The sequence below is a fragment of the Oryza glaberrima genome, chromosome 7, assembly GCF_000147395.1.
Source record: "Oryza glaberrima chromosome 7, OglaRS2, whole genome shotgun sequence".
NCBI classification, from domain to species: domain Eukaryota; kingdom Viridiplantae; phylum Streptophyta; class Magnoliopsida; order Poales; family Poaceae; genus Oryza; species Oryza glaberrima.
In genome coordinates this window covers 19221402-19290426 of record NC_068332.1, presented here as the reverse complement: position 1 = coordinate 19290426, position 69025 = coordinate 19221402, and the positions used below count along the sequence as shown (strand labels likewise).

General features: G+C 46.1%; 7 protein-coding genes across 11 annotated transcripts; 1 reads left to right on the top strand and 6 right to left on the bottom strand.

The window, feature by feature from the left end:
* Nucleotides 1–8580: 8580 nt before the first annotated feature.
* On the bottom strand, nt 8581–12710 carry LOC127780794 (BTB/POZ domain-containing protein At3g22104-like). 2 transcript variants are annotated; one of them, XM_052307765.1, is made up of 3 exons: nt 12172–12710; nt 9619–10773; nt 8581–9253 (listed from the first exon to the last, which is right to left on the bottom strand). In XM_052307765.1, the coding sequence occupies exons 1-3, from the start codon at nt 12226–12228 to the stop codon at nt 8762–8764; spliced, it is 1704 nt and encodes a 567-aa protein (XP_052163725.1). In that variant the 5' UTR covers nt 12229–12710; the 3' UTR covers nt 8581–8761. The 2 variants fall into 2 exon arrangements, with proteins under 2 accessions (XP_052163725.1, XP_052163726.1); XM_052307766.1 differs by lacking the exon at nt 12172–12710 and adding an exon at nt 10864–11195.
* Nucleotides 12711–28081: 15371 nt separating this feature from the next.
* LOC127779378 (uncharacterized) lies at nt 28082–30878 on the top strand. Its single transcript, XM_052306112.1, has 2 exons — nt 28082–28474; nt 30585–30878. The coding sequence occupies exons 1-2, from the start codon at nt 28182–28184 to the stop codon at nt 30640–30642; spliced, it is 351 nt and encodes a 116-aa protein (XP_052162072.1). The 5' UTR covers nt 28082–28181; the 3' UTR covers nt 30643–30878.
* A 252-nt stretch (nt 30879–31130) lies between these two features.
* On the bottom strand, nt 31131–35346 carry LOC127779377 (uncharacterized). The gene is made up of 6 exons (XM_052306111.1): nt 35036–35346; nt 34176–34938; nt 33751–33944; nt 32789–32825; nt 32609–32673; nt 31131–32065 (listed from the first exon to the last, which is right to left on the bottom strand). The coding sequence occupies exons 1-6, from the start codon at nt 35128–35130 to the stop codon at nt 31573–31575; spliced, it is 1647 nt and encodes a 548-aa protein (XP_052162071.1). The 5' UTR covers nt 35131–35346; the 3' UTR covers nt 31131–31572.
* A 520-nt stretch (nt 35347–35866) lies between these two features.
* Nucleotides 35867–40528, bottom strand: LOC127779975 (isopentenyl-diphosphate Delta-isomerase I). The gene is made up of 6 exons (XM_052306913.1): nt 40355–40528; nt 37588–37643; nt 37399–37490; nt 36867–36969; nt 36638–36775; nt 35867–36418 (listed from the first exon to the last, which is right to left on the bottom strand). Exons 1-6 carry the CDS (start codon nt 40426–40428, stop codon nt 36165–36167), a joined length of 717 nt encoding a protein of 238 aa, XP_052162873.1. The 5' UTR covers nt 40429–40528; the 3' UTR covers nt 35867–36164.
* Nucleotides 37652–40337, bottom strand: LOC127779976 (coleoptile phototropism protein 1-like). 3 transcript variants are annotated; one of them, XM_052306916.1, is made up of 3 exons: nt 39707–40337; nt 39528–39627; nt 37652–39410 (listed from the first exon to the last, which is right to left on the bottom strand). In XM_052306916.1, exon 3 carries the CDS (start codon nt 39332–39334, stop codon nt 38666–38668), a length of 669 nt encoding a protein of 222 aa, XP_052162876.1. In that variant the 5' UTR covers nt 39335–39410; nt 39528–39627; nt 39707–40337; the 3' UTR covers nt 37652–38665. The 3 variants fall into 3 exon arrangements, with proteins under 3 accessions (XP_052162876.1, XP_052162875.1, XP_052162874.1); XM_052306915.1 differs by having other exon boundaries at nt 39528–40337; XM_052306914.1 differs by having other exon boundaries at nt 37652–39627.
* Nucleotides 40529–41746: 1218 nt separating the features above from the next.
* LOC127779974 (pentatricopeptide repeat-containing protein At4g18975, chloroplastic) lies at nt 41747–44714 on the bottom strand. Its single transcript, XM_052306912.1, has 5 exons — nt 44518–44714; nt 43184–43274; nt 42835–42978; nt 42508–42720; nt 41747–42254 (listed from the first exon to the last, which is right to left on the bottom strand). Exons 1-5 carry the CDS (start codon nt 44634–44636, stop codon nt 42063–42065), a joined length of 759 nt encoding a protein of 252 aa, XP_052162872.1. The 5' UTR covers nt 44637–44714; the 3' UTR covers nt 41747–42062.
* Nucleotides 44715–46501: 1787 nt separating this feature from the next.
* Nucleotides 46502–51237, bottom strand: LOC127779973 (chitin-inducible gibberellin-responsive protein 1). Of its 2 annotated transcripts, none has more exons than XM_052306910.1 (2): nt 51076–51237; nt 46502–48530 (listed from the first exon to the last, which is right to left on the bottom strand). In XM_052306910.1, exon 2 carries the CDS (start codon nt 48497–48499, stop codon nt 46784–46786), a length of 1716 nt encoding a protein of 571 aa, XP_052162870.1. In that variant the 5' UTR covers nt 48500–48530; nt 51076–51237; the 3' UTR covers nt 46502–46783. The 2 variants fall into 2 exon arrangements, with proteins under 2 accessions (XP_052162870.1, XP_052162871.1); XM_052306911.1 differs by having other exon boundaries at nt 46502–48432; nt 51076–51236.
* Between the last annotated feature and the right edge of the window lie 17788 nt (nt 51238–69025).

The following is a 69025-nucleotide window of genomic DNA, read 5'->3' as shown; positions in this document are numbered from 1 at the left end:
GCCTTTTCAGCCACGACCTCCACCTCCTCTTCTTCCTCTCCTTCCTCCTCACCATCACGCTCTTCGACGTTGTCCTCGTCGTTGGCGTCGAATCGGAGGAAGCAGGAACCCTTCGCTTCCTAGGGGCAAGCTTCACTTGTCCGCGCGTTCGCTTTCGCGAAGGCCCTGCATAATCATCGGCTTTGTGGGGGTTCGCCCGGGGAGGCAATTCGCCGTTGTAAACCCGGTTTGCTCGGCCAGCTGCTTGTCATGTCAGCAGCTGGCTATACTCGACGACCGACACGTCGCCGATCATCCTACGGGCTTCGGCGTCAGCCTGGTCGAGGGTCAACACTGCAAAAATAAAGCGTGTAGCCACACTAAGCGTCGAACAAAGCAAAATAACAAAGCGCAAGAGTGCATAGCGAAAGAGTAGTCTTACCGTTCGTTCCCTCAGGGAGAACCAACTTCGGCAAACCATCAACCTCTTCGCCTTGATCAACTGCGACTTGCCATGATTGGGAGAGGGGAAAGATGCGAAGCATGCAGAATTCTCGCGGCAGCTAAGGCGGGAGCAAACCTTACGCAGCAGAGCAAACCGCGCCTCCATAGCGCCATCCACGGCGATCTTGGGTTTTCGGTTCAGCGAAATCGCCCTGCGCCGGCACCGGAGGGCCTTCGCTGAGTCAGAACCAGCCTCGAAGGGGATGGTGTGGTAAACCACCTCGCCATCCAATGACGGTCCCACTTCGACATGGCGGCGTTCACCGGCCAGAGATCAGACCGCTCGGGGCGAACATTAAAGTTCACACTCCCAAACACTGTTTTCTTCGTTCCAGCCGGGGTAATCACCGTCTTCGAATTCACGGTGGCAAAAATATGGCACCGAAGAGTTCGGCGCTGGGCTCAAACCCGGAAATCTGGCACGCCCAGTCGAAGATAGCGATCCGGACCAGCGCCGACGGGCTCAACTGTGGGAGCTCCACCTAGAAAAGGCGAAGGATCTCCGGCAACAACGCATTGCATGGAAACCGGAGCCCCGCCTCAAAAAACACGGCGAACACCACCGTCCGGTTGTCGATGGGCTTCGGTACAACAGTTTTCCCCAGGGCGAAAGCCTACCCCTCGACTAACGCCCTAGAGCTGACCAACTTCGCCAACTCGCTGTCGTCTACGAGTGAAATCCCTAAATAGGCGGTGGTGTTGTCGTCAATCCGGCCGGGGTCGGGCCCTTTCGCCGAAGAGGGGTTAGGCTTGCGGGGAGCCATGACGAAAGATATATGCAGTGGCGAAGGGTGTGTGCAGTGGCAAACGAACGCAGCGAGCGAAGGGTCTAAAGGGCCAAGGGGTGCCGAGAAAGAAAGAACGGAGGAAGAGCGCGTGAGCGGTGAAAGTGACAAGTCTGGCGGTAAAAAGGGAACGGGGGGAGAATATATAGCCCACCCAGGAGACGTTTCGCCTACCCACCAGTAATAAAGCGCCACGTGTCGCGAGGGTAGGCGAAACCGTAAATTCCCATCGACCGAGTTGCACAATAAAAAGCCCACAAAGGGAGGGCCCATTACTGTTCCTTTCGCCCTGGGAAAAATAAAAATAATATACCACCGTCCGCAGGAGGCAAAGAGCGGCAAAACAATACCAGCCGCACAGACAACAAACTCTATTTGCAGAAATAATGTAGGTTTCGGCAGGAGCATCGGTCGAAAGTGGGCGCCACATACCATCCCACATGGTTTTCACGGTCTCGGCCGAAGCTCCAATCTCACCCTTGCCCGTGAGGGGCTTGTTGGCGGTATGGCATGAGGCCCTTCGACCAAACCTGCTGAAACCATGCGAAGAGTGGGGATTCAAGCCCGAGACGTCAAGGTTAGTCAGGGCGAAGTCCCCCCATTGGCGAAGACTATGGAACAAGGACGGCGAGAGGCAAGGGATTGCGCGGGTACTTTGCCAAGCCAGAGGCCTCTTTGGCGAAGGATGCAGGGCGAAGAGTATATGCCGAAGGGAGACGACTTCGCCATAGCAAGTTCACCCTCGAGAGGACCGAAGAAGCCTTTTCGGCCCATCAAGCCTAGGGGCTATTAGGCCAACGATCGCCCGACGGCCCATCAGGGGCCCATGAACCTCAATTACACTATGTACCCATGTAAATGTCCATTTCTAAGGGCAACCATGTAAATTCCCCCTGTATAACCAAAACCCTAGTAGTAAGAATCTGTAATGGGGGCTATAAATAGTCTCATAGGACCATGTAATAGGGGACCAAAAAAAAGATTCTAAAATTAATACACTTTACTTCTTTTCCAACCACTGTTGAGTAACCACGTCTTTCGACGTATGCGGTTGTCGTTTCGGCAACAGAAGGTGTTTTTTCTTCCTTTTTTAAAAAAAATTCCCAATGTGTATTGGTGTAGTAGCAGTGCATCCAGCTAAAGAAAAACAAAACATTGAATCAACCTTATTATTTACCTAGTGCATCTCTGATTGTGCAGTGAAGATTCTGCAGACATGCTGCCCATGTAGCAAGACAAACAGGAGTAGTAGTGTTTTTGCCCATAACGCACACAACAACGGCTGGTAAATAGTTGTAAAAAACCAGCGAGATTCCATTCCAAAACCTGACCAGTTTACTCCCCTCTTAAACAAATCATGGTGGTGCCGTGGTGGTGCATGCTTTGAGCTGCTGCAACCGTTTGACTTGATGAGCAGCCAGGACAAGTGTGTGTTTGCTCCAGATCAGACACATCCATCAGGCAGCAAGGACAGCAAGTACCACTATTACTTCTTAACTCGTCTGCTACTGCAAGATTAGTATTCCTATTAGATCTAACCCTCTGGATTAGTTTAGGCTTTAACCCGACCAATGTACTTAACTACACGGTGCAGCCACAACTGTAGCTTAACTACCATCCAGTGATGGAGAGATCAGGAATCCCACTGACAGTCCATGCCTCCCCGAGCACGAATTCCGAGGCGTCTCTAGACACGGATGGGCCAGCGTTTACGTCACTTGCAATTTGTGAGAATCTCAAAGCCACCACTACTCCTTCTGTGGACCAATGCTTCAGCAATTCAGCACTGTATTGGTTTACTGCTACTACTACCTGTCTGGTGTGTGTGCCCATGCCTATTGCCCTCTTGCCTTTCTGCTGCTCCTGCTTCAGAAGAGTTCAGAACCCAAGGCAAGCAATGCAAGGCAAAGGTACCAATGTTTTGTTACTAATTACTGTAGTATTACTCCTTGTTATTAACCAGGGTAGCTGCAGTAGTTAGTTAATTGTAGTTGATCACTTCCCAAGCAATATTGGTCTCTCTTTGGGTCTCTCAAAAACATGTAGTAAACCCTAGCTAGCCCCTAGGATGCTCTCCTTGACTAGTGTGGATGCTTCCTATAAGCATGGCCTTGGTTTAGGAGTAGAACAGCACTACTGTCAGTGGAGTAGTAGTCACTTGCAAGTTAGGTTATGTGACCAAACCGTTGTTTTCTTGCTGTGTTTTCCTTGGGAGTAATGCAGCTGAAAGCCTGAAAGCCTGTGAAACCTATTGGCATTTCAAAATGGGAACCTTCCATACTCTCACACTGGTTCTACTTGTAGCTTAGCACTAATCAAATACTGACATGATGCTTAATTATCTAGTGTGTAATTGCCTGTTCAATATATATACACAAGTTGGCACATCAGAAAATTCAGAAGTTGCTTCTTCGCATGTTGCCTACTGCTACCAGCAGCAGCAGGCGTATGGGTTAACTGTCAACATGATGCATGCATCTTCAATAGACTATTAATACTTGAGTTGCCTGAAAAAACAGATTAGTTAATTAAGTAACAGCGATATACAGCGAGAACAATCAGCAGGCACCAACATCTGAACTCTGAAGAAATTAATTGGAGAACATGCTTGTAACCAAAAGAAAAAATACAGCATGTAGACATGTAGTAGTGACCTCTTCATCTTGATCTGTACAGTACTGACGACTTCTGATTAACTTAATCGAAGAACCCAATACGCCACTGAAGTCGTGCAAGCTTTAGCTTTGGGCCGACTTATGAAAAACCAATTAACTAACAAACAAGAAACCTTTGCGTGGTGCTTATCCCCACACATGACAAACATGAGTGTGTTCGAAGGAATCATAATCTTAATTGCATCACTCGAGCTACTTGCTTAACATCTCTGATCCTTATCTCCATCTGGACAAATATTAATTATCCAGCTAATTAATTGATCTGCTATTTTTTTTCTAATTAAGCACAGAGATGAAGCCTCCACGATAGCTGCGTTTTGCTCTTGGATTTTGCAGCGTGGTTAAGCCGACGAGAGGAGTACAATTTAAGCGATTACTCCCTCCATCCCATAATATAAAGGATTTTAAGTTTTTACTTATATTGTTTGACTACTCGTCTTATTAAAAAAAATTTGAAATTATTTTTTTTACTTACTTTATTATCCAAAGTACTTTAAACACAACTTTTCGTTTTTTATATTTGCACAAATGTTTTGAATAAAATGAGTAGTTAAACAGTGCAAGAAAAAAAACTCAAAATCACTTATATTATGAGACGGGGGGAGTATTTCCTTAGAATCTTAGCCTCCTGCATGCCTTTTGCACGTGCTCCCGTAGTCCCGTGTGCTTGCATTGCCAAGGCTTAAACTAATGCGGTCAAAGCTCACAAATGACTCAACCGAGCTTAGTTTGCTTAGGTGACAACACAACAAATGAACAAAATGTCTTTGAAACTTAAGTGCATTGACTTAAAAAAACACGGTAATTATGTCCTTGCTCCATGGATTTAAAAAAAGAGGAAGAGCTGAGAACGAACAAAACTCAAGGACATGTTGCTTTGAACTGCGTGCTGGTGAATTAGATTTCAGGCAGGGTACGGTGCATGGCTAGCAATATGGAAATGATCATGAGTGTGTTTTCTTTTTTGCTTAGTAAGATCTGGCCCATGCAGTTAAAGGACCATTCACAAACCAAAGATATATAGGTAGGAGTACATATAGTAGAATATATGGGTCCTTAGTGGAAAAAGCATGTTGTCATCCTCATAATCCCCTTTAGCAATCATAGAGTTTTGATGGTCTCCCATGTATGGCCAGATGGAAGAGAAGCTAGCTAGCTAAACCTGGTAGCCAAAGGCAACATGCATTTCGCCCCCACCAAAACGCACCTTTTATTAAAAGAGGGTTTTGATTTGGATGTGTGTATATGAGTATATCATGTTCCTTTTTTTTCCCATTGAGCTAGCTTTATCCTCCTCTGTAAAGATCCAAAATGAGAAACTACTGTTAATATGTTACCAAATGCAATTGCATATATAGTTTTGGATGCGTCTACCAATGCAATCACGTACAAGAGCAATGAGCAATGAAGGGCATCGGCATCTTTTCACCACGATGCTAATTAATATGTGAGAATTTCTACAAATTACACTATTTAGTTGAATGCACCAACTAGTTCATGTTTAAAAAATTAAGCTGATGAAAAAAAAGAACAATTGCATTGACACTACATCAGACCTGTTTAGTTCTCAAACAAAAATTTTTCACCCTATCACATCAAATGTTTGGACACATACATAAAGTATTAAATATGAAAAAAAACTAATTACACAGATTACGTGTAAATTACGAGACGGATCTTTTAAGCCTAATTGCCATGATTTGACAATGTTGTGATACAGTAAACATTTGTTAATGGCGGATTAATTATGCTTAATAAATTCGCAGTTTTCAGGCAGAATCTGTAATTTGTTTTGTTATTAAACAACGTTTAATACTTTAAATGTGTATCCGTATATTTAATACGGCACGTCAAAAATTTTCGTTCACGAACTAAACCGGCCCTAAATGTCACCTTTTTTTTTTGTCGACGTCGCATGTTGATTTTTGAAGCATGGGTGATCTTGAGATCAGATCTTCTGCTCAGTCGCTCCAAATCAATCTATCAATCAACGTAAAACACTAACCATGAATAGGCATAATCAGTCTTGCACCCCCCTATTGCAAAATTTAAAATTATGTTGTCATTTTAATATATTTGAATAATATAATGAGAAAACAAATATGCTATTATATGAGAGAAAATATAATGATGCTAGCCGCGCAATCTGCGCGGGACACCATGCTAGTTTATAAATAAAGGAACTTTGAAATTTAAAAATAAGGAATATTAGAGAACTTTAAAATTTAAAAAAATATTGGAAGAGAAGTCTATAGTCCATATAGAAATACAATTTAGAAATAACTAAAATTCAGAATTAAAAATAATTATAACCATCACGTATATACAATACAATATGAATATTACTTATTGGTTAGTTTGGTCAAGTTCATGTAGAATTTAAATTATGTTTCTATTTTAATATATTTTTATAATAAAATGTGAAAAATATATATGTTATTATATAAGAAAAAAAAGATAGTAGCCGCGTAATCTACGCCGGCCACCATAAAGTTAAAGTAATATATATGGGGCTGAGGGGAGGGAGAAATCTTAAAAATCAGTATTAATTCCATACTGTTTCGTTATAAAAACGGACGAATCATATATACATGTCTAGGGTGGATGGAGAGGCCGATAGTCATTTGGTTCCACTGAAGAAAATGAAGCTATTGTGTTAGGAGCGGATTATACATCACGCCTTGATTAAGCATAGTAGTAGTAATAATTAAGTAGCGGAAGTACGGCCAACTGCTGTCGGCGCCGGCGCGTGATGAGGGATCGATGGATGACCCGTCCGTGTACAAGCCGTTCGACGTACACATCCGGCGTAATTACCTTAGCTAAACATCTTGACCAACCACGTAATCACTAGCTTTTCCCTACCACAGAAAAAAAAACTCATAATCCTGATTGTACGATCTACCGATTTAATTACATCTGCAATCAAACAGAACATGGATAAATGACCAAATAATGAGTACATTTATATATGATCTCTATTGGTGTTAGTAGGAGTATTTTACTACTCGTATTATTATCAATCAAAGATATCTAGGCGGTTTATTTATGAGTTATATTGATATGATCCACTAGACTAGCTAGAAAAGATGAACAATCTGAATCGATTTCTACTATCCATAAACTCCATTGAATATCTAGAAAAATAAATCATTTGGGGAGATAAAGATTCGCCATGTCTGTTGCTGAAGAGCAAGAAAAAGGTCCACGCATGAACATGAAGAAACCATTGGCCGTAGACCACACCGAGCTGGCCATGGACCCATGGTGGTAATGTGCCGGTGTACGTGGCCGTAGTCCACAGTGGACTTGGTCCATGGCACCATGCAGTTTTTTTTTTTTGGCAGGGACGGTGTGTGCTGTAAAGATCACCCAGCCTTTTTTGACCATTTGAGTATGGTGATGACCTGTGTAAGATTTGTATGGGAAAAGGTGGTTTGTCATGGCTAGGTGATGAGCATCTTTGGCCCCTCTCCTCTCCTCTGCCACCCTGCCAAATCCTACTGCATCTTTGATTCATCCATCTGTGACTGTGTGTGACTCTCTCTCTCTCTGTGTACAGCACCAGGAGATGTTTCTTCTTAGATAATGATAAAAACTGGGGACAATCCACTCATAAATTAACCAACAGGGACAGTACTGCTATACAGTTCGGGCAAGGACATGCTTTGTGTTTTATTTCCATGGAAGGACACGTAAAACCATGTGCAATTAACTCGTGTTAATTACTAACCCATATGGGTTAAGGACGCTTCTTTGGTGTGAAGATCATAAATGGCCAGGTCATGTCATGTGCCGCTGTGTTTCTTTTTTTTTTTCAGAAGTTGGATTTGGATTTTAAACCTGTGGTGAGCAAAAAGGAAATGGAAAGTTTTTGTCAGGCGCACCGAAGCACAAAGGTTGGCATAGAATCTCTCTGAGCTTTGGACTGGCTATCTCTCTGGTGTAGTAAGATCAACAGCATCATGTAGTAATTGGAAGCATGGCACGATCAGGACAAGCATGTGGGAGGAAGTAATAAATTACTAATGCTAGTAATATATTCCCTAATTTATTTGGGGTTAGACACTGTATACTCCTCCTTTAACCCTTGTTTTATTGTCTCAAAGGGCATCCAAAAAGCTCATCAAGGGGGAAAAAGTTCCTAAGCCTTGAAAGTGACTCAAATGCCCATGTTCTTTTACCACTAAGCTAGTAGCCATATCAGCGCTGTCAGAGCTGTCCTTGCTTTCTAAACACTGTAACAGCATATTTACCGAGTTGATTAATCTGCAGATTACAAGTCAACTGTTCCCCTGAACCTTGGCTGCCATGATGTCATTGTGCCTTTACTGATCATGCTTTACACTGCACGTCTGGTGGCTAAACAAGCATCTTAAGCAAGGACACAAACAGAGGACTTTGTTTATTGCTATGGCTTAATCTTTCTAGGTCTTGTGTGACCTCTGAGAATCTATCTTGCACGATAAGGTCATAGCATAATAATAATTAGTCCACCATAAACAATTTTAAGCATCTGGAATAGTACTTGCCAAATTGTGTTATGAAGAAGAAGTTGTGGTATTATAGACTTTTAGTTAATCTATATTCACAATCTATATGCATTGCCATGTTCTTCAGAGTTCAGACACTCCCAATTTTCACAGCTACTAGCTCTTCTCTCCAGTGACCAAGAACTGATGCATCATCATAATACACATATGGAAAAAAATTGAGAAAAAAAATGAAGAGAAAAAAAAGGGGGAAAAATGCAGGGATGAAAGAACCACATCTCTGCATTTGCTGCTACTCCTATGTACAATCAGTATGAAACGAGCTTCAAGAACACATCCGGGGAAGTGATCTTGAAGCAGCGCGGCGGCCGGCGCCGCCGCCGCCGCCGCCCCCGGTGGCTCTCCTCGCCGCCTTCATCTTGCTCATCTGCGTCTTCATCCGGCTGCACACCTTCTCGAGCTCCATCACCCGCCAGTGCATCCCGTCGAGGAGCGACCTGAGATTCTGGCTCTCCAGCGACAGGTCGAGCCTCCCGGCGTACAGGACGACCTGGCCGCCGCCGGCGACGAGGTCGTCGTGGTCCTCGCCGCCGGCGCGGTGCTTCGCCGCGGACACCGGCCTCAGGTGTTCGTCCGGGCCGCCGCCGCGGAGGAGGCTCTTGAGCACCGTGTGCTGCGACGCCAGCGCCTGCACCGCCGCCCTCGTCGGGAATCCGGCGTTCCGGGCGAGGTGCTTGCAGCACTCCGGCGAGAGCTTCTCGTAGTTTATCCCCTTGCAGATCCTCATCTTCTCCTCCTCCGTCAGCCGCGTGTGAACCTGCCATGATCGACCAAAACAAAACCCATTAGCTTTCAGCTAGTAGAGCAATTAATTAGGAAAAAAACTCAAGCTAATTTAGCATCTTAATCAGCAGGATTAACAGCACTGACAGTGACAAAAGTGCCAAAATCTTAAGCGTCCAGGACAATGACCAACTTTTTTTTTTTCTTGAGACAACTCGATCGTTTCAGGCTTAAGAGAACATTCAGAAGCCGATGATGCATAGGATTCAGAGGAGGTAGGAGTAGCAATAAAACGCACTAGTAGCAATTAATGCGAGGGTGAGTCTGTGAAATGCTGACAAAATCAAGAACAGTGCTCGCTGTCGAGGCTAGGCGGCACCAAAGATCTGAGTAATTTACCTGGAAGTAGACGTCGATGGCGCGGTAAAGCGCGTCGTGGCAGTCCCTCGCCGCGGCGGGCAGCGCCGTGGCGAGCTCGACGAACATGGCCGGGCGCAGCGACGGGTCCGGGGCGACCTCGGCGAGGTACAGGTCGACGAGCTTGCCCACCTTCTTCAGCCTCGGCGTCTCGCCGCGCGCGCCGGTGGCAGCGGCGTGGTGGAGGAAGGCGTCCAGGAAGCGGAGGACGAGGATGACGTCGTACAGGCTGCTCGTCGTCCCGGGCGGCGCCGGGACGAGCAGGTTGTCGAGCGTCGCGTGGTCGAGCTTGGCGCCGATCATGGCGACGAGGCTGTCGTGGCAGGAGGTGGGGAGCTTGAGCGGTGAGGAGATGCGGAGGATGCCGAAGAGGCCCCTGCAGGAGACCGAGCTCCGGTCGAGGCCGGACATGGCGGCGATCGCCGCCTCGAGCATCGCCCTCTTGTCGTCGGCGGTGGCGGCGCCGGCGACGCGGCACTTGAGGTAGTAGAAGAGGAACCGGGAGACGACGCCGTGGTCGGTGCCCCTGGCGAGGAGCGCCCCGGCGACGCGCTCCACCATGCCGGAGCCGAGGACGACGGCGAGGTCCTCGAACCACCAGGTGCGGCTGGTGCACCGCGCGCTGAGGCAGCTGCTCTTGGTGTCGCACGAGAACCGGAACGCCGAGCTCTCCGGCGAGGAGCTCGTCGGGGTGGCGTCCCCGGGGGAGACGGCCACGTGGGACACCAGCGCGCCGACGACCCGGTCGAACACCCCCGTGGCGTCCGCCGTCGGCAGCAGCCGCTGGCACTGCCTCACGGCGTCCACCACGCTCTGCCACGACCACTGCGGCATCTCGTCGAGAGCCTTCTCCGTCATCTTCACCAGGCTCGGCGGTGTCGACACCTCCGCCGCCGCCGCCGCCATGTCCATGAACTCAGCCGCGCACCGCAGCGCGCACGCGTTCGACGCGGTCACCGCGACGCCGCCGCCGCCGCCGGTGTAACAGAACCTCGCGACTAGCTCGAATGCCTCAGCACCGCCAGGGAACCCACGCAACACGACCCTCGCCGCCGCCGCAGCTCCGACCACCCCCTCGCCGCCGGCGCCGCCGCCACCCAAATTCTTGATCCTACCACAGAACGGTGCAAGAACCTCCTGCCAAAATTCACCAAAACCACGAAAATAAAACACAATTCAGGACAAAGAAACCAAACAATTTACTCGTACAAGAATCAAAGAACACACCAGCCTAATCTAACCCATCCAATTGACTCCCAAAATCAATGCGAAACGTCAGAAGGAACATGCGGTTTATGCTCTTAAATGAGGAGGTAAGCTGGTGGCCATTGCCATGCAGCCCACCAAACGCCATTAAAGGCCTCGCACTCACTGACAGAGGCGAAGCAGATGAGCTGTAGCTATTAGGCCATTAACTCCGGGGAAGAAGAGGAAGAGGAAGAAGAAGAGGAAATTGGAATGGAACATTATTTTACTCGCCTAATTGCTGCGAGCTCTCGCCATTGGAGGAAGGAGATGAACCAAAACGAACAAGAAACCGTAGCAGCAGCAGCAGCAACACTCACACTAGTACTCCTGCGCCATTAAGGAGGAAGAAGAAGAAGAGATCAAGAATGGCTAGGCTTGGCGAGCTGGCTGCTCATTGATGGCGATGGCGAAATGGAACCCACACCGCACTTAAATGGAAGATCGCGACGTCTTCCTCCTCATCTAATCTCTGAACTCGCAGTAAAAAATGTAGAAAAAAAATATTCAGAAGCAGCTGGGGGTATTAACAGCAGAATTACAGGGAGAAATTCAGATTAACCGATGCAATTAAGGCGATGATGATGAGGATTCAGTTCCAACAGCGTGTGTACAGCCTGACAGGCTTGCATTCGCACGAACCTGTCCCACTCCCACAGGAGAGACAGGCTACAGCTCAAGAACAAAATTACAGCAAGAACAAGCGATGAGGCGACAGACAATGCGAGCATTTTATAGACCAAGAAGAAGCAAATCGTAGCTACGAATTCGAGGTTGGTACATGAAACAAGCAGGATGTGACAAGCCGCACGAAATCCAAAATCCGACGACTAGGGATCAAGGAGAGAACAGCACAAGGGGATAAAAGCAAAGAATGGAAGAGACCAAAATTGGGAAGGAGATCGCGAGGTAATGCCAAAAAAATTTGGGAACTACCTGAAACAGTTTTGGACAGAGGAAACAACAAATGCTAGGAATTGAAACAGGCTCAATTCCAGCAGGATGTGACACACTTCCTCACTCATCCCCAAGAACTTGGTGGTGAAACACTAGAGACCAGAAGCTAGAGTACAGAACAATAATCCCCAGACGACAGAGGCAAGCTGTCAACCTAAGAAAGGAAAAACCAACAACAAGAACATCACCATCGTCACCAATTCATCATCTTAGGATGAGAAGCAGCAGAACAGAGCAAGAAAAGAAGAGACCTTAGGAAGAACTGCAAGAAGAAGATTTGTTGCTACCAAGAAGGAAGAAGAACTGCAAGAAGGAAAGGAAAGGAGGAAGAACCTTATCAACGAGGAAGACCTCTTCACCATCCACATCAACCTCAAGAACACAGCCCATCGTCCTCTTTTTGTTGCCACACACCACAGCAGCACACCACAAAACAACCAGCTTTAAAGCAACATGGCAAAGAAGAAGGAAAAGGCTGCAACGATGGGGATGGAAGCAGTAACACACACAAAGGGATAGATGGATGGCACCACCCCCAACCCCAAACCTCCTCACTCACAGAGAGAAAAGCCCAAGCTTCCAAATGGCTAAATGCTCAACAATGGCAGCTGCTCTGGCTCTGATGAGTGGTCAATGGCTTGCAATGTGTGAGAGAGAGAGAGATGGAGGAGAGGGGCCAGCCAAAGAAGTTGGTGGATCCTGAGCTCTACTGACAGCCTCTGCCACCCTGCAAGTGGAGAGTTTGCAGGGAGAGAGCTTTGGGGAATATGTAAGGCTGGGTTCTTGATTTCTCCCTGCCCTTTACCCACCTTGCACATTGCATATTTGTGCAATGTGCCTGGGTACTATTCACAGTCAAGAAATGGGCAACAGAAGAGGGGAATTTTCTTTTCTTATAGGGGAGGTGTAGGTTTTGTGTAGAGACAGAAAAAAAAAATGCTTCGCTTGTGCTGAGCATCTGAGTTGGTCATTTCCATGTGACACTCGGATACCTGATTCTCTGATGTGAGATAATCTTTGCATCAACTGGGGCAAATTTATATGTTTCGCGTGAAGAAACAGTGCACTCATTCTGTTGCCCTGGATGAATTTGCACCGAGTATTCATAAAATTATTATTTTTAGACTGGTCACCGGAGGAGCATTCCAACCTGAATTTCGGCTCTGTTTAGATCCTTCAAAATGGCAAAAGTTTTGCCATTTTGAAGCACTTTTTGCCATTTTGAATCTAAACACTAATAGCAAAACTTGGCAATTTGGCATTTGGCATTTGCTAGTCCATAGTAGCAAATTGTGCCAAAAAGTGTTTTGGGACCACTCCCTCTCTCTTTCTCTCTCTCACTTTAGTGCTAGAATGGCAAAAGTTTAGAAAGCATCTAAACACCAACTAGTAATTTTGCAATACTAAAACTTTTGCCACAAAAACTTTTACTACTTGCCATTTATCATTCCAAATGGATCTAAACAGGCTCTTCATTAAAAGGAGATACAGTACAATGGTTTAGTTCGTTACATTGGAATGCAGGAGGAAAGAATTTCTTTCCAGGATTCTACTACTATCATGATGTTTTTCCAGTATTTATAAAATTATAAACACAATATATGGTCTCCTGATGTTTTTTTTAGAAAAAAACACAAAAAGACTAGATCAACATATCTTAAAATTCATAAAATCATCACAGATGTCTCGTTATTGATGAGTATGATACGTACCAAAAAAATAATTATACATAAATATGAGTATCATCATAAGAATCCTATATCCGTTTAACCGTTAAGTTACGCTTATTTCACGGTCTCTTGATGTTTTGACATTTCTTTAGGAGCAAATAATTGTTTACAAACGGATAATAAATGTTTGTTTTCAGCTTTACAAGACTGACGGAATGACACGCCTTAAGACGGCATTTTGATATGTAAATGAAAAGAACTACTACTCCAGTATCATATAGTCGGCCGGTTTGGTGTGCAAACTACTACTACTACTCGTCAAGATGCCCTTTGTAGGATCAAATCATTATGTCATGTGGTTGTTAAGCTAGGCTTCATGCACCGATTTGCATGAATGGAGAAGAGAGATTTTTGTTGGATCAAATCCTCGTATAAATTAAGCTAGCTTTCTTGCTAAGATTCGTAAAGTATGAAATGAGGAAGAATGGAACTTTATGCCCGGAATTTTGGGACCATTTATTTAGCGCTTCATTTGAATATTCAATTATTTATTAGTCACTTTTTTTAACTCATCCATTCACCGCACTTTAATTTCGGTAGGGGGGAACAAATAATGTTTTAACTTCGAGTACACAATGTACACTTTGCTTAATCCGCACCACATGGAATACAATTTCTAATTTGGGAAAACACTACAGTATAATACACCATTTTTTCAACAGGATGTCTATAATATATATTGCATACACTTTATCCTCGGTTCCAATTTTTCTCCACTCTCTGACTTTCCTTGACTCTCTGAGGCTACTATTCCTCATGAAAGATAGTGCAATGTTCAAGTGCACACAGAGAGCAAAAATAAGGGCCTGTTTAGTTGGCAAATTTTGCCTTTGCATATCACATCGTATATACGGGCACACATTTGAAATATTAAACGTAGTCTAATAACAAAACAAATTACAGATTTTGTCAGGAAATTGCGAGAAGAATTTATTAAGCCTAGTTAATCTGTCATTAGCAAATGTTTACTGTAGCACCACATTGTCAAATCATGACGCAATTAGACTTAAAAGATTCATCTCGCAATTTCCTGGTGAACTCTGTAATTGTTTTTTTTCTAAATTTAATACTCGATGTATTTATCCAAACATTCGATGTGACAGCGTGAAAAATTTTGTTTGGGAACTAAACAAGTCCTAAGTAAGTACACAAGATGATATGTTGACGAAATAACTAGTGCGTGAACGTTTACGCGTCTGGGCCGTGCGCGAATACCCGTGTTTTTCTTTTTTATCACCCATGTGACTTCTTTTTTTTTTTTTGGAAATTTTAAAAATGATATGAACTGTAAATTTATTTCATGTTTATGTTAGAGTAATTTATTAGAAAGAATGGGTTTTGTTTGCAGTAAGTAACAACGATAATGACGAGAAATTGAGAACTATTGAATTGCCATCCAAGGTACGAAAAAAGTGGCTTTTTTTTTTTTTGAAAATTTCAGCCGCCTTTGATTTCTAGACATCCCAATTTCTTATCCCAGACACTTAAAAATCGATACACGATGATCCTGAAACGCCTGTAAACACTGACAAAAGCCCACGAAAGCTTCACAAAACACCGAGGACACACACGTGCTACATTATTAACAATTTGAAACAACAACCGTTATTATCCATGGTGTTAGCTCCAAAAAGATCATTGACCATACCCTGGCCTCAACAAAGGAAGCCCATACTCTGCCTTGAAATAGTGTCGAGGCAGATGGTCTGCCGGTCTGCTCTCTCTGCTTTACATTTTGACAGCGTCTCGTCTACCTCCAGAGGATCCGAACCCCCGAAGGAAAAAAAAAAAAAGGAAAAAGAAGAGTATCTAGCTACTATTTGCCCTGTCAACCATCCTGCCAGATGGCCACAGAGAAGAAAAGAACTGGCGATCCTTGCTGGATCGCTCCTGCCACTGTACCACAATCGGTAGGAATAAGTTTACTTTAGGTTCTTCAATTTGTTCTCGAGTCTAAAATTTATCGTAGAATCATAACACTGTACACTCTCTCCGTTTCAGGTTACAAGATGTTTTGACTTTGGTCAAAGTCAATCTGCTTAAAGTTTGACTAAGTTTATAGACAAATATAGTAATATTTACATTACCAAATTAGTTTTATTAAATTAATAATTAAATATATTTTTATAATAAGTTTATCTTGGGTAAAAAATATTACTATTTTTTTCTATAAACTTGGTCAAACATTAAACAATTTAACTTTGACCAAAATCAAAATATCTTATAACCTAAAACGGAGGGAGTATGATGCATTCCTTAACTATCAAAACCAATGCAAATAAAGTCCTAAGACAGTTTGGACAGTTGGTTCGGCTTACGTGATGCCTACGTGGCACTTAAGTCGAAAAAACCGTGAGACCAACATATCAACAGCCAACCCATCTTCCTCCTCCTCTCTCTCCTCCCTATCTCTCTCCAGGCCAGGAACAGGTTGCGGGCGGCAAGCGACGGCGGACGGAAGGCGGACGGTGGGCAATAGGAAGAGGTGTGGTGGCTATGGTGGGTTGGAAGGGTCGTAGCCATCACAGGGTTGGAAATTCTGGAACGAAATTTCAGAAATTTCGGACCACTTCGATACGATATTATTTCGGTCGAAATTTTTTAATTTTCCGTGTGTTTTGGTAATATTTGTTCAAATTCAACTAAAATTTGTTCAAAATTTCGGAAATTTCGTTGAGGTCCGATCAAATTGGCTAAACGGAAATGTTTAACCCTGGGCCATCATCCTCTTTCCTTCTCTTGTTCATCTCTTTATAGGCCGGGAGGCGCATGGCGGAGGCTTGGAGAGAGATAGGGAAGATAGAGGAGAGAGGGGGGAGAGAGAGAGAGAGGAGGAAGATGTGTTGACTGCTGACATATGGGTCCCATGGTTTTTTTTTGTGACTTAGGTTCCACATCAACGTTACATAGGCGCCATGTCAGTCAAAACTGATGTCTAAATCACCTTAGGACCTTATTTGCACTTATTTGGAAAGTTGATGGATGCATCATATATGGTATTGCGGTTCACCAATGAATTTCAGGCTCAGTGAGGGACTTAAAGTGAACTTATTCCAGACCAGGCCATAGCAATGCGGCGTGACCGACGCAGTTCTATTACTACTACTCGTTGTCACCTCCCCTCCCCTCTTCTCGCACCATGGAAGTGGTCGAGGAGGCCACTGGTGACGAGCTCCATGACAAATGAATGAATCCTGGTGGTGTAGCCGACGAGCTTCTGGTAGACTCGTAGCTGGTGGAGTCTCTCCTCGCGGCTCGCTCGACTGGTGGGGGTGGCGGCAAGTAGAAGGGGTTGGTGGGGGCAATGACGAGGGAATAGCAACCCTCTTCCTCCTCGGTCTTTGTTGTTGCTTCCGAAGCTCATCGAACAATGCCATTGCCTCCCTTTCTCCAGCCTCCGTGTGCCACTTCCGTCCATTTTACTTGATACCGTTGAGTCCAGCACCATCGTCATTGAGGTGAATGGCTACGGGGGAAGATAGAAGAGAGAAGAGGGGGAGGGGGGAGTCACCAACATGTGAGCCCCACATGTTGACTCAACCAATTGGACTAAGTCAACGAGTCACATCAGCGAAAACATACTCAGAACCTGAGTAAGTCATTTCGCACCGGTTTCTACTGCTGATTGTTCAGGGTATATGTTATTGCGGTTGAGCGATATGTATAAGATTGGACTTATATTAGAGGGAGCCAAAGTGAACTTGTTCCAAAAAAAGGGCCCATGAACAATATTGGCCTCTCCTAGTGACAGGCCACAGGCGAGTCGCTCGCTGCGTGGGCCGCCGGTGAAATCCACCCGCAATCCGGTCGCCTCCGATGGGCCGGACTACGCCCGCGTGCTTTCACCTCACGCCGGAAGTTTTGTCCCGTGCGATTTCGATTGCCGCTACACGATCGCTAGTACGCTCCCATACCATCCACCATAGCCAAAAGAGTACGAGTTCTTCAGAGAAGATAACCACTTTTTCTCATCAACCCCAAGCTAGGTCGCTCTCGCTCGATCAACGTCCTCCGAATTCGCGTATCATCCCGTGCTCAATTCGGCCGCAAAACCGTATCGATCACGGCTGGTGCATCCATCCATCCGCCCAATTAATCACTCACGCACGAATATCAGCATATATATGCCACCAATGGCCGGGCCGGCCACGGCTCGAAGGAGCTAGGCCGTTAGCACGGTCCATAGCTACGATTCTTCATACATAATCCTCTCTTCTTCATCGTCTTCTTCTTGCAGTTGCAGCATGTCCGGTTCATCCTGTTGCTCTCGTGTGTGCGCCAGGGGCGTGCTATCCATGGCAACAGAGATGAGAGATCGATCTCGCTCAGTGCTATATACTAGAACCTACAGCCACCTATCGCTGTAGCACAACATCCAAAATTTAGAAATTTCCCTGAAGTAGCGTATACTCCCTCCGTCCCAAAAAGACCAAGATGTGACACATTTTGTTTATATTCGTTGTATGAATGTGTCATATCTTCTATTAGATTGGTTTTTCTGTGACGGAAGAAGTAGGCAGCACTGAGACCTCATTCTTTTTAATTAAGACAGTTTTTTTTCTTGATTTTCGTTAGTATGTTTTTCATATTACTAAATGGTGCGTTTTGTGTGAAAACTTTATATATGAAAATTGTTTTAAATTATCAGATAAATTCAATTTTCAAGTTCATAATAATTATAGGAACAATTAATCATGTGCTAATGGCTTTATTGTTTTGCGTACTCCAAGTTCATCTTCATCTTTGTTAGAAAAGAATCACCACCTGAATGTCTGAATCCCCAAGACACTGACATGTTCCAATGACTCTAGGGCCTAGACTGTCACTATGCAGGGATGCACAAGCCGAGTAGAGTAGCCTTGAGCAGAGCTACTATACAAAGACGACAACATCGCGATCCTCTTCTACTGTGCATATATCGTCTTCTTTGGAGAGGAGAAACGATTTTTTTTCTTATCTGAAAAGGGTGCTTGACAAGGATTGGGCCGCGGAAAGAGGGCGCATTGCATATACCTGCATCGCGTGCCTTCACTTTCACATGGATTTTCGTTTCTTGAATCTGCTGTGGAGTGCCTGGCACTGCAGCTGGATCAGTCAACCAACCTAAATGGGATTAGTTTGAACCTGAATCTGAACTAGTGGCTATACTCTAGCTAATCACCTGTTCATGAGGCAGGGCATGATGATTGATGAGGCAGAATAAGAAAAAGGAGGACCTTGATAGAGTTGGAAGGCACTTGCTCATTTTCTGTCCTTAGCTTCTTCAGTTTCTCTTTCAGAAAAAGAAAAGGAGGGCTTCTTTGTTCAGTCCCTTAGCTTTGGAAAATTAGGCGCACTTGGGCAAATTTCAGTGGTGCTCTGTTCTCATCTTGTTTGCGCGTTGGATGGCTATGGATTGGAACGTGTTTTTATTTATTTTGCTTTTCTATTGTGTCCTTGAGAAAAAAAAAAGCTGAGATATTGGTCGCCTGAAAGAGATTTATCTGTTTTTTAGCACAGCCCTGCCTTTTCTAGGAGCCTCTTTTTATGGTTAGTGTAATGGAGCATGAAATAGGCCACAAGAAATGGCTGTTCTGTGGCTCAGCTTACACAGTGATCCAGCTAATCAACTTACTCCTGCAATTATGTGCATGATGGTAAGCTAAAATCGCAAGAACAGTAAATTGGCTGAAAAATGAGAAGTACATATATATATATATGAGAATTTGAACTCTAGAAAATAAAACACAAGTGTTCATTTGGTGCGGCCACCAAGATCAAACAAGCAAACAACTAGGTCAAAATGATAACATCGAGTCATCATGGCAAATTTTCTTCCAATGGGTGGCTTTGCTTAATCTTCCTTGTCTACACATGGGAACAATCCGGAGATGGATCCAATGTATATTGCTGTCTTTTCATCCTCGACTTGGGTTGATTGAATTCCATTTGTCCACTGGACAACTAAAGCACTCTTTATTCCTGATGAAACAAGAATTTCTCCATCATTCTAGTCATATGACGGCCCAAAAGGTCCTTTAATCTCACCAATTCAGATATAGCCACATGGAATGGTTTTAGAGTTGTACTGCAAGGATGAAAAGGGTTCTCATCACTTTCACGATTACAATTGATGCATGCCAAGACAACCTTGAGGTCTATTTTCTTGTTGATGTCCTCTAGCTGCCTCTAAAAGTTAGTTAGTGCACAAACAATTTAAGAGCTCTACATCTTGAGTGATTTTCCGCTTCTTCAGACGCTGCAATTTTGAAACTACTTCCGTCCCATAATATAAGCATCTTTAGAGTTTGACACGGATATTAAGAAAATATGTATAAATTAAATAGGGGAAGATTGTGATTGGTTGGAAATAGAATGTTGGAGAAAAAGTTGTTATATTTTAGAACAAATCTTAAATACTGGAAATTATTATATTTTGGAATGGAGAGAGTAGTTTATACTAGACGGTATAATTTATACTGCCAGTATAAATTAATGATTTAAGGGTTTAGATTAAATTATCCTTCCCACTTAAATAGATTGGAGTATAGAATCAAATGGGCGTAAAATCATCTTTCTATACTTAGTTCATGGAGGCAATTATGAAAATTTGCATTGTATATATAGTGAAACAATGCTGGGCATTTCCCCTGCTCGTTCTCATTCCCTATTCTCCACCGTCCTCATTACTATGGTGAGGTGCCACCAGCCACATCCAGTCCACATGCGTCGTCCGTCAGCTAACATAGGATGGCGATGAGATGACTGATGGGATGTTAGGGACTAAAACATGAAATTACTGGAATGCTCTTTTCAAATTTTGCCGTAAATTTCTAAAGTGTCCTTGTATGACAATATATACTACTCCCTTCGTTCCATTTTAAGTGAGTCATAAGTTTCCGTATACAACATTTGACCATTCGTCTTATTTGAAAAATTTATGAACAAATTTTAAAAATTAAGCGACACATAAAGTAATATTCATATTTTATCATCTAATAACAATAAAAATAGTAATCATAAGAAAATTTCAAATAAGACGGGCGGTCAAACGTTAGCACTGAAACTCACAACTGCGCTTATTATGGAACAGAGGGAGTAACAAAAAATTGTACCGTAAAAGTTCTTTAATTTTTACAGTTAATTTGTGGTGCCTCCTAACATGTAAATACTATGTAAACATTAGGGATGTACTAAAAGTTTACGCTAATAAGAAATATAGTACCTGTTTTTCCTCAAAGATACATCTTTACTTCACGTACATTATCTTTTTCTGTAGCTGGTGGAATCTGGTTTCATACCTTGCAACATTTTATTACCTATGCATCTTTAGTTGGAACTTTTCTGCACATTACTATACACATCTAGCAGTCCCTTGGAGATTAATCATATAGTATTGTGTCCTTCCCAATTATGTTAACAATCATTTGTCTCTTTTTGTTCTCTTTTGTTGCTTTGTAAGCCTTGCCTACTTCTCTTTAGCCTCTTTTTCTCCTTCTGTTTGGTGCTGTCGGCTAGCTAACATACACATCAACGCTTTGCAGTGTAGCAGCCCTAGCTAAGATGCAATGGTTCGTTATTAATTAAGTAGTGATGCAGACCCAAAAAGGTGTATATATATGTTATTACTAATATAGATCTCACTCAGGTTACCCAAGAAACCAAGAGATATGTCTTGTTTAATTGAATAATAGAAAATCTGAATCGCGTGTCAATTTGGTTACAGGGGAAAGTCTTGCTTCTCTTCAAGTTGACATGACAACACACCAAAGAAATCTACACAGTTTTGTTTACCTAAATAAAGAGGTTTTGGCCAAAAAAGTAAACAAAACAAGTATAACCTTACAAGCATTATTTGCCAACTTGAAGTCCAAAAATACTATATTATAATTCCATTCCAGTGCCACTCTGTCCTTAAGTATTAATTCGTCGCAAAGAAATAAAATAGATCTTTGAGACAAAGCAATGGACAGTGGACACTTCCTATAGTCTTGTCTTGTATGCATAAGGTTTCCAAATTATAGTCCAAAAGATAAAGGCAGGGGAGATATCCTTGACTATTTTATGGCCTATCCCAGATTTACTGATTTTATAGTCCAAAAGTAGTATTTAACTATTAAGGTTGAGTGCTATGTCACTTTATATATCCTTCATTTTTAGATCAAGTTAAAGCTAGCTAACCAGCACTGACTCTGGTCTTCCATTGTTTAACTAGATCGTATCCTGCCTGAAGGTTACTCTGTGACCCAAAAGAGACAAATAATACGATAAATAATCATTTACTCCCTTCATTTTTAAATATCAATTTAAAATATATGATGTTGTTGGCTTGGACATAATGTTTAATCATTCATCTTATCTTTTAAATAAAAAATTACATCAATATTATTTATTTTATTGTGACTTGTTTTTCATTAAAGGCAGTATGCCTTATATTTTGATGTTTGCACTATTTTTTTCAATAGGATCGACCAATGATTCAATGTCATGTTTAGGTATGACGTATAGTCTCTTGTTCTCCACCCCTTCTCCTTTGTGCACTCATTCTCCCATTCTCCTATTGTCGGCTCACATCCTTTCCCGGCCATGTTTGTAACGATTTTCTAGCAAATATATATAGGCACATTTCTTTGAGTCTACCGTGCCCATATTGCACCATGCCTTGAAAGCTTCAAGCACATATAAGAATCTCTCTTGTGGTATTGGTATCCTATATATTTAAATGAAAAATATTATAAAATTAAACATAGCCAAGAGCACTCCGACCCATTGTTTTTCGTCCCAACAAACCGGCAACAGGCCATAAAAGTCATTAGCAGAGCACGAAACAGCTCAACTTAGATGATAATTAAGAAATATCCCGGAAAAAACCTCTCGCGTCGTCCTCCCCTGGGGCGGCACGGGAGGCGGCGACCTGGCCGCCCCTCTCCTCCCCCCCTCTGCCTCGCCGCCGCTTGAGCGGCCGTCGGCAAAGCCGGCCGGCCGCAAGGACGGCGGCGGCGGGGCCTCTCGCCGACCATGCTTCGGGCGGGCGGGGGAGCCATCCTCGGCGGGCGACGGTGGCCGCCAGATCCGGGCTGCTCCGGCCGGATTTGGCAGGGTGGCGACTGGCGGCGGGGAGGGCGACGACGAAGGAAGGGGCGCACGGTGTTGGGCGGCGGTGGTGGAAGGCGGCAGGGATGGCATTTGCTGAGGGCGCGAAGGCGGCGGCGGCGGCTTGTGTGCGGCGACGGCGCGGTGCTAGGCGGCGGCGGTGGCTTGTGTGCAGCGACGGCGGCGGTGTCCCCCAGATCCGTGCCTCTCGGCCGGATCTGGAGGGTGGCCGGCTGGCGACGACGGTCCTGCTCGCGGTGGGGCTTGCGGCAGTTGGCGATGGCAACGGCGCTCGTGCTCATGGTGGTCCTCGCAGTAGTGGTGCTCGCCGTGGTGCTCGCGGAGACAGCAGCGGCGGTCGTGCTCAAGGTGGTGTTAGCGGCAGTGGTGCTCGCGGTGGTAGTTGGCGTCGGCGGTGGTGGTCGTGCTCGCGGTAGTGGTGCTCGCAGCAGTTGCTGCTCGCGGTGACGACGGAGGCAGCGTTGGCTGGCGATGGCGGTGGAGGGCATGGCGGCGGCGTTGGGCTGGCTGCTTGGTGGCGGAGGGCGACGGCGCAGCGGTTCGCGGAGCCGGCGGCTGGCGTCGGTGGCAGCGGCGACGGCGGCCGTGGCCGTGGCCGTGGAGGCGGTGGCGACGGCGGCGGATGCGGGTCGCTAGCGACAGCAAGTGGAGGCGGGGAAGGTGTCGGGAGTGAGGTAAGGATGGCGACGGCGAGGTGGCTGGGCGTTCAGCAATAGTGGCTGCGGTGGCGGTGACCGCAGGCATGGCGGACTTGGACAGCTTGCCGAGGGTGTGGCAGACGGCTGCATCTGGCCGGCGCGGCATCGTTTGGTGGAGGGGTCGGAGTCCGGCTTGGCGCAGAGAGGCGCAGCCGATGGAGGGAGGCCGGCTCGGCGTGAGAGGTGCGGGCGGCGAAGATGGAGGCCGGATTGGCGCGAGAGGCGCATCCGGTGGAGGAGGCCGGCTTGGCACGAGAGGCGCGACTAGCGGTGGAGGGGCGACCTAGGTGTGAGGAGGAGCTGTCGGTGGGTGTGGCGCGGTCTTCGGCGCTCGAAGGCTAGCCAACGGGGGATGCCGGTGCAGGGGTCCTACATGTCGGCAGAGCTTGTATGGTGGTGGAGCTTCGTTGCGTTAGCCGTGGATTCGCAGGTGGTGAGCGGCAGGTGAAAACCTAGTCCGGCCTCTGCCGGACCGACAACGATGGTTCATTCCCCCTCCTGAGGGTGTTGTTGTGCTGTCTCACCCCTCAAAGGGTGGTTGCCGGGTGAAAGCCTAGTCTTGGCTCCTTTGAGTCCCGACAGACGGCGGCGACGGTTTCTTCGTCGCTTCTCTTTTTGAAGACGTCGTTTTGGCATCCCTTGGGGGGCGATCCCGTCTGTGTCCCCTTGTTGGTCTAGTGGTGGTCAGTCACGCTTAGCGGCAGCCGGTCCGGTGCTAGTCTTCTCCTGGGCTGGTGTGTTGGCGATGTCGGTGTGTCGGTGGTGGTCCTCTTTTCCTGGTTACGACCCTCCAGGGTTGTAGTCTTGTAATGTTTTTCCTGCTCTATCAATAGAACTTCACACCGTCTCATGCGAGTTGTTAAAAAAATAATTAAGAAATAAGAAATGCAGTGTATTGTTTGATGATGGCACACACACGTACAACATCACACAAACAGGAGAAGGAAAACACAATTTGTATCAGTTTCACTCCTATTAGTGGCACTCATCACCAACAAATGCTAGCTTGATAGCTAATAAGTTGAGGAAACTATTAGTACCACTGTATATCATCAGCATTTGCATATAACTGGATAGTGTTGTCTGACGAAGAGTCAGTGCAGGCTGTCAAGCCAATGAGAAATCGGCTAAACACTCTCTGAAATGACCTGACAAATCGGTCAAAAAAGTACGGCCCCGATACTTCCAATGTACAAATAGAACATGTCACATTTTTTTTCCACTAGCAATAGATATGATACTGTATGTTCGATCAAAAGAAGAGGCAGTAGACCAGTAGTTGCCACAATTTTATCTGATAAGATCTGACCGGATATTCTGAATGTGACCCTGCTACACGGTACATATTGATATGCTGCGCAAGTGAAAGCCAGTCACTCAATCATATACTCCTTTAAGATGTAATCCAATAAATACCATTAACAACCATCTAAATCCAAAAGAAAATGACATCATTAAATATTAGTTTCAAGAAATACCATCATACAAATGATTTTGTCCCAAAAATACCATCCGCCATTAGGATTCCACCCATTCCGCATTGTTAAGTGCTATAGGATGAACAATATATTTAACGCTTGTCAATGGCATTACTTGGATTATCTCATAATTTAATTGATTACATTTCTTAGATAATGGTATAGTGTTTATGTTTTGTAGATAATGATATAAAGAGATTACATGAGAGAAAGCTATAGACACATATAACGCCTTTAATTTACACCCCCACGCTTTTGTTGCTTCAGATCGTTGAAATGAATAGTCAACTAAAAAATACTCCTCGTTTTTTAAATATACGGTGTCGTTAACTTTTCAAAGTATGTTTTATGTTTAACCATTTATATTATTTTAATAAATATATGATTAATTTTATTTTGTTATATTTTATCACTAAAAATATTTTAAGTATGACTTATATTTTTACATATTTGCTCAAAAGATTTTAATGATACAAATGGTAAAAATATGCTTAAAGGTAAATAGGGTCATAAAACAAAAACTGAGGGTGTATAGTTTTATAAACTTGGAAAGTATAAAACTTCTCGTTTCTACACCAAATAAGAACGCATACACGACTATATTTGTTGATACTAGAATTCGAACTAACTGGAGCAAAGTGAAACTTTTAATGAGAAAATATCATGTGAAAACAAGTTAAATGTTAAAAACTCATGAAAATCATATCTAAAAGTTTTATAAATTCATAAAACAATTACTAGAGAAAGGTATAGATGTGAAATACATTCTCACCAAATCTCAAGTCCAAACTCAACTTTATTTGAGAGAAATAAAAATGACAAATTTCAGGTGAATAGTAGCATGTTACTATTCACCCAAAATTTGTCTTATTTGTTACCCAAAATAAAGTTGAGTTTAAACTTGATATTTGACAATAATGTATTTCATAACAACACCTATCTCTAATGTTTTTTTTATAAATTTATAAAAACTTTTAAGTATGATTTTTATGAGTTTCTAACACTTAACTCGTTTTCACTGAATATGCCCTCATTTTTAATTTGTTCAAAAGCAAATGCACACTATGTAAAAGCACCATAGTCATTTCTCTCAAAAATTTCCTGTGTACCTCTCTTGACATTCTATCCACGAATAAGAGGACAATTACAACATAAACAGTTCTCTTTCTTAAAAAAACACTAAACATGATATAGTCAATGTCTAGTGTGGATATAATAAAAAAAATTCGTGCAGCATAAGAATTGGAGCTACCCTTAGCCGCCCATGTTGTGATAGTTCAATATTTTTAACATATTATCCATTATACATCTCAATCGTACTACGTACGCACACTTAATATGTCCTTCATCACAAAATATAAAAATATTTAGAAAGTGCTAAGTCAAACATTTTTAATTTTGATTATTAATAACGAAAAAAATAGAATAACTCGTTTATTATTAGAAAAACTATCATAATTTATAACTTTTTTAATTTCAAATAACTTATTGTTATAAATATTATTGGTTGAAATAACATCTCGAACACCTCTCTAGAGTTAAAAAAATACTTATATTTTGGAACTGATGAGGGAGTAATACATAGACAGTAAATAAAACCAAAGAAAAATTAAATTGCCTACTCAAGTCAAGATGTGGTGACATGCAGGGTGTGACCTCCACGCCATAATCCACACAGCTGGACTAATCGAAGACTAGCATAATAAAACTACTAGTACATAATAGATATCGCTGAGCTAGCACATCTCGAACCACTTGCCCCATTAACTTGCATTAGCAAAACCTGTCATAAATTAATCAAATCTGCAGATAGGACGATGATATATTTGATACTATATCCTTGGGTGTACTGGAGAAATGGTCTACGGATTTTCGGCTGTCGGATCGAGATCTAACGGTCACACACTGATCAAAAGTCAAGAGGCAGGGTGGCATGGTGGTTAGTGTTTCGCCATCCAGTGATCAGCCATGTTACCTGGAAACTTTTTAAAATTTTAATTTTAAGTAAGACTTGGCAAAAAACAGAGGGCACCCATTGGATCTAATTAGGGCTCATTTGGATTGAGGGAATTTCAAAGGAAACTTATTGGATTTTAATCCTTGGAATTTATTTCCTATGAGGTTCTTTAAAACAAAGGAACGGAGTTTGCATGCAAATTATATGAATTGTTTCCTATGCCTTCATTCCATAAGAAACTAAACGTGTGCTCATGTTTTCATTTCCTTTGAAAAGTCCAATGCTCTTATTCTATTTCTCTCTCTACACTCATTCCGATTCCTCCAAAATTCCTTGTCATATTTCCTGTAAACTATCTAAAAGCATTGCTTCTAATGTTCTTATGTTCTGAAATACTGTAGGAGGTTCTATTGTGTATGCCATTTTATTCATATATGATTTCCATGTTGCTATATTTATAGAATCCTAGTTCCAGAATCCAGAGGATATTACTTAAATAGTTTGATCCTCTTGTCTATTTCTTGCGTTTTGTGCAAATCACCAGCAGATTACATGAACGTAATATCATGAGAGGCGGAGATAGAGTACGGCAGCTAGGGCTGCAGCCCTACTCCTTAGCCTAAATATACATTGAAATTACACTTTAAAATTTTATAAACTAGAAGATAAAGGTAAAATTATGTAAAGTATACTATTTGAGCCCTATGCTTAGAAAGATTCTGGTTCCGCCACCCATTATCCATGCTAATTAATTTGCATTTAGAGATCATGCACTTTATAGACAAGCATGCATGGAACCATCACCATATCCTTAGCGAGATTGGAGAAACGTGTAATATTGTAGATAAAGGCGGAGAAGATTGAGGCTAGAGATGTAATGCATCTTCCATTATCTTTATAAAAATCCAGATGAGATTATTTTATTTACTCTTTTCAGAAATAAAAAGAAGGCCAATGTTTTAGGTAGATAAGCTCTCTCTTTAAACTCTTTTTACGTGGATTCATGCCACAGCTCACAAACAACGTACGTATAGCCCAATTGTCCAAAACAATGCAATTTGCAGTGACTGCATGCGTGTTCCACACCAAAACTAATAAACTCTACTTACTAATTTGTGAAAAGAAAATCCCAATTTTACCCATGCAACGTTTAATTAATCACCAAATACTAATGTCAACTCTGCAAGGACAACAGGGGCAGTTTAGTCATTTGGGTCGCGGCCACAGCAAGTGGCCGCCTAGTACAAACAGCGGGCGCGATATAATACGCATCACCCGTGGCCATTTGATGCGGATTTGCTAGGGCTTTGAATTTTTTTTTTTCCGCTCGATCGAGTTCGCTTCGAATTCGTATAATTAAGCTAATATAAGCTAATTAAGCTCGGGGATGAAGCTGTTCGCCTTCGTGAGGCGCTGCCGGCGGCTGTCGTCGGCGCCGGTGGATCAGGCGGCGGAGGAGGAGCCGGCGGCGGTGGCGCCGCCCGCGGAGAAGCGGCGGAGGAGGCCGTCGGGGCCGGCGTGGAAGCCGACGCTCGGGGCGATCTCCGAGGACGTCGCGGTGGCGTCGTCCGCCGCCGCGAAGGCGAAGCCGGCGGCGAGGACGAAGGCGAAGGCGAAGGGGAAGGCGGCGCCGCCGCCGCCGCCGCGGCGCGTGGTCCGGTCGGAGTACGACGACTTCCGGTGAGTTTTTTTTTTTTCTCTTTCTCCCCGCGCGCGCGAACGTTAGCTTGGGCAGTTTTTTTTGGCCGTTGGATTTCGGTGGTTCGAGGGATCGGGACGGATAGGATCTCGACACGTGTCCTACGACGCGCTTCTCCCGCGTCGCCGGACGCCGTGGCGCGTACGTGTCGCTTCCAGGTGGGCCACGGGTGACGTGGCTCCGAGTCAAGGTCGTCCGTGCGTGCATATGCTACGCAGTTTTGACTTTTTTGACATTTTTACCTCATCAACTTAATCCTCTCCTGCAGCTTCTTTCTTTTGGATTTTTTTCTTTTTTTGGGGGTAATACTCCGTAGATGATACTACGTATAAAGAAAAAATTGCTCAAACTTGGTTGGTTTGATCAACTTGCGAGTTGCGTTGAGTACCTAATTAGCAATTGGATCTCGCAGAGAGTTTGACTCCAGATAAGAGTGAGTAGAAAATTTAAAGAATCCTAAATTAAATGGGTTCACAGGGATCAAGCTTGCCAGGTCAATGCACTTTTTTTTTTTTGGCAACTAGCAGCTTATACAGTTGAACTGTTCATCGCAGCTCATGATTATCCGTATAACCTAGCCATGTTGCAAAGCGTAACGCTCCATCATACTTTGACGACGTCTAGGGTTAGTTGAAACCGTACATATTATTCCAAAGACACATAAGCAATACCTATTGTGGAAAAAAAATAAGTGAGTGAAAATTCATAAGTCTTGTTTTGTATGCATAAATTTTAAGATGCTCATGTCACGTCGAGATACTGCAGAAAAAAGACTGCAGACTCATCCAGTTTTTCAATTTCCATTATCACAACAAAAGAAAATTGACATACTCATACGGCTTAAATTAAGGAATTCACCTCTATAGTTAAATATCTTAGCACTTTCAATTTGTGTATAGATGTTACAGATTCTTAGCATTATTAGGTGATGTCTAATCGAGTACTAATTTATTATATTTTATGTAAGATGGAAGGAGTAGATGGACACTTCGAGCCTCATCGCGGTTGCCCCTTTTTTTTCTAATAAGTTATTTTGGCTTATTAGAAAATAAAAACTAATTTATAGATAAAACTTTTATATATATTTCTAATGATTTGAAAGTCGATGTTGAAAAATAAACTACGTTAAGAATATCTTAAATTAACTTTAAAATTAAGTTTAAAAATTTAAATTTTAGCTTTTGTTTGATTTATTAGGGCAACTCTCCTTAATTCCCTGCAACTCTAGTTGGACCACCGTGTCCTAACAATGGAATCTACTATGTATATAGACAATCTCAATTCTCACCGTCCTTGTCAGAATCAAGAACGAGGGGGTCCTCCACACGTACTAATTTCCTCCCTTTTATCGCTAGTGCATGTTAGTCAAACTCAAGCTATAGTACACTGGCCCAGATGACAAGTGAAGGCCGTGAAACTCTTCCCCTGATCACTTCGTGCCTGCTACCGCTACTACTTGTCCCTCACATGCCATTATGGCAAAAATTTCAACAGACACCCATATGTTCAAAGTTCAAACATAGCTGAAACTTACGAAATATATCCAGATTCATATGCATTTCGTCCCAAAATACATAAACTTTAAAAGTTACGAATCTGGATATGCATTTATCCATATTTATAGCTAAAGGTTGTTATATTCTGAGATTGAGGGTAGTTACTTTTGTGGCCTAGTTATTTTTAGCTTGTTCACTAAATTATTGCTGCAGATTATTTGCTTTGCGTTTCTTTTTCTATTTTATTGTTCACCGTTATTTGCTTCACATGGACAAAATAATCCGCGGCAATAATGCCTTAGTCACTCTCTCTGTTTTTTTTTTTCCTTAGGGGGAGGGGGTTTGGGGGGTTTCTATTAACTGGTACTCCCTCCCTTTCACAATGTAAGTCATTCTAACATTTTTCATATTCATATTGATGTTATGAATGAATCTAGATATATCTATCTATCTATCTAGATTCATTAACTTTAATATGAATGTAAGAAATGCTAGAATGACTTACATATGAAACGGAGGAAGTAACTCACAATTTAGCCTTCATTACTGGTACAGTGGTACTAACCAAGGTGCATCTCTGTGTCTCTACCTGCAGGCACTACGGGGCACCCACGGTGTTGCCGGCGTTCGCGCCGACGGCGTTCTTGTTCTGAGCTCAACTCCGGTGGACACAAGTCCTGTAGCTGATGGGGCGCTGTGTGCTCGTAGTGTGTGTGTGGTTTCACTGGCTTGACCATGACGCCTCTCTAGTGTGTGTGGCGCTCGCTGGCTTGACCATGACGGCTCAGCTTTTGTGCGCAAAGATCTGAACGAACTCGCAAAGCTGATTCTGTAAATTTTCCGGATGCTTCTGATGATGTGCATATAAATCTGCTGCTGCTGCTGCCCGATCCCCCCCACTCGCGTTTGTGGCTTTCGGTTTCCATCGCCTTTTTACGATTCCTGATGTTCTCCTGCATGATGCGTGGATATGTGATGGAACGAGCAGCAAATTCCTCTTGGTTCAACGATGCCGAGAGAAGTTCTTCTTTTTGATAGTTCGATTGCTACAACGACAAATAATCAACCAGAAATCTCGACGGTTTTATGCATTACAGTGATCTCGATGGACCAACAGATACGACAAGCAAGCAAGCAAGAATGAACAACTATTATCTCCTTTACTATAGTGAAAAGAAGAAAGTATAACGTGCTAATGAAGTACCGGGAAACCAATATGCTGCATACATAGGCATAGCACTGATCTGGCAACATCTTAAAACAAGCACACCAGAAACATGTGGCACATCCAAGTAGCAGCACAGAGGTTGCAAATTATTCCCCAGCTTAAATCACGGGTAGCAGGCTGAAGAATAGAAGCACAAATAGTTCATAAATTCTCATCTCTTTGTTATCAAGAGTGGAAATGAGCCACCAGTTACGAGATCAGCACCCCTCGTGTGTCGCCATCCAGAGAGCAACAATTGATTTTTTTTTTCCCATGATGGAAGAATCAAACATGAAGATAAAACCAGTGCGCTTCGGCGAGGCCATGGTATTTGAGTCGTGCCATCATGGGAGCACAGCGTGCATGTGCAATGAGGTTAGTAACCGTTAATCTTTCGCTGCGAGGGGCTAGAGTGTAATGCCCGGTTGTCAGTAAGCCTTGAGAAGCCAACCTGATCCCTGGTCCCTGGACTCTGGGGCACTTTAGGGCTAGGAACACTTGTCAAGCGACTCTGAGGCACAGTATCAGACATGGACTTCGAGAAGGCTTGTGCAAGCTCCAATGCAGATGCTCCTTTCCCAAAACGAGGTGCAACAACCTCAGGCTTTGGTGGCTCGACTGGCTTACGCCAGGTTTCAGGCTCTGGACGCTGTTGCTCGGGCTTCTCCACATCTCTAGCAACTCTCCTGTTGTCCTCCCGTCGTGTAGGCCTATACACATCACTCCGGTCTGTATCCCGCCTGTAGTCTTTCTTATCAGCATTCCTTGGGCCTCTAGAACCAGCTGGAAAACTCTCAGCCTTTTCACCTGAAGGGTTAATGGACATAGCTTCGACCTTCTGCTCACCCTTTGCAAATTCACTTTTAGACCTGGAAGATGCCACAAAGGTTATTAGCGAATGCGGTACACATCCAACGTATGCATGCTATAGTAATATCTGCAGAAAAGGAACAAAGCTTCAAGAAAATGAATCTCGTAAAATAAGGTAAAAACTACATGTTTTCTGTCACCATCCTTTCTTGGCACTCCAAAAGCCAACTTCGAACTTTCAAACATCAGAATTAGATAAAAAAAACTCTATGCAAAGGAAAATAATACACATTCAGCTTAGGAATGTTGCACAAACAAGCATGTTGTTTCACACCATGTTAGTTGCTTTCCGAAAACACAACAGTGCAACTTTTACTATCTTAAGAACGAAAGCTCAACTGGAAGACCAATCACTGGTCCTGCAATTGTAGGTGGCCAGTAAAATCATGTCACAATGAATGGAACATTAACTATGGTCCAGACCTGGAGATACCAGGCTTTCAATATTAATAACAAGCATGAATCAGGAAGCATTAGATATAAAAATGTAATTCAAGCCAAGTAAAACGTTGATTTTATCTGAAGGGCTGTATGCTAACTACCTGCCAACTGGAGATGTCTTATCAAGGTCACTTGCTAAAGCATCTATTCCACGCTCTCTGAGAACCTGAGTTTATGAACAACATTAAGTTTTTGGTAAAGCTAGGAAAAAAAAAAGAAAATTACATATATGCAAGAGCAACATGAGAGAGAGAGAGAGAGAGAGAGAGAGGATCGCATACTTGTTCCCTGGGCCGAGCTCCACCAAAGAGGGATTGCCTACCACAATATTTACAAAAAATGAGAGAGAAGATATTGAGAATTACTACAGGAATGAAATAGAGACCAGAAGGACAATTCTTACTGAACAGATTGAATGCAAGATTGATAGCTATTAACTTGTGAACAAATTTAGCAACGGTATAAATCTTGAAAACAAAAAATCCAAGATTCAGAGATTGGGAAAAAAAGAATGGGGATTCAGGAGCCAAATTAATGATAGTAGAATCTAGATGCCCTTGTACATTTCACTCACTCATTATTCACATGGATTTAAAACATTTTTCACATCCACTATTCGTGCAGACAAAAAGAAGCACAGTTTATTTCTATTGGAGCAACTAAATGTCTATAAACATGTTACATAATTCGTTCCACATGTAGTGTGCACTATGGAACTAAAGGGAAGTGGTTTGCCACAAGTAAATAATAAATCAAACCTAAAGGGATCCCTATTGATATAAACTCACCATGATAGGTTAAACATGTGTTATGCCCTTTTGTTAAATATGAGCTGCATGCAATTGTCAACAAAGAAAAAAGAAAGATGACCTCCAATAATACAATACTGCAAATTGCTTTAGTCCTCCAACAAGGTAGAATCCAAAACAAAATAACAAGCCATTCTTAATAGCGCACAGCACAAACATGCATGTGGAAATGTACATACTGAATGCAAACAACGAAGATTAATATTCCAATCTAAATGCACCTATTTCATATTAACAAAGATCAATCAACCAGATGGATACTTGTAACCTCAACATTTAACGAAACATAAAAAGGTGCTTGAACAGGCCAAGTGTACCACACATATGGCAAGCAACCAACAGCATAATCCAAATGATAAAAATAGACGTAACATTCAAGAATTAGTTGAAAAGAAGGGAGGCGGGGGTGGAGGAGGGGGCTAAACACCACCTACCTTTCCTTTGGAGCACTTTCATCAGACTGTCCTACTGCATTGGAGCGGGGTTTCAGATTCAATCGTGGTCGCTCCACTGCCCGGCCCTCAGCATCTGCCCCTGCTACTCCTGCTTTAGGTGCTACAACATTCTGGTGCACATCATGAATAACGTCAACCTGCACAGTATTCGCGACCACTGGAACCTGATGCACCTATACAATAGTTGTCCAAAAGGGAGAAGATTAAGGTTTCACCATGCCATTGCATACATACCATATATCAAATCAAGCAAACTAAGAGCAACTTAATAAGCACAAAGCAACACAACACAATCATGTATCACTTTGCATGGAGATTTGCAAACATCATTTGATGTTACCGCTGGAAAACAAGACAATTCAATTTTCAATCTGATCAACACACATGGGAGCAAGAGTAATAACCTGCTTCTCTTCAACATAGACAGGAGATGGTTCTGAAGCCTCGATTGGCTTGGAGCGAGGAAGCAGCTTCAACTTAGGTCTCTCTGGCAGCACATCACCAACCCTAGGTCTCTCTGGCACATCACCCACCCTAGGTCTCTCTTGCACCTCCACGCCTCTAGCCTCCCCAACCCTGCCTTCATGCGACGCAGGCCTCACTGGCGCCACGCTCCTCTCTATGCCACCATCCAGCTCTCTCACCCCGACTGACTTTGGCCTCTCCATCTCCGGCGGTGCAACATGAGTCTCCACCACCACTGGGACCGACACAGGCGCCGCCGGTGGAGAGGAGGGTTTCGACGAGTTCCACCTCCCGGAGATCACCTTCTCCACGGCGCTCGCCTGCGCGATGCGCGTCGCCGACCAGATCTGACCACCGCCGCCGCCGCTGGCGGCAGGACTCACCGGCGCCGCGGTCGGAGCCGCCTCCCTCCTCGGCCCCCAGGCGTTCCCGGGCCCGGATCTGGTGGGCCCCGCAGCCGGGGATGGGGCGAACGACGGGGGCGACGGGGCCGGGCGGCGCGGCGTGGAGGCGGCCTCGAAGGGCGTGCGCTCGTCCTCGTCGAAGTGGCGGCCGATGCGGGAAGGGTTGGTGAGGAACGACGGGACCGCGGCCGCCGCCGCCGCGGCAGCGGCGGCGGAGGTCGCTAGGGCGCGGGGGCGAGCGGACGCCGCGGGAGCGGCCGCCTGGGAGGCCACGGGGCGGTCCGCCGGGCGCGCGGAGCTGCGACAAACGAGAGTTAACATCACTCCATCACCTACACGGCTACACCGAACGACGAATCGCGAGATGGGGCTAGGGTTTGGGGGTGGAAACTTACACGCCGGGGGCGGAGGGGAGGGGGAGCTCGGAGGGGATGGAGCCGCCGTGGAAGTCCTTGAGCGTCATCGTCGTCACCGCCTTCTTCTTCGACATGGCGGCGGTGGCCGGCGCGTTCGCCGTCGTTGCCCGAGGAGGACCTCGTCGGCGTCGGCGGCCCGCCGATGCTTCCCCCTTCTCGACGACGCGACGCACGGGGTTAGGTTAGGCCGCGCCGCTTGATCGGGGGGGTTCCAGGTGTCTCGTCCGCGCGGCGCTCTCTGCTCTCTCGCCTTCGCAAATCGCAAGGGGGAGGGGGAAGAGGAGGGGGAGGAGGGTTTGTGCCGCGTTGGATGGGGAGGAATTTTTTACGAGTTAGCCCCTGTGGAATTTTGTGGCGTTGCACACGAGGCGGCGGTTTAGATTCGGCGAGAGTTTAGGGGGATTTTTCGCTAATCCAGTTTCTTTAGTTGGGCTGGGCCGAGTTTGGGTGTGTTGGGCTGTTGCCTGTTGGAAATGGAACGAGGTAGTGATAATTTATAATATTAATTTTTATTATTATTACAAAATAAAGTGCTTGATACAAAATTATTTTATAAAGCTGCAATCATGCGGTATGCCTTGTCTAATAGACGGAGGAATAATATTAGGTTAAAGGTTGCCGAGAAAAATAAGTGATAAATTCTGGTGAAATCTGTCAAAAAGAAACGGCAAATCAAGATGGTTGATTTGAGTATCTCCTGAGATCCATCTTGGGTAGATGTTACTCTTACTCTTATCTTCTTCTGTACCAGATTTCTATATTTGGTTTAGGTATGGGGAAAACTTGGTAAATAAGTAAATCAATCAAAGCTTACGAGGGAATGGCGTCATAATCATCATATATGTAGCAAATAAACATGGAACATGCTATTGTTCTTTATTCAGACACCGAACAATTAGCTAATCATGTATAATATAGAAGTTTGCTAAATTAACATAGACACTCTATAAGGGAATCTCTCAGTCAGCAGAGCCCAACACTTAGCTCCAAACCCAGAAACATACAAAAGCTTCTTCTGACTTCTGCAACTTCCCTGGTAAGAGTAATATGCAGCAGCACAAGAACAGAGTCTTCAGGATCATTCTTTCCAGCCACAACATCGCAGTCCTTACTTCAGCTTGTGGATGGTCTCCATGTCCACGGCCTCGTTGAGGGTGCCTTTCTCGACGTGATCCCACCAGCCCATGAGGAAGTTGTCAACAACCAGCCGGAACCAGGGAGACAGCTTCAGGCCTTCCTCTCCGGCGTCCGCTTTGCGGATGAGCTCCTTCAGCTGCTCACGGCTCACGTATTTCACATCGGCCACTTCGTCCGGGTTCGGGACTAACTTCACGTCGCGGACGATGAACAGCAGGTAGTCAACTGCAGATGAGAGGTAAGAAACAGGTTTCAGCGCAGGGCGGCATAATGTTCGTTCTTACACTTCTGGTGAAGTATCCCGAACAGTCGTATCTATTTGTGTAATAATCGTAATGATCATATAATTGGCTTATAGAAATGAGAATAACACTAAAGGTTGAGCTTCAATGAATAAAAATAAGTGTGCAGGTAATTAAATAAGGTATTAAAACTAAAACTTACGCTCGTGTTCACCCCATTTTCCATCAGATGGGGCCTTGTAAAGCATCCGACCAAGAGGGGTGAATTGGTCAACTGGCACATCTTCAGCTGGGATGCCCAGCTCATCCAGGAGCTTCCTCTGAGCAGCATTTCTAACACCTGGAGAATGATAATATGTTACTAACATCATTGAAACAGAGCAGAAACGGAAGAATAGTTGGCCTCAACTAGCTTTTTTTTTGGCACATACCAAGGTAGTTTTCCTGTATAAGCTCAGACTCACGGTACAGAGGATGGCTGCAGCAAGTGTTGGTCCAAACTAAAGGAAATGTAACCTTTGTTGCAGATCGTTGCTGGAAAAGTAGAACAGATAATCAGCAGATGTTTTGAAGAATAAGATGGCGGTGCTAGAAATGAGATATGAAAAATAACTTCCAGTCGAGCATTTGAAGAATATGAATATGCGGGTAATTTGTAAACAGAAGACATTTTGAAAACTAGTTACGCAAAGAGCTATGTCGTAAATGTCATCACAGACAACATCTACAAGTCTCAGAAAATTGCGTGCGTCTGAATCATGAGCGCAAAACCTAAATACCATTTGTTTTTCTCAAGAGTGATTTAAGGCACAAACCTAACTTCCAACTGGAGATCCTGTGTTACTAACTGCTATGGTAACTTGACATGGGAGCACAGTGAATAGTTGTATAGAATATGTGCCAGGTGCAACGTAATACAAGATTAAAAAAAATGGAAGTGCAGAATTAGTAAATTCTCCAAACCTGGAGTAGGAGTTCATATTTTGAGTTGAACAGGAATACACTGAAAGCCCTATGAAGTAGATTTTCAGATTCGATTTTTTCCATCAGATGGCCTGTGTCAAATGAATCAAGTCAAGTATCGTTCCAATAACTAATTCAAAAGAATGTTGGGCACAGGATTTGAATAGAGATGCAGATAACAACACTTACAGTTATATTTTGATTCATGGCCAACAACATTGTCTTGTTCATCCACCAAAATGCATCTGTGAAATAACAAGAATGTTACTTACTTGAATATCTTGAAACTAATACTTATAAAAAAAAACATAGTCGTATTTACTGAATTCTAAATCATTAAAAATGTTTACATGGTTTACAAAAAAACAAATAGACCAATTAAGCAACTAGACATATATCGTACATCGCTTATGGAACTTGCATTATACGGCCATCACACTCAAGCTAACATTGGCAAAGACAGGATAGCAAACCTGAAATTATTTGTTGACATAATTTGGGAAAAGAATATTGAATAGAACTAAAGCAAAAGGTGCCATCAGAGATTATTGAATACAGTAGGTACATGTGTTTACCATAATATTTACATATAAAAGGGCATTCTTTTGAACCACAGGAGGAATCTCTTTTCAAATAAATCTTTCATTATAAGAAAGGGAAAAGAAAAGCATCGCATTCGCTCCTTCCATATGATCTTTAATAGCTGTTGCTAAGTCAAATTAAAAGCGATAGGGAACATCATGCATAGTCATTCAAACAGTACTTTTGCTGATCCAGTACCTTTCGCTGATCCAGTACACCGTAAATTGAATGAGGCGGCTAAACCATTAGCTTTTCCTACAACCATCTGAAGCTCTGAACTCATAGAACAATAATTGCACAAGTGACAAACAAAGCCAAGAGAGACCGTTGAGTTGAACACATCAAACCAAACCAAGTCATGACTAGGTTGCCATAATGAGAAATTACAAATCCACACACAAGCAAAGCCTTATCTTTGACCTGCAGTATCCAGTCACATCTTGCACAGTATTTTTTTTAACAAAAAGAGTATTTAGCGCGTATAGCATTTGCTAAAACAACAAAAGGAACAGTGTTCTAGCCAAACATTGCCCACAAGTGCCCTCCCATCCCATGGCGGATTCGAATTCAGTGACATTGTTATGGCATGGCATGGTGTGACATTGGAGCGATCTGAAGCGTTGAAATCTAATCGAACGGTCTGCTGCGCCGGCCCACCTGCAGCCTCCGTTTTCAGCCCACGCTCTCAGTTTCCTGCCGCCCGACGCCCAAATCCCCCGTGGTCGCATCGCCGCCTCGCCGCTTCGCCTTCCTCGCCCGCGCCAGGCCACCGCCACACCAGGCCGGAGAGGCGCCAGGCCGCCGCGAGTGGGGAGGGGACCAGGCGGCCGCCTCGCAGCTTCGCCTCCCTCGCCCGCGCCAGGCCGGAGCTAGCTGGAGCCGCCGCCGCCACGCTAGGCCGGAGAGGTGCCAGGCAGCCGCGAGTGGGGAGGGGACCGGGCGGCTGCCTCACAGCTTCGCCTACCTCGCCGCGCGAGGCCGGGGCCGAGGCCTTGCCGTGCCGCCGCAACCAGGGCGCCCTGCCCTGCCGCCACGACCGGGGGCGTGTGGAGGCGTCCGGCCACCGGGCCAACGGCGGCTGCATGTCGAGGAAGGCAGAGGCGCAGAGAAGCGCGGCCGCGTTGCGCACTGATAGCTGGAAGTTGGCACCGTAGCAGTCGCGCGCGGCCTTGTCGAAGGCATCGACACCGCCGGGCAGCGTGGAGAGGTCAAACTCGACGGTGGTGGTGATGCCACCACGCACCGCCGCGACGGCCTTGCGGATGTAGCCGCACTTGGGCACCATCACCGCCTGGTAGGCACGTATGAAGCAGTTTTTGTCGATGCCAGTGTCAGAGTTCTTAGTTTTTGTCATTTTGTTTTTACTTCTCACACTATAATTTGATCCAAACTGTTGATGGTTTGCTTAGGAAAGTGGTATGGCATACCTGCTGAAATGTTGAAAATACTGATCAACACAGTACCAAACAAATATCTGAATTTGTATTCCAAATAATTCATCTCTTTTTTGTACATTGTGTCTTGATTGTGTGAAATGAGAAATATACCTTACTTATCTTACTTATCTTGTATCCATGGCAATATGGCATTTCTAAACCATGTGAAAATTGGGCTAAGCAATTGCTTGAAGTGACTGAACTGAACTTTCTGAGACAAAAACATTTTCAGGTTTAGCTTGAACTGTAGGGAAATCCAGGATAGGAGTTGCCAGTTTGTAGCTGCTTACAATCAGGCTAATGTCAGTGGTGTCAAAGTGAACACCGTGATTGGGACCTCCGCGGGATTGGAACTCTGCCGGCAGCCCTGCTTTGGTGCGGGATCGGGCGCGCGCGGGGCAGCGAGACTGGAGCGCGCGTGCGGGATTGGGGAGAGCCGCGGGATTTGGGCATTGGGCGGCAGGAAACAGAAAGCGTGGGGTGAAAATGGAGGCTGCAGGTGGGCCGGCGCAGCAGACCGTTCGATTAGATTTCAATGCTCCAGATCGCTCCAATGTCACACCGTGCCATACCATAACAATGTCACTGAATCCGAATCCTCCCATGGCCAACCCAGAAACTCCCACGGCATAGGCCCCGAGATCTAATAACACTGCGAACAAGTGAGACTAAGCAAGTGAAGTTCAAACCCAACCAAAAATATAACCCGCAAGTGAATTTTGGCCACCGTGAATTTTGGCGTTCGTTTATGCGAAACAACTAAAATTCAAATCCCAAATCCCCCCCCCCCCCCCCAATCACCACGAGATCCGATGGGGGGTGGGGGGCGCACCGACCACCAGAAACCCAGACTCGCGCATCTCATCAATCAAAATTTCTAAAGCCAATAACGGCGCAGGAGGGAGGGGGGAGGGGGGGGAGGTTCGGGGCGCGCTTACTCGTCGTCGAACATGAGCCGCTTCTGGACCTCGTCCATCCCGGCGTCCTCCACGGCGGCGGCGGCGCCGGCCATGCCTCGCGGCGGAGAAGGCGCGGCCGCCTCTGCGCGAGGCAAAGGGAGAGTGTGTGCGCGACGCGAACTGCGAAGAAGTGTCTCTGCAGCCAGCGGCGGAGGCGGAGGCGGGGTGATAAATAACGGGTGGGCCGGCCGGGCCGGGCCTCGCGGACGGCGTGGTGGTTGTGGGCCCACCTGTCAGCGAGCATTGTACATTTGTACAAGTAGATCTCTGTCCGGGTCAGCCACGTGCGTGCCACTACCATACGTGGTGTTTTTTATTTTTATTTTTTGGCTCGCCTCCTCTCACGGTCGCTGAAAGGTGGGGCCAGGAGTGTGATCTGGGCCATCTGGCTGAGCTCGTATTCCTCGCGCCTCTTATATTATTTTCGGGAATAATAACTTTTTTTAAATAAAATGTGTTCTCTTGTCTCTTTATGTCAGAAGAATCACATGGTTACGATGACTCGTGTTGGATCCGATCTGTGAACAAAAAAAAATATCCAAAAAACAATAACTACTAGCGTGGAGCTTAAAACATTGCCAATTTTTGTATTTCCGGGCAAACAATTTGCCATAATTTTGATAACAGACCACATAATCGCAAAACCGGCAGGCGCTGCCAATTATTTCGCGTCGGGCCACAGATTAGTAAGGAGTAAAGGACCACAAAAATGCTTACTGAAATTGTCACAACAGACTAAACGGCTGCAAGAACTGGCTAGCGCTGCTAATTTTGGTGTAGGATAAGCCCATCTAATTAACAGCTACCAAAAGTTCCCTTGTTAAAAAGCATACATAATCGAAGATGCTTCTAGAGTTGAGTATTTTTCTTCCTCATTTATGTCGGGAACGTTAATTTGTGGTGCTAGTTTTTTCTCTCTTTTTTTTTTCATATAATTGTGGTGCTGATCCTGATGGAACACGAGAGGCTGCGAGGAGACTAGAAGTAGCTGGGCTAGCAACCGGGGTGCATTAGCAAACCATCGGCGCCATGAAATTGGTGAGTATATTATCTAAAAATAAAATATTGAAATTGGTGAGTGACTGGAGCTTCAGCTAGGAAATCTTCAGAATTTTCATTTTTGTCGTGTCCGTCGCGTCGTCGCTTTCTCCCAAGTTTATGGATGGCATTCTACACTGGACTACTGAGTACTCCACAGATGCAGCTACTCGACCCTTGCGGTAAAAGATTGACGCTACTTGACGCTGTGCCCGAATAACTAAAAAAACTTTATTAGAAAAAAGAGAAAGAAAAACCAACTGTCAGGTTGTAGATTTGCACACTTCTCAACAGAATTGAGGAACACAACACAGAAACAAGGGGAAATGGTCATTACACTGGCGTTCCAAATACCCATTGGAGAATCACATCTTACTTGTTTGGAGCATCACAATGCTTTCCATTAACTAAACCAGTATCTAGTTAGTAACTGTATTGAGTCCACTGTTCATTTGCCTACAAAGCAGTACAATCTAACCATGCTTTCACATAAGAGGAACGAAAGAAATCTTTGTACAGCCTCAGGAAAGACAGTAATCACAAAGGACCAGGGTCAGTAACTGCTAAATACATTGAAGGTGTGTCCTTCTAGGTCGTCTCATCATTACATGGTTCAAGGCTTCAAGCGTTGACATTGGGAGAATGCTTACTATGCCAAAGGTCCTCCCCTTCGCACCCGAACGCGCTCACCATTGAAATGCATGTACTTGTACTTCTTCAAGTATTTCTCGAGGACAATCTTTTCTTTATCTTCCTGGCCTAAAGTCACAAATGCTCTTCCGATCCTTCTTGTTGTATCCTCGTCTGGATGCACCCCTAGCTCCTCCATGTCAGCATATATCTAAAATTGGAAGTAGTTATTAGGGAAAACAACCCCCAAGCAACCCTTTAGGGAAAAAAGAAGAACCTACATTTCAGCACTAAAGCATAGATTGACTCACAATGATATGATCCTTTAAAAAATGTACATATGCAAATGAATATAACAAACTCAATTAGTAGAAATGAAAACACAAATTAAAACATCAAGAAAAGGTTAAAAAGGTAAATGTCACCTAAATCTACAGGAAAAATATAAAAAAGTCAGATACCACCTCCAAAACCTTGTCTGGACAATGGCGGGTGTCATATATCAGGATCATCCGGGAAAACAACCTCTTGGGTACTGAACGTGTATGAGTTTGTATGATATTATTCCAAATCGACTCAGCCTCATCTATCCTTCCATCCATAAAAAGAGCCAACAGTAGTGTATCATACGTTGTCCATGTCAGCACCTGGCCTTTGCTCATCAACCACTTGGCTACCTGATAACAGCAACAAAATTGAAAGGTAAGTGAGAAAATGAGCTTGACATCAAAAGCTGTGATTACTGTACTCTCAACAGACTAACAAGGAGATATAATCTATAATAACCTTACCTGGATGATTCTCAGCCATTGTCTCCGCCTTTTCAACATTTCCAAAGCTTTTGCTGCTGCAATAGTAGGGAATTCGGGCTCAAAGGCAGTCCACTTATCCAATGCACCATAAACAGCTTCTTTCTCATTTGGTAACTTTGAAACCTAGCAGATAGTATTCCAGACTGATTTGAGACAATTTCAGTTTCTTAAGCTTGGCAATATTAACATAACAAAATGGATGCTTTCTTATCAGAATGAAGCTCAAGACAAAATTAACAACAGAACAGACCATTTCTTCAAATTAATTTCACATGTTTAAGCTAGGGAAAGAGAGAGAGAAACACGTAACAGAGATGTAATATCTTACAGTATTAACAAGATGAAGAGCCTTTTTCCCTGACCCAGCTGAATCCTTCCTTATCCATAAATGATGCTCCTTGTTTGGCTTCTTTGACACCCTATGACCACAATAAATGAACACTTAATTTGGTACATGGTGATGTTACAGGTCAAAACGAACATCATAATATCGGCAGCTGTCGTTAGAATAAAGAGGGCGTGTATCCAGCTGAGCTACTCAAAAACCTCACCGAGAAAGAAAGGGATACCTGATCTACTACTTGCATCACATGTTTTAGCTTTCGAGTCATGGGCATTTTTAATAAAGAAAAAAAATGCAAAGGTTGAAACCAGCAAACAATGCTGCAGAACCTCTGCCAAACAGACTACAGTAATTAGAACTATAGCTGGAGAGAAATCAATTTCTTCTGAATTCCTGGTGTATTTGTCAACCCTGAAAGCAACTCCTAATGACATAATAGGCATGTATAACTACTGAATCACTGCCTAAAATCAACTCTACATCTAAAACAAGACAACCAAATGGAAAATGGTAACATCTAGATGACCTAAGCTCTAAAGTGAATCTTCACAACATATACTTCTGTCTTACTGCAACTCTCAAAATCCAGAGCAGAGCTTCTTCTGATAATATGGACATAAGTGAAGCAACTGAGTCCACAAAATTATCTTCAACTGACCATATACAAGGTTGAAGGATCACAACCCAAGGTTGATGGCCTTGCTCAATGCTCATATATCACAAAATTATACTTTATATGATAATTAATTTAATTTTTCTACCATCCATATCACAATTTTGATGGCCTTGCTCAATGCTCATATATATCAAATTAGAATAGGTGTCGTGTACCCTTTCACACTGATGTAGGATTTACCAGTTTCACATGCTTCTCAAGTTCAATCTCCTAAGATCCTAAATTCTTTGTGCATCTTGAACCGCATCACTAGCTGTAGAATTTTACCAAGCAAATCAGATGCCATGCTTTTGTATAATGATTTCGGTCAGTTTATAACCCTCCCTCAACTTCATGGCAAATGAACACCTTGCCCTTCCTAGGTGATTGCATTTGCATAACAACATACCTCTAAGGCTCTAACCACTAAATCCTAGTATATTGCACATCTAACACAGGACTAACGACAGAACGACTCACACGAGCAATCTCAGTGTACGCAATCCCGACGCCAACAGCTTGAGCGGGTTGAGCCGTGAGCTCGGATCCGCCTACCTTCCACTACACACCCGCAAATCCACAGCTCCAGCCGCCCACCCGCCGAAGCACGGACAAGCCAACCACATCCAACACTAGAGCAGAAGCAGCAGGCTTATCCACTTACAGAGCTCGGCTGCCGGTAGGACGGCCCCCTCCTCTTCCCTCGCCCTTCGTCGCGCTCGCCGGCGGCGGTGGCGTCCCCGCGATGCGCGGTCCCAGGCGGAGGGAGAAGGCTCCCGCCATGGCCGCACTCCTCGGTGGAGGTGAGCAGCACAGCGGCGGAGAATTGAGATAAGCGGAGCTCGCGGCGGGGAGGAGCGTGTTGATCGATCCAACGGTGTAGATTGTAGGGTGGGCTCATGGGCCAGAAGGCCCGGTGGACTTTTTTCTTCTTTACCGCATTGGCCTTCCAAGTTAGAAAGGCTCATGTGGTTTCCTACTTTATGGGGGGACCTCTATTTAACATTCACTCCAACAACAAGAATTGCAAATTGACCAGCTTAAGCAAGCATATTTCACAACAAAAATTGACCAACATACTCCCATTTCAGTGTAAACTCAACAACGTTCTGTAGTACTATCTAATTTAAGAAGCTCCCCTAGTAAACTCAAAACTGACCAGGGACCTGTTCAAACCAAAGGGAAGGGAATGGGCATGATCTGAGCCCTAGGGATTAGGGTTCCGGGGAGAAGAAGAAACCTAGCATCAGATCAGGAGGGAGGGCCGGAGGGGACACGGTGGGGCTGGGGGGCGGAGACACTTAGGCCCCGATCGAGAGTGAGGGACGGGGAATAATCCCTCCGGCACGGAAAACAGAGCAGGCCATTAGCGCGTGATTAATTAAGTATTAGCTAAATGTTTTTTTTTCGAAAAATAGATCAATATAAATTTTTTAAACAATTTATATATATAAACATTTTACAAAAAACACACCGTTTAACAGCTTGGGAAGCGTGCGCGCGAAAAACGAGGTGGCGGGAGCGGTTGCCCGCTGAAATGAGCGCACCCTTACTTGACCTTCATGCGGGCGAGGCAGTCGCCGGTCGGCGACAGAGGTGCCCCTTTCCATCCTGGGCTCCTTGGTACCGAACGTATAGCTGGCGAGCGGGTACTTCATTTTTTTCCCTTTTATTATACACTAAAAATCAACGTGCATACTAACGTGCTTGCTATTTAACCCGTGTAACATCGAGTATTAGCAATACATATAGTTAGATGAATGTTTGGAAAAATGAAAACCGAACTCTAACAAATACCTACACCCTCCGTCCCCCAAAAAAAAAAAACCCACTTATGGGTTTTCTCGATCACATGTCAAAAAACTTATATGGTGCCATATGGACCAATCATCTTGCTGGAATTCAGCTAGCTTGAGATTAATTGATTGATTGATTGATTGATATCTTCATTCCCTCATTCAGGAATTGCTTCGTTTAAGAATTGCTCCTGCATTGTCATTACATGAAATCTCACAAGTGACAACACTGTGCTCCCTTTCCTCCAAGGGTAGGATCAAACCGGTCATAAATCTCGTTAGCTCAACACTCTGGACTTTGGAGGGTTGTGGCACGGGACTTGAAGGCTGGAGGAAGTCAATTCGTTGGCTTGCATATTTTTGGTGCTACTCATGCCGTGCTGGTGCTGCTAAAAACAGTGGCACGTAGAGTATGTCTAAAGTCACGACGACTTTGGAGCGACATAGCCATAATTTTTTCAACATTTCAGGGGTCATAAGGAGGCAAAATTGTCGCTGAGCGTTCCATTTGGCAGGTTCAGGTCGGCAGCAATGCAACAATCTCTCTTAAACACAAGGTCCCCTTCTTATGTCGGCATTCTTGGACAAGTAGCCACAACGCTGATTAATTGGTCTTTGTCCCCTATTCAATGTCTTTGCTGATGAACGACGATAGCAACATGTCTGTCTGCCATTGTCCTTCCAGACAGTAACAAAAGAGAACGCTCTTGGTGATAATACATGCTGATATTATGTGCACAAAGTTGGTTGCAGCACAAATCGATGAATGATGATTGATTGTGCATTGGACAGCAACAAGCCAACAAGTAGAAATTTATTGTCAAGACAGACACAACGCTAATCCACGGGTGATTAGCCGATCAATATGACTATGCAAGAATATTATTAACTATGGCAGCCATGGATACATCATACATTGAATCGCAAAGAAAATTATTATCATACAACTTCTCTACAAATCTAATGTCAATGTTTGATCCTGGTCTATAAATGAAGGCAACACCCGCTGTCAATCAAACTGAGGGTACAGCATCATGTACATGTACATCAAAGGGTATCATTCTGTAAATTGGACCAGGGAATCGGTATGTATATATATGCTCTCTATCATTTCTTCTTCTCAACATACTACTGTCAGTGCCACGCAGAAGCAGATATCAGCTTTCTGCTCCTCCAGCCGAGAAGCATCGCGCCGTCCTTCTCATCCAATGTGTATTTATCGGAGTAGCAGGCGAGAAGCTTCCTTATCACCGAGTTGACGTACGAGCTCAACGGGTAAGGCCTGAAGCCGGCCATGGTCAGCCTCGACTTCCACTTGCCAAGCAGCTCATGCCTCTCCACCCTGTCCTTCCCCTCGCAGGCGATGATGTTGACGATGTCCTTGGCGAGGCAGTGCTGCTCCACGCTGATCCTCTCCTTGTTGTCCCGCGGCAGGTTGGCGTCGATCGACTCGAACATGGCGGAGTAGTACTCCATGGTCTCCCCAAACCTCATCAAGAAAGGCGTTGTGTTGGTGTGTGACTCCTGCTCTACCAAAGTAGTCACCTTCGGGGACAGCCCTTTCACCATCCGGAGCAGACCATCGCGTGGGTTGTTGACATCCACGCTCTCGTCCGGGGTGTGGTGTAGCTGGAGTGTGAAGTTTACAGCCAGTGCTTCACCTGGTCTGATCTCAAGCATCTCTTTCGTGACTTGTGTGGCATAGACAGACAGAGGCGTAAACTCCAGAGGTATTTTGAATTCTTCAGACATGCTTTTCAACATTTTCCCCACAATGTCAAGACCTTCACCACGAGCATACTCTGACACCGGGTCATCTATCCCGGTGATCCGCACACGAGGAGGACCACCCGGCCTTGCAGCTAATGCTTGTATCAGTGTGATCCATTGAGTCCCTTGAGCAATCTGAAAATCAATTATGTGGATATTGTTCTCAGTTCTCAATGCTTCTGCAATCGCCCCATTGGCTGCCATATAGCCAAACTTGAAGTAAGGGCAGATATTGTATAGAATTCTCATGTAGGACAGGAGCTCCTTGCTCTCTGGCTCACGGCACTTCAGAGCACGGTAGATGTTTGTGCCAGAGTTTCCATGTCTAGCAACCAAACCCTCCAGTAGGTAAGCACCTAGACGTTGGATTGGTTCCCCGTTGATTGAGACCACTCCACGAGCCTCCTGAACAAGCTTATGGAACTCCTCTGTCCTGTCCTCACTCAGAACCTCAGCACACCTGGTTAATAGCTGCTTCACAATCATCTGAGTGTCCTCCCTTAACTCCCTTTGTCGTTTCTCTGGACGAAATTCGTAGCTTGCTGTGGGGTATCCACCAGATGCAAACTGTGACCGACCAACTCCAGGTAATGGCTGCCGTGATTCATGACTCCATGTTCTTGACCGCTGCCTCACAAGCTGAGCAGGCTTGATTTCCTCAAACTCATGCTTGGTGCTAGTTGTTGCATCATCTGTATCAGGTGCCATCAGAACAGTCTCAATCTCCCGTAAGGCGTGTTGCATATTATGTCTCGATGTAGCATACAACGGATCAGCTCCCACTTGGATGTTCTCCCGGAGAAGAATACCCGTCTGTCTATATGAGCTGTCTGCTTCCAATGGGGAGATTGGTTGGGCTGAAATGGTTTCTGTAGAGCTCTGGTTATCCGGAGTGTTGGTAAGAGCAGACAAATTGTCACACTCAAATTGGGAAGAGAGAGGGGTGTATGGGGAATCGCTGAACTCGTACTTCAGTGGGTTAGCTTGCCAGGGAGAGTTTTGCAAGTTGTTCTCTGTAGGAATTTCATACACAACGTTAGCACCAGTCAATCTGTACTTTAATAGCTGGTGCAAGTCCATAATAAATGAACGGAGATTAGTCGTTCATGACCTGTACATAGCAAAAGAAGGAAACTATAAACCATTTATTCCATGGAAGGTGGTAAAAACAAACAAGCAGAACAGAACATTTTGCTCTATCAGTGCAATTTCGAACATATAAATCATAGAAAGAAAGAAAAGCACATCAAACAGACAACCAACATTGCACACAAACACAGCCCGGTTATCATGAGGATGTGTGGAATTAGCATAAATGGCTTGTCTGTGTGGAACAAGATGAATCAACTAGACTGACATAAGACTAAAAAAGTTTACCCAGATGAATCCATAACAGTATGTAAATGTTACAGTGAGATGGCATATAAAAATCTGATTAAACATTTGCAGATTTTAGGGGAAAAAAAGGAATTTGCATATGCACCAAAAGAGGAAATATCATGTCTTAGCTAACAAAGAATACCAAATTTAGCTAGAGCTACTTCAGATCAGGATGAAATTAATGCTAACAAGGTAAAATGAATTCTCAGCAACAGCATCCGTGATTTCTTAAATACCAAAATTAAACATTCATGACTCATGAGCACTTCCTTTTTTTTATTTTATCAAAACAAACTTAAAATAATTTAGTGAATTTTCTGCTTGACATTCATCTATAAATAGAGCACAATTTGTAAAGTAGCTCTCTAGAGTTATGCATAAACCGCACTGTTTCTCTGTCAAGGTGTCCCGTCATCACTCTATCCTTCTTTCCTCAAGCTTAAAGGAGAACCACAGAAGTCAAAATCGAACATTTCGGCCAAAACAAGTGATCGTCAATCATGAATTCATGAGTGGGTCAAAGCTTAAGATCCAAAATTTCCAGCCTGTACCATCATATAGGAAGAAAGATCGCAAACAACCAACATGACAAGAGTGCGCCTTCCAGAGTCAACATGCCAATTGACTAGAATCTCATCACGTTATGATCTTACACACTACCATGTTATACTATTCTGTTAAAGACTAAAGAGTATTAGATCTTCATTCTGATCTTATTTAACATAGATCAAGACAAACTGATAGCGATTCTCTTACTTAAATCCATCATTGCATCACATACCGTGTGCTCGCAACTCCAAAAGAAGAACATTATCTATGAAATATCCCAATCAATCCCACATAACTCCAATTAATCTAGCCAGAATGTCAAGCTCAGCCACATAGCATACAACTAGAGGACAACAAGCTCTGGAGAAATGAAGCTATTCTAAGTACTACCGAGGAGAACCAGCCTAATAATGAGGTTTGGAGAGCAAACAACAGGAGAACAAAAGATAGGAAAAAAAATCATACATCCCCCATCAAAATATCCATCGACTTGCCTCGCAATTAAGATAAGCAGACTCAAACATTCTCTAGTTGGTTGAAGACAATTGACGTGGACTGTTCTTTGATCCTTCCAAAACACACAATTAGGAATACTCACAAGCAGGCTATAAGATTCTCTAGTTGGATGAAGACGATTGATCATTGACCAACCTAGTCGTTTGACTATTGGTCTATCACCCCTCTGAATTCTGAAGAAGGTACCTCTGCCAACAAGAGGTTTGACCAATCAACCGTGTGGAATCAACGTCGCCTTCATCGCTCAAACAAGAGGGCAACTTGTATAGTCTATGCAGTAAGCAAAGGAGTGAAATTTCTGGGATCCTGGAGGCTGGTTGACAATGCTAAAAAGTAAAAACCATATAAAACTACACAACCAAGTCACAGAACAACCTCGATTTGTTCTTCTCCAGTGGCACTTTACCCCCCCAGCAAGAAAATTTCTTTGATGGATTGTCATCGGGAGGAGAGGTAAGCCAATTGACTAACCAGGTGAAACATAGAATTTTGTAAGTTATGTCCTAATCAAACACACAAAAATAAAGGGGATCATGGTTTCAGTGTTTCACAGGGCAAAAACTGTTGCTGCTACTTGGTTGTACTGCATCAGCACTGCTTCCATGTCTCCACAAGCCAACCAGAGGCAAATTAAGCTAGCTCAGTTTCAACAAAAAAAAAAGGGATCACTAACTTTGGGCGACATAATTAGCTTTCACTTCACGCCCTCGAGTTACCCGTGGAGTAGATAATACTAATAAATACCGGCAACAAATGCAAGCGGCGCAGCCAAGAGCTAACCTAACGAACCACTCAATAAGCGACGATTCACCTATGAAACGGACCAAAATTAGTAGAATTTTTTTTGCAAAATTTGCACAGGATAAACTCAGTAATCCCGAAAATGGAGGCGCCCTGTCGTCCCCAACAGCAAAATGCTCTCGGACGCGATCGAATCGGCTCAAACCAACAGAAATCCCCAACAAATTCGTCCACTAACCTAGCTCTCTCACCCAACTGAAACCCATCTCCTCGCCGAAAAAACCACTAGACTTCCACCGGAAACCGCTCGTAGACGCCGCCTTCAGCTCAAGAAGCAAACCCCGGGTAATACCAACCAAAAAAGCACCCCCAAAAAAAGCACAAAAATAATTCGACAAACCAAGCCAAAATTAGCACCACGGCAGCACGGAATCCGATGAGGTGGATGGTACGAGGACGAGAGCTCTCACCTCCTCCGATCTGCACAGCCCCGACGCCGCAGCGATGCCCCGATCCACTTCAACACCACCTCTCTCTCTCTCTCTCTCTGCTGGTTCTCTTCTTCTCTCCTCTTTTCGTGTGCTGCGATAATTATGCCCGAGCCGGACCTAAAGCTTAGGAGAGAGAAGGGGAAAAAAAACCCTGAGGTGCCACGCATTTTATACCCCCCCTCTCTCTCTCTATCTTTCTCTCTCCTTCCCCTCGCCGTGACCCTGACGCCGTCACGGCCCCGTCTCCCCCGCTGCGGCGGTCAGCGCTGCCGCGTCGTGACGCCGTGGGCCCGTGCCACTGACGGCGGATCCAGGGCCGTCCGATCGTGATCCGACGGCCGGGAGGCCCGGTCACGTGCGGCGCGCGCGGGGAGGGGAGCGCCACGGCACGCGTGACGCGCGCCGCGCGGCCGGGACACGTACGCGGTCGCGCCTTTGACCTGACGTGGATGTTGGGAGGCCCCCGGGTTTGAACGCCGCCGCTGTCCGTCGGATCGGGATCGGACGGCCGTCGCCGGTGCTCGCTCCCTCGACCGTCCGATGAGGCGCGGGGGATAGTAACGATGGTGGGAGGTGGGACCCACCACGGGGAAGCCGACAAAAGAGGGTGAGGGCGTGAGGCGAGCGATAGGCCGATAGGGAGGGTGATTTTTGCTTTGCTTTTGCCTGGGTGGCCTCCATTTTCGACGAGAGAATGCGATGCCTCTCTCTCTCTCTCCTCCCCTCCGTTGGTTCGAAATTTCGAATTCTCCTCAAATTTAGAATAAAATTTGGAATTCATATGCACTCAAATGCCGTTTTCTGATGCAGCGGATTTTGCAGTTTTTTTTTTCAAAACCACGAGCGGCAGAAACTGGTAACTTGACCGCATCTCACACTCACACACGCATCAATGCCTCCGTGAACCAAACGAGACCCCATATGACCAGATGAGATGACCGGAAGAATTGGGGAAGGAAAAGGGAGAATTGGGGAAGACAGCCAGGCCTGAGGTGTGAACGGGGGCTGGAACTCGGGCTTCTAGAAGGCCACGTGTGCAACTCGGATTGCCACGTCCGTACGCGTTACGGATGACTTGGATCCCCGACGAGCAGCTGCCCAGTGGGCCCCCACCCACTTCATGAATCCTGAGTTCCGCTTCGTGTGGGGCCCATCGATTAGCCGATGACGTCGTCGCCGATTCGGATTGGACGCTGGAGAACAAAAGGGAGGAGTGGTACTGGCTCGAGTGCTCTGCAAAGCGCAAACTTTTCTTTTTCTGGAACGAATGTGCTCCAAAAAATTTTAATTGTCGTTTGCTTTTCAACTTGGTCACAGTAAAAAAATGAATGTCAAACCTTAATTTCAGTATTGATATTGGATTGTTTATGCTTTTTATTGTAGTTTATTTTTTATATTGGTTTTAAAGTAATAGTATAGTACTACTTATTATTTTAAGTAGCAAAGAGAATACTTTTGTTTGCTAAGAAAGAAATTTGATTTTGATTTTTTGATGCCTTTTCATCGTAATACACATCTAAAAGTTTTACTCATAATTTTTTACCTTTAATAAGTGTTATAATATATAATTAAATGTAGCCAAAACAGTGGGAAAAGGTTTTATATTTTACTTTACTAAATTATTTATTATACTCAGAATATTTGTCAGTACAAACTTTATGCTATAAATTCTTTACTAAATCTGTTTGCGCTGCTAAAGAAAGTGAGAATCATTAATATTTGAAAAATATGGCACAAAAAAGGGGAGGGTGTGTTCTTGCTTTTTTTTTTCGTGCCTTTCGAGAGTGCTGTCACATCAGCTCCTCTTGTCGTTGAAGAGATGGCGATGGATTGATTACAGTGCAAGCGATTATAGGTTACGAGGAAATTCCTTGTCATCCAGTCAAGTTAAGGACAGATTACCAACTGTGCAGCTGCAGTAGCAGATGCATCAAATGCATCTAGACTCACCCCCCAACAAAAATCACAATTAATTAACGCCTTGATTAATTGCTTGGATTAAAGCAGTTTTTAGTGGCAACTGGGTGCCAGCCTCATGATACCAGTGATGAACAGGTGCCGCTTTGGAAGCTTCGATATCCACAAGGGTTAAAAGAAGACGCTGGATTTATGAACCCGTTCTTATCATGCAACGCGTAATTAGCCGTGTGCCGACCTTGTTAATCACCCAATAGCTAGCCCCACAATGCCCCCATGACAAACATGTGCGCTATCTCTGTGTTCATCATATATCAACCGAACGGCTCGTATAGTATAATGCATGCACGCATGTGTGAAGATGCCTCCAGCCAGACAGGTACAAAAACACGGAAGAATAATACCGATATGTAGAAGTTTTAATTAACGTGACAGAGTATTATTAATTTATTCTTCCTCCAATGACAACGGTAATCGTGGGCGCACAAGCTCTACCTGTTTAAAATCGTGATGTTATAGTACACACGAGTACACTCTCAATAAAAATATAATAAAGCTATCGTGATGTCTATGATCGAGCGCACTTCCAATAAAAATTTAGTAAAGCACAGGATATATCGTTGGTTGTTTCTACCTTGTTGAGTTTATGTAAAGGACACTACTCGTGTACTACTTACGGACATGTAGACATATAGTAAGTGTGAGATATGTGTGTGTGGTGGCGTGCGCACGTGGAAAAAAAATCCCATAATTGAAGGGTCCATATTCCCTCTGTCTAAACAAAATTAACCTAAGATGGGATGTGACGTATTCTAGTACTATAAATTTAAATAAATATATGTTCAGATTCGTAATACTATAATGTATGATGTATCATATCCTGTACTAGGTTGATTTTTTACGGGAGGGGAGTATATTTTTGCACCATCGAATATGGCACTCATGCCGGCGTGGCACGCTAGGGCCTTGGCACAATCTACTTTTCTTGCGTCTTTGCATGATTGCCTCTGCGTGATCCGTGTTCGTGCTGCCGTGCAGTGGCATTTGGTCATTCGGTCACTGTAGATGACCCGGCGAGAAAATGTTTGGTGCATGTGGATGTCCACATCATAAAATGTGAGAGAATTTCTGAGAAGGTCTTCTAGCACTGGCGACCCATTAAATTCAGCAATTGCTCTTCATAATACATCTAAATATATTTTTCTAAGACAATACAATGTGAGGCATGTCGACGGTAGGTACCCATAGACCGGATATAGAGGGTATTGGGGTACGCTGGTACGAGGATCTACGTAATACGACATCAAGAAAACAAGAGATAGATCATACTGGTTCAGACCCCTTAGTAGGTAATAGCCCTAATCCAGTTGATATGGGATTATATGGAAAGAACCACAGATTACAAAGGGAATAGTAGAACTCGGCGGTACCGACGAGATTGTAGTCGAGTTGATTCGACTAGATCACCCGACGACTTGGCTCCTGTAGTCTCCGACTTCGTAGGCTGTGGTCGTTGTGTAGGCTCTGAGATTCGATCCCTTAGGTCCCCTCAGGGGGTCCCTTTTATATCGCAGGTCAGGCGGTCTCCAAGTAGGACTCGGAGACATCAAACCATGCACGATATAGTAACGACCCAGTCCTATACGGGTAGGAACATTTCCATTGGTAGACTTCGTGATGGATTTCCTTAGCGTGTTCAGAGAACGTCCGTATATGCACCGATATACCGTATTGCCGTATAGCATACATCCAAGGGTATAGGGTATACCTTATCCGTAACCGTGACAGTAGCCCCTGACTTCTACTTAAATGAACTCGTGTAACCAATCACGACTTCTGATGTCGAAGTTGTTGTCGTTCTCGACTGGTCGATCTCGGTGTGAGGACCGTAGAGACAAAGAGTGATCGACAACCCCATGTGAAGTCCAACGGTTATGAGTGAATTTAAATTGAAGTCCAAGAAACCACTTCGCGCAACGGACCCAGAAATTTCCGGCGGCCATTTCTCTCCTTTCCTTGGAATTCGCACCGTCGGTAGTGCGCCTATTTAAGGGAGTTTTAGGAATCTGACTGTTGTGAGAACTTTCTTGCCTCCAAACGCTCTTCGTCTTCTCCGCTTCCACACAAACCCTAAGTTCGCCCGCCTCAGCTTCTTCTCCGGCGATCTCCAACGGCGATGGACCTCGACAAGTCCACCTCCAGCAACGCGTCCTTGAAGAAATTGCGGGAGGAGGGCGCTCTCCCCGGTCATGGGACCATGGAGAGGGAACCGGGAGGTACTGAACCTGAACCCGTCCTGGGCCGCATGGTTGCGGGTGAGGACTACATTCTCTGTGGTTTTCTTCCTCCGCCTTCCGAGTTTTTCCTTCTCGTCTTGAACTTCTACGGTCTTTCTCTGCTTCATCTGAACCCCAACTCCATAGCCTTCCTTAGCATTTTTTCTCATCTCTGTGAGGCCTACATTGGGGTAAAGTCGTTTCTTGACCTTTTCCGCTTTTACTTCGAGTTGCGCTGAATGGAACCCAAAAAGGTATCTGGGTGTGTCGGTTTCCGACTTCGGGATGGCCTGAAGTCGCGATACATCCCTTTCCAGTGCCCCTCATCTCGTAGCAAATGGCGGAGGAGGTGGTTCTATCTTCAGATAGAAGATTCGGATCCAGTCTTCATTGTTCCTGAGGAGCAACCAGACAAGATTCCATCTTGGACCGCAAAACCCTCCTTGACCCCATCCCTCCAATCTTTCATCGATATCATTGATGACCTTCGAGTACGAGGGTTGTCAGGGTATGAAGTCGCTGCCGACTTCGTTGGTAGACGGATCCAGCCGCTCCAGGCTCAAGCCCATCCAGCCTTTGACTACTCTGGGCCGGAGGACGCGACCCGGGTTTCTCCTCAGGGTATTTTTCTTGTATTTTGGGGTTTCTCTCCATTTATGCGCATTCCTCCTGGCTTGTCGAAACTTGGTTCTCGATCTACAGATCTGAGCAGCGCAACCGTGGAGCACCGTGTTGCCCAGGTGATGATTAGCGGTCCCACGACGGCGAGCAACGTCCCCACCCCTCTTTGCGAGAGGGAGGCGGCTGAGCGTGAAGCCGCGATCAATGTGAGTGTAGTCGATGGTTGTTTACCTTTCAATTCTTAGATCGCATCGTGACTTCATGTTGTGCAGGCTCTCCCCCTGACTAACGTCATCGGGCCGCTCGTGGACCACCAGACGGCGGCCTCATTGAAGGAGGGTGTTGCCCGGGAGGCGTCCGACGCGGCCGTTGCCGCTGCTGCTGCCACGACCAGCGGCGGCAAGGTTCCGAAGAAGGGGAGGAAGTTTTCCTCCATGCTCGGCAACCGCCGGAAGACGCCCACTCCATCGGTAAGCTTCCTAGGTTATTGATTTACGTAGTCGGAGAATATCGCCCTCATGTCGTACTCGGTTTACTTAGGCCTCGGATGCGTCTCCCCCGTCTCCGCGATGGCAGAGGCTGGTGACACTCGGCGAGAAGTAAGTGGACGAAATTTGAGGCTCTTGACTTGATCGGATTTTATCGTCTTGTTGTGATGATCGACATGGCCGTCTTTCGTAGGGCGCGGGCGAAGGCGGCGCAAGATGGGTCTGGAGCAAACTCCAGCGCGTCTTCTGCAGTGGCCTCGACCGAGGTCGTGGTCGTGCCTAGGAGCCGCGAGGTGACGCCCAGCGGCCCATCCAGCAATCTCATGGCTGGTCGGGGTCCGCCGACTGCCGTCCTCACCTAGGAGGAGCCAGCAATCTCATGGCTGGTGCTCGCGGCATTAGTCGCGAGATCGTGGAGGCGAGGGCGGCGGCGACGGCATCGGTGAATAAGCGCGCCGACCGGCTGGCACGTGATCTAGCGGAGGTTCGCGAGGACCTCCAAAAGATGAGGGAGCTGATGGCCGGCAACGAGCGACAACGGCAGGGGCTCGAGCACCGTATGTCAGAGCTCGAGAACAACTTGTCAGAAATCCGTGGCTCGCTGCGGGTCACCTACACTGGTCTGCACCAGCTCGCTGGGGAGTGCGGTGTCACGACCACCACCCCAGCGAATCCCGACGAGTTCTCACTGACGACTTCGCTTGCGGAACTAGCGATGGCGATGGAGGCGATCCCCTCCAAGCACGCGGCCAGGATCGGAGAGGAGACGTCCAATGTGATCTATACCGGGGCGTGTCACGTCCTTGCGTGTGTGAGGCTGGCGCGCCCTGAACTCGATCTCCAGAAGATCTTGGATCAGGGGGCGGCTAGCGACGCGCGCAAGGATGTGATGGAAGAAGTCGGCGATCTAGGGGAGTCCGTCCTCCCGTTTTTTGAAGAGTAGGGCCGGCGCTTGTCCGTACCCCTTAATCAATCGTGCTTTGTAAAACTTTTCATTGGTTCCGACTGCTTTTGAGTGTGCAATCGTCACCTTAGTTTTCTTTGGCGTTTTGATTCCGGGTACTTTGTTTGTTGTTTGTAGAGATGCCGATGTCGAGGATGTCCAGCAGCGCGGGCAGCCTGAATTGCCTGTAGTCGTTTCGGCACTTGAGCTCGAGCTGTATGTGCCGCAGGACGTCGTAGACCAGGATCTGCCCGAGGAGACGGATGTGGCGACGACTCCTTTAGGTTGGTTCTTGTCGTTTCCATTTTCTTTGCCTCTTCTGTCTTGATTAGCTTGACTTAGGTATTTGCATGTCGAGCAGACCTCGAAAGTGCGCTTGCTGATCGTGACCGTCGCATCCAGTACTGGAGGACGAAATCCGAGGTCGCCGAACTTGAGAGGACTATACTGGAAGTGAAGAGGGACCGGGCTGTGGAGGCGCTCTGAGGTCGCGAGGAATGGTTCAATTCGTACCTCAGGAGCTGTTGCACAACCATGGCCGTTGTCTGCAGGGAGCTCCGAGTACCTCGTGGGGATCCCGAGGAGTCAGCGGCTGGCTACATCTCGTGGCTGAACGGGGCTTGTGCTCAGCTTGAAGGCATTGGTGGGCGTATCGACGAGGCCCTGAAGCAGGAGTGTCGTCGATCGAGCCGATACGCCGGAGGGCACGTGCTGGCGTGTATACGAGATCATCGTCCACAGTTGCACCTCGAGTTCCTTTGCGAGGGGTTTTCCCGTTCTCGGAGGAATCCCACGGAGATAGACAACCTAGCCAAGTCGATGGCTCCGCTAACGGAGAAAATCTTCTAGTCAATGGATTGGCATTGGCCTTCCTGGTAGTGTTCGTATATCTGTGACAAACATCTTAAGAAAAATGTAATATATTTTGGAATTCTTTGCGGTTTGTAAGGAATACTTGTGAAATAGAAAGGAAATCTATCTAACTAAGCTTTCTTACTCTAGATGTGATGTGTACGAGTGTCTTCTCACTTCGCGACTTCGATCAGTCATTTGAGTTATACACTCTCCTTAGCCCCCATCCTTGTCGTCAGAGAACTCTTCTCGGAAGATAAGGCTCTTGGACCTTCGACTTGCCTTAGTTGAATAAGCACTGATCCTAGCCCCCAGCCGTGAAGTTGGAAAAATCCATTTCCGATTACACGGCTTGGTTAATACGCACGGCGAGAACTCTTACACGACCAGATCTTACATGGTCTTTCGTCTCTGAAGGACCCGACAAGGCCTTATCAGCTCTGGGCGTCCCCAGCCGAAGTTCCCTTAGGTTCCTCGGAGGCCTTGTCAAGACATCGTAAAGGGACATGAGGATAGGTTTCAACGCTAAGTGTTGTCTGGGTAAGGGATCATCGGGAAGGGACACTGCGATTGAAATCTATACATTAAAATGGACTTTATTGAAGTTGTAAGATGTCTTACAAGTGTGGACACTATTGACTTATACATATAATTTACGCAATTGGTCAATGTTCCAAGAATTTGCTAACTCTCGACCATCGCCATCTGCAATCTTGAATGCGCCTGGCCGCAAGACTTGCGTGATCGTGTACGGTCCTTCCCATTTGGGCGAGAGTTTGTTTCGCCCTGCTTGGCTTTGAACTCGTCGGAGGACGTAGTCACCGATCGAAAGTATGCGTGCTCGAATGCGCTTCTTGTGATATCGGCGAAGGGCCTGTTGGTAGCTAGCTGCTCTGACGGCAACCCGTTCTCGATGTTCCTCGAGTAGGTTCATGTCGTCGTTTCTCTGTTCCTCTTGATCCTCATCGGAGTACTTCTGTACTCGTGTACTTTGATGTCGTAACTCGGTAGGGAGCATGGCCTCTAAGCCGTACACGAGGAAGAAGGGTGTCTCCTTGTTGGACATTGTCGGTGTGGTGCGTACGGCCCATAGTACCGAGGGGAGTTCCTCGACCCACTTCTTGTCATGTGACATGAGCTTGTCGTAGACGCGGGTCTTGATTCCTTGTAGTACTATATCGTTTGCCCTCTCGACCTTACCGTTACTCTGAGGGTGAGAAACCGAGGCGAAGCATATGTTGACTCCTAGTCCGGTGCAGTAATCTTGGAAATCGGAGCTGATGAATTGGGAGCCGTTATCCGTTATGATGCGTTGAGGCAATCCATATCGGCAAAATATCCCCCTGATGAATTTGATGGCGTTGTCAGCCTTGATTTCCCCCGTGGGTGTTGCCTCGATCCATTTGGTGAATTTGTCGATCGCCACGAACAGGAATTTGTAGCCGCCCTGTCCTCGTGGGAATAGGCCGAGTATGTCGAGCCCCCAGCACGAGAACGGCCAAGTGAGAGGGATGGTTTGTAGTGCTTGCAGTGGTAGTTTTGTGTGTTTGCTATGAAATTGGCAAGCCTCACACCGTTGTACCATGTCGCAAGCGTCTTTGAGGGCGGTTAGCTAGAAAAATCCTTGTCGAAAGGCTTTTCCGACCAATGTACGAACGGCGGCATGTGACCCACAGAACCCTTTGTGTATGTTGAGGAGGAGGTGTTTGCCGTCGTCGGACGAGACGCATTCTAGAAGTACCCCGTTTGGCGCTTTCTTGTATAGATCGTTGCCGATCATACAGTAGATTTTTGCTTGACAGGTTATTTTCTCGGTTTCTGCGTCGTCCTCGGGCAATTCGTCGCTGCTTATGAATTTAATGAGTGGGGTCCGCCAGTCGTCCGTGGTCTCGATGTCGGCAACAGCACGCTCTGCCTCTGTAGCCCCCGAGCTGATGTCGGGGGTGACTGGGCTATCTTCGTCGTTTGCCTCTTTCACTGATGGTTTTGTTAGGATGTCCAGAAAGGTGCCGAGTTCGAGTGGCTCTTGTCTGGACGCACGCCGTGCTAGATCGTCCAGCTCGATGTTGTCCTTGCGATATACATGTCGGACCTCGATCCCATCAAATCTTTTTTCCAGCTTCCTGACTTCTGCGAGATACTTGGACAGCTCTGGGCTAGAGCATTTGTAATCTTTGTGCACCTGGTTTGCGACTAGTTCGGAATCCCCTTTCACGATCAGTCGCTTGACTCGAAGTGCAACTGCAGCTCTTATCCCGACGAGTAGTCCCTCGTACTCGGCTATGTTGTTGGTCGCCCTGAAGTTAAGGTGAATTGCATGCTTGAACTGATCTCCCGAAGGTAATGTCAAGATGAATCCCGCACCTGCTCCTTGGCTGTTGAGCGCGCCATCGAATGCCATAGTCCATGTTTCGTTGTCGGTCTGGCTGTCTAACCTATTTTCAGGCATAGTCCAATCGGCTACGAAATCGGCGAGAACCTGGGACTTGATGGTTGTTCGTGATACAAAGTGGACATCAAACTGGCTTAGCTCGACTACCCATTTCGCAATGCGGCCGACAACGTCTTTGTTTCTCACGACTTCGCCAAGAGGGAAGGCGGAGACAACTGTGACCCTGTGGGCTTGGAAGTAGTGGCGTAGCTTTCTTGACACAGAGCAGTTTTTGGATCTGTGGGTACCTTGTCTTTGCGTCGTGTAGAGCTTCGTTGACGTAATAGACTGGTCTCTGCACCTTTTCTCTTTCGACAACAATGACAGTACTCACAGAGTAGGGCATGGCGGCAATATAGAGGAACAACTCTTCATTAGGTTGAGAAGCAACAAGTACAGGGGGATTTGACAAGTAGCGCTTGAGTGCGATGAACGCCTCTTCGGCTTCCTATGTCCATACAAATTTGTCATGCTTTTTTAGCAGTGCGAAGAAGGGCTGTCCTCGTTCTCCCATCCTAGCGACGAACCTACTTAGCGCCGCCATGCATCCGGTTAGCTTCTGTACTTCCTTGAGTCTTGTGGGCGACTTCATGTTCTTGATTGCCTTGATCTTCTCGGGATTTGCTTCTATTCCTCTACCAGAAATAAGGAATCCGACCAGTTTGCCCGACGGTACCCCGAACGTGCACTTCTCGAGGTTGAGCATGAGGCGGTATCGTCTGAGGTTGTCGAAGGTTTCCCGTAGATCGTCAATCAATGAGCCGCCTGTCTTGGTTTTGACAACGATGTCATTGACGTAGGCCTCAACATTGTTGCCCAGCTGATCGCTAAGTGCCCCTTGGACCGTACGCTGGAAAGTATTCCCTGCGGTAATGAGTCCAAACAGCATTTTAACGTAACAGAACACACCGAAAGGTGTGATGAATGCTGTCTTCTCCTCGTCCTCTTTTGCCATACTGATTTGGTGGTAGCCGGAGTAAGTGTCAAGGAAGCTTAACAGCTCGCAACCAGCTGTTGAGTCCACTAGTTGGTCTATTCGAGGAAGAGGGAAGTGATCCTTGGGGCACGCCTTGTTGAGGTCGGTGAAGTTGATGCACATCCTCCACTTCCCGTTGGCCTTCCGCACCATGACTGGGTTGGCTAGTCACTCTGGATGGAGTACCTCTCTGATGAAACCAGCTTTAAGAAGTTTATCGAGCTCTTCTCGTATGGCATGTTTCCGATCTGATGCAAATCTCCGCAGTTTTTGCTTTACTGGCTTGGCATCGGGTCGCACCATGAGTTTGTGCTCAATCACCTCCCTGGGGACCCCTGGCATGTCGGACGGCTGCCAAGCGAATACGTCCGCATTGTCGCGGAGGAAGGTGATGAGCGCGAGTTCCTATTTCTCGTTCAGTGATGCCCCGATCTTAACCGTCTTGTCGGGGTTGGCACTGGAGAGTGGAACGATTTTGATTGCGCCGTCTGGTTTCGGCGTCTTAGTCGTTTTGATCACTTTCTTGGGTGGCTCGGCTTTGGCGGGTGGGCTGGGAGTGTGCTCGACCATGTCGAGGCTCCGCTTATCGCATTGGACCACCAGCTTTGCGTTCCCTTGGATAGTGATTGTTCCCTATGGCCCGGGCATCTTGAGTACCTGATACGCATAGTGAGATGCGGCCATGAACTTCGCGAGTGTTGTTCTTCCGATGATGGCGTTGTATGCCGTGTCGAACTCAGCAACATCAAATGTTATATGCTCTGGTCAGAAGTTGCTCGCTTGGCCGAAAGTCACCGGAAGCGTGATCTTGCCCAATGGCTTGGACGAAGATTGAGGGGTGATTCCATGGAAGGGTTGATCGGTAGGTTTCAACTCGCCTCGTGGAATTCCCATTGCGTCCAAAGTGCTGGCGAAGAGAATATTAATGGAGCTGCCGCCATCGACGAGGACTCGCGCTACCTTGATATTCCGAATAGTGGGTTCGACCACGATCGGATATCGTCCTGGTATAACAGCAGCCTTGGGTTGGTCTTCATCTGAGAACTCGATCTTCTGTTCAGACCACTTCATCTTGGGTGTAGCCCCCTGCCATGTCGAACAAACCTCACGCTCCACTTTTTTGTATTCTCGCTTTCAAGAGTACGCTGTGGAACCTCCGAAGATGTGTGAAACATGAAGATCGGAATCTGGATACGCGGAGTCCGAGTCCTGAGTGGTTGCCTCAGTTGCCTTTCTCGACTACACGTACTCGCTTGCCCTTCTCCAAAGCGAGCTCCCTTTCCAACGATTTTTTGAAGATGAGGCACTCCTCTAGAGAATGTATGTCTGACTTGTGAATGGGGCACCATATTCTCTTTGTATCAGTGCCTTGTGGGCTGGGTGTTTGGGCGGGCGCTCGTATTTAGATGCAAGGAATTCTGCTTGAGCTTTCCTCTTCCCACTCTTGCCGCTTTTCTTCTTGTTTGACTCAAGTGCGTCCTTGGCTGGCTTCTTCTCTCCTCCCGCATTTGGTTTGTCGTTTTTGCGTCTCAGCGCGTCGTCTGCATGGGCACATCAATCGACGACCTCGAACAACCTTTGAGTAGTAGTGATTCGCCTTGTTGCCAACTCCTGGGTAGTATAGCGATCTCTGACAACGGTTTTGAAGGCGCGAATCACAAAGGCATCGGTGATATCGGGGATTGTATTTCTGCACTCATTAAAGCGCCGAACATAATCCCTCAAAGATTCACCCGGATTCTGTGTTAACACGTGTAAATCGTCTTCGATCGCGTGGCGCTTGTAAGTTCCCTAGAAGTTTGCGACGAATTGTTGCCACAAATCTGCCCATGAAGAGATTGAGTAAGGTGGGAGGTGCATCAGCCACGAACGCGCAGAACCTTTCAACGCCGTTGGCAAATAGTTTGCTAACGCGTTGTCGTCTGCTCCAGTAGTGTATAGTACCGTGGAGTAGACCTGGAGGAATTCTTCAGGGTCATTACTTCCATCGTACTTCTCTATTGCTCCAGGTCGGAATCTCTCGGTCCATCGGACATCACGCAGAGAACGGTTGAAGGCTCTACACCCAGCGCTGGGGGCGGTGGGTTATCGGCGATCGTGTGTCCTCCGTGGATGTCTATCGGACGACGAAGACGAAGATGATGATGACGATGATGACGATGGCTCACTCGGCTCCGGTGTACGATTCCGAGGGCGACGTTCAGGTTCTTGAGAATTCTGTCGCCATCCACCATTGTTGTCCTGGCGCCGGTCACCATTATCATCACCTTCATGCTGACGCCCTCAACCATCATCGTCTGGTGTCCGCTGCTCGCGGTTACCGCGATCGCGGCGGTTGTGACGATCACGGTGACGTTGGTCGTCGTTCGAGCGGCCTCCTCGCTCCTCGTTCTCGCTACGTCGTGAAGAAACACGATGTCGGGAACGATTCTCGTTGCCTCGTGCGCGTTGTGCTTCTCGGCGGCCATTCAGATAGTCGCAGAGATCGCCGGTGCCGCGTGGAGGAGGGGTAGCTCATGGAGGAGACGTCCGCTGCTCCGGTGGTTCACCAAACGGCACCGCCAGCTGTCGGTCGTTCTGGTTGTGCTCTGGTAGCAGCTTCCTCGAACGCGTTACTGAGATTGGCTACCGATTCCCGTAGTCGTTCATTCCGTCCATCTGTGAGATCATCGTTAAGCACGATGTCATAGGGAGCTTCTCTAAGTATTGCGTTGACAGTGTGTCACACCCCGAAGTTCTTTCCCAAGCCTAAATTGAAGTTATAAATGGTCTCAAGAAAATACATGTGTAAAGCAAGAGTAAACCTTAATAAATTAATGCAAATAATAATCGGAATTGGCATGTGAAATTTTTCTTGAGTTCTACATGTCGAAATTCGCTAACAGGATTTTTAGTGGAATTTTCAGAGCCCTAGAAATAATTTTAACCAATTAAAATTGAGCATAAGCAATATTTAAATCCCTAGGAAAATTCTTTTTCTTTTTCTTTCTTTTCCTTTCTCTTTTTTTTTCTTTGAATGGGCCGCCGGCCCATTCTCCTTCCTTCCTCCCCTCCCGCTGGGCCGGCCGAAGTCCAAGGCCCAGCTAAGCCGCACGGGCCGGCCGCCCGCCTCCCCTCTCTCCCCGGGACGCCGACAGGTGGGCCCCACCTGTCGGGGTCATCCCCTTCCTCCGGCCGCCCGCCTCCTCTCACCCGGGTCGCCGACAGGTGGGGCCCACCTATCGGACCCGTCTCCCACCTCGCGCCGCGCCGCCGCGCCCGCAACCGCCGCCGCGCCCACGCCTCCGCCTCCTCTGGGCCACGTCGGCCACGCCCGCGCATGCGCCGCACCTCCCGCGGCCACTCCCCTCTCTCTCCCGCCCGCGCCCGCGCCCGAGATGGCCAGGATTCGATTTTCGAATCCCGCCTCTCTCTCCTCCCCCACTCCCCGCGTTGGCCGGCGGAATCCCGCCCCTACCGGCCACGTCCGGGATTCCCCTCCCCTATTTAAGCTCCGCCGCCACCCCCTCTCTCTTTTTCCCCATTTCGCCGAACTCCCTCGTGCTCCCCATCGCTCCCGCGCCGTGCAACCACCCGCTGCCGCCGCTCCCGCTACTCCGGCCGCCGCTAGCCGCCGCTAGGCTCGCCGCCGCACCGCGCCGTCGCCGCCGTCGAGTTCGCGTGGCCGAGATCCACCCCGTCCGCCCTTCCTCCGTCGAGATTCGTCGCCGGAACCCGCATCCCCTCGCGCTCCGGTGAGCTCTACCCCTACCGCCGCCTTCGGCCATGGATGCCGGCCGCCGTGGTTCGTCTCCCTCCCTCTAACCTCTCTCTTTTCCTTCCTTAGGGCATTCCGGACCTCGTCCGCCCGTCGCCGCCGTTTGCCCGTGGTCGTCGTCGCCGTTCGCCGTCGTCCTCCTCCGCGCCGGCCACTCTCGGTGAGGCATCCCTCTCTCCTTTATTCCCCTCCCTCTCCTTCCTAGCCGCCGCTTAGCACCGCCGCCTTCGCGTCGCCTTTGCACCGCCGCCTCCGCCGCCGGTTGCCGTCGCCGGCAACGCGTGCACGCGCGCGCGCCGTCGTCATCGCCGTGGCCGGTCGGCCGGCCTTAAGCCGAGCTGAGCCGGGTCGCCGCCGCCCGTCCGATCGGCCCCGGGGCGATCTGGGCCGTCGGTCCCATGGACCGGCGGTGGACCACCCGCGTGGTCCCGGTCCACGATGGACCGGCAGCCTTGGGCCGCTGACCCGGGGGCCCCACTTGCCGGCGCCCCTCTCTTCCCTTGAGCCGCTGACATGCGGGCCCCGCCCGTCGGCGCCGCCGCCCCCTTGATGACGTCAGCCCTAGGATTTATTGCGCAATAAATGATTTAAGAACTTTTGTTATAGTAATAAATACAGTGAATCTTCTAAAATTCATAACTAATTCATCCGTGCTCCGTTTAAGCCCATTCAAGTCTCAGTAAATCAAGAAAAATGTGTAGAATTCATTAAAAATGGTTTTGTTCTCTGTTTCAGTAGTCTTATAGCCTGTTTGTATTGTTTGCTTTGTTTGTCGCTTAGATTCCGGTTCTTCCGACGCTCCGGTGTACTTCGAAATAGTCACCGAGGTTCCTCCAGCAGCAGAGCAAGGCAAGTCATGCTTGTCACTTGAACATGTTGATCCTATATTGCAAATGCTCTATTGTTTTTCTTCAAATATTGCATTGTTTTATAATGTTACTATGGGATGTTTACCTATTGTTACAGCCGTGCTATTTTGGTACCATGTTCCTTTGTTAGCTTGGGTTATAACATGAATAGACTTTGGACTAGGAATTGCTTAGCCATGCTTAGTTCAACTAGTACACAATGGGGAAAATCCTATTAATGTTTAGACTGTTGGTTCTAATGGTATTGTTGGATTAGTGACACCGCTTCGGTGTTGGTTAATTAAAATGAATCACATGGTGGGCTGTGGGTGCATGGTTTTGCTAGTCGCACCCATGGCAATTAAGGACCGGTTCGCGGGAAACCCTGGAAGAATTTATCGTGCTTACCACAAGCCAGCGTGGGCAACGGCTGGGCTTGTAGTGTAGCTTTCCTCTAGCTGACGCATCCAGGCAAGGGTGGGTGTGATGGAGCGGGGCGGGCCCTGCGACGGCCTCTGTCGCTTCCGGATTCACCTAGGCACGAGAGGGGACTGCCGGCTGCCTTGCGAGGAGTGGGGGTGAAACCTGAGGTGTGGTGTGCTTGGTTAGAGGGGGTTATGCGAAGGGTCCTGTCACGGCCTCTTTCCGGTATGTCGTGGTGGCATGTCGGCGCACGGAAACGTGTCGTGGGGCTGTGTCTTGTGGGTACAGTTGTACACCTCTGATCAGAGTAAAACTATTCGAATAGCCGTGCCCGTGGTTATGGGCGGTCAACCAGATTCACCGTGATTAGTTTCACCCTAGTTTAGTCTAATGAAATTGGATAGTATAGGTGGATGGTTGGGCCTGTCGCAACGTGGTATAGCGTTGGACAGTGGATGAATAATATTGATTAATTATTACAACTATTTAATTCTTTCAACTTCTATTTATAAATGCTCGCTTTATGCAAATGAACCACTCTAGCTCTCCTTTGATAATTCCCTGCATAATACCCCTATTTCGGTATGGCTTGCTGAGTACAGTGGGTAGTACTCAGTCTTGCTCTATTTTCCCCAACCCCAGAGTATGAGTATGTATCAGATGGTGGTTTCTCTGAGGAGTAGGCTTCGTCCGTGCCATCGAGGATGCCTGTGGAGTGGTGTTCCCACTGCAGATCAAGTCAAGGCTCAGCTCCAGTTATCTTTCGTTTTTCCGCTGCATTTATGTAAGACTTTTGAGATGTTTGTAAGACGTGGATCTGAATGTCAACATTGTTGTTTGTGTACCCCGGCCGGTCCTGGACGGGGATTTTAATGCACATTCTGCTTGGAATTCTATTCGGGAATTTCTGGGCGTGACACAGTGCCGAGATGTTGGGCTGGCGTGGCCGTCTGGTTCTCCGCCTCTGCGTTAGCTTGTGCAGACGTGCTAGTCCCACCGATGGCAAACACGTCGCGTGGTGTACTGGAAGATGACGAGCCATAGTCTTCGAGCAAGTGTAGGACTGATGGTTCGTGGGGATCGATGTCGATTACTCCAACGAATCGATCCGAGGTCAACGTCGCTCCTTGTTCCTTGTCTGTATCTTCGAGAGAGGTTCCTGACTGCTGGACCTTAGGAAGCGTCGTCTTCATGGCGCGGAGAAAGACCTTGCAGCTTGAGAAGTCGTGATTCTTCATCTTGTGAATAGGACAATAGATATCACGAGTTGGAGAAGTACGCTGGATCCCACGCTCTTTGCAAGCACGGATTTCAGCTTGTACGTTGAGAAAAACCTAGCAAGCTTGCAAGTTGTGGTTCCTGGACTTTTGGATAGGACACCAGGACTTGGTTACCTTGGAAGTTGTCCTTGTCGGCTCGCAGTTCTTGTCGGAAAGACAAGGCTTGGCCGCACTAGGAACCTTCTCGAGCTTGTATGACGTCGATGTTCCATTCTCCACCATGGCGGGAGGATCCTTCAACACGAGATCATCTGGGTTTATAACCATGGCGTTCTCGTTTCCGGTTATTGATGGACCAGCCGAGATTGGCACCGTGGTATAAACCGGAAAGACGATTTCGCCGACTTGAGTCCACACCAGCATTGTTGAAGCAGGGATTCCTTGGATGGGGCCGATGTTGACGCTGTTGTCGACGAAACTCAATGTCATAGTAGTAGAACCTTGAGCACCAAGTCCCCCTACCTGGCGCGCCACTGTCGACGGTGGGTACCCGTAGACCGGATATAGAGGGTATTGGGGTACGCTGGTACCAGGATCTACGTAATACGACATCAAGAAAACAAGAGACAAAGATTATACTGGTTCAGGCCCCTTAGCAGGTAATAGCCCTAATCCAGTTGATATGGGATTATATGGAAAGAACCACATATTACAAAGGGAATAGTAGAACTCGGCGGTACCGACAAAATCGTAGTCGAGTTGATTCGACTAGATCACCCGGCGACTTGGCTCCTGTAGTCTCCAACTTCGTAGGCTGTGGTCATTGTGTAGGCTCTGAGATTCGATCCCTTAGGTCCTCTTAGGGGGTCCCTTTTATATCGCAAGTCAGGCGGTCTCCAAGTAGGACTCGGAGACATCAGACCATGTACGATATAGTAACGACCCAGTCCTATACGGGTAGGAACCTTTCCATTAGTAGACTTCGTGATGGATTTCCTTAGCATGTTCAGAGATCGTCCGTATATGCACCGATATATCGTATTGCCGTATAGCATATATTCAAGGGTAGAGGGTATACCTTATCCGTAACCCTGACAAGGCACACTATTGGTTTTAAGGGTGGTGGAATATGTGATTGCAGCCCTGTTTTTTAAGCTTATTTATCTGACTAATAGAA

Coding starts and splice junctions, on each gene's coding strand:
- LOC127780794 (XM_052307765.1), bottom strand. CDS start 12,228: ATGGGCTGTGTTCTTGAGGTTGATGTGGATGGTGAAGAGGTCTTCCTC. Junction 10,774..12,171: donor AGGTCTTCCTCGTTGATAAG/GTTCTTCCTCCT, acceptor GAATTTTGGCAG/GAGGTTCTTGCACCGTTCTG. Junction 9,254..9,618: donor CCATCGACGTCTACTTCCAG/GTAAATTACTCA, acceptor CGATCATGGCAG/GTTCACACGCGGCTGACGGA.
- LOC127779378 (XM_052306112.1), top strand. CDS start 28,182: ATGAAGCTGTTCGCCTTCGTGAGGCGCTGCCGGCGGCTGTCGTCGGCG. Junction 28,475..30,584: donor TCGGAGTACGACGACTTCCG/GTGAGTTTTTTT, acceptor CTCTACCTGCAG/GCACTACGGGGCACCCACGG.
- LOC127779377 (XM_052306111.1), bottom strand. CDS start 35,130: ATGTCGAAGAAGAAGGCGGTGACGACGATGACGCTCAAGGACTTCCAC. Junction 33,945..34,175: donor TCTATGTTGAAGAGAAGCAG/GTTATTACTCTT, acceptor ACTATTGTATAG/GTGCATCAGGTTCCAGTGGT. Junction 32,674..32,788: donor GAGCTCGGCCCAGGGAACAA/GTATGCGATCCT, acceptor TCATAAACTCAG/GTTCTCAGAGAGCGTGGAAT.
- LOC127779976 (XM_052306915.1), bottom strand. CDS start 39,334: ATGACAAAAACTAAGAACTCTGACACTGGCATCGACAAAAACTGCTTC.
- LOC127779975 (XM_052306913.1), bottom strand. CDS start 40,428: ATGGCCGGCGCCGCCGCCGCCGTGGAGGACGCCGGGATGGACGAGGTC. Junction 37,644..40,354: donor CGGCTCATGTTCGACGACGA/GTAAGCGCGCCC, acceptor GTTATTTCACAG/ATGCATTTTGGTGGATGAAC. Junction 36,970..37,398: donor AATATGAACTCCTACTCCAG/GTTTGGAGAATT, acceptor CTACTTTTCCAG/CAACGATCTGCAACAAAGGT.
- LOC127779974 (XM_052306912.1), bottom strand. CDS start 44,636: ATGGCGGGAGCCTTCTCCCTCCGCCTGGGACCGCGCATCGCGGGGACG. Junction 43,275..44,517: donor CCTACCGGCAGCCGAGCTCT/GTAAGTGGATAA, acceptor TTGTGGTCATAG/GGTGTCAAAGAAGCCAAACA. Junction 42,979..43,183: donor CTCTTCATCTTGTTAATACT/GTAAGATATTAC, acceptor ACTATCTGCTAG/GTTTCAAAGTTACCAAATGA.
- LOC127779973 (XM_052306910.1), bottom strand. CDS start 48,499: ATGGACTTGCACCAGCTATTAAAGTACAGATTGACTGGTGCTAACGTT.